Genomic DNA, 72089 nt, shown 5'->3' on the forward strand with positions numbered 1-72089 from the left:
TAAACTGTACTATACACATAAACTATACTCTTTTGCATATATATCATCCAAATAATAAATTTGGGAACAGATAACAACAAAATAAGAACTCAAATTTTTACACAATATAATTAATTTGACATTTTTATTTTATTTAAAATTCTAGCTATGAATATGGCAATATTACATCTTGATAATATTAAAAGAACACCTGAAAATATGAATTTGTTTCTTTGTTGAAAATAAATGCCTGTTAAACCAAATAAAGTTGACTATTTTCTACTATATTGGTATTAAACGCTTTCCTTTCATACCAATATGTAAAGTTGTTCTAAATCTGCTTTCATGAACATGTCATTTGACCCAATTACTTTATAGTAAACGCAGATCTTAAATAATTGCTAAACCTTGGGAAATGTTTTCAATAATTGACTTGGTTTTCATAAGCCAAACTTGTATTATTAAATCTAAATTAAATGCACATTTGAGACACAACTTAAGAGTGTTAACAGCATTTTAATAGTGTAATAAAGTAATTTGTAGAATTAATACAAAAAATTCAAACATTGCATTTATAATTTTTAAATATTTTTCTTTTATTTGAAAATGTGAATAAACTTCCATGTGTATTATAGCACTTGTTATGAATGTGCTCCCCTACTTTACATAACCTAGTTAAAATATTACATTTCTTAAGGTACAAATTTCCAATTTTTATAACCTGTTGAAAAGAAGATACAAGGGTGTATTTTATAATAAGTACAAATTAACAGAGAAATAGCAGATATATTGATATATCTAAATGTTAAAATAGTCATAGTTAGAATTTATTGGTAACTTTTCAGTTTTTATTTAGATTTTTATAAATTTTATCCAATTGGGAGAAAGAATTCACCGTTTTAGTCTCATTTCAAAAATTTTCTACTGTTTTAACTCTTATTATATGTGATCTTTAAGCATTTATTTGTCTTTTATCTGCTTCCTAAAAAAATATAAAATTAGATGGATGCATACATAGATAGGTGTTTCATAAGCATGATATTTACCTCTTGATACATCTTTTCATCTTTGTTAATGCTAAAGATGAAAAACTTTGCACTGTCTCATACTCAAATTAGATTGAACATGTGTAATGTATTATATCAAGAAAAAGTGTATTTGTTAAAAAAAAGACTAAAGAGAGGTTACATCGCTTGTCACACATCTAAGTTCATAAGCATTTGTTTTAAATGTTACTTTTTTCCCACTGAAATCCTTTTTCTCTGCCCAACTACCTGACTTGTCTTCTTTATCTCAAATAGACTTCCAAGAAACCCTTTGAACTTTTCCTAAAAATTAACCTAAAAGTTACAATTAAATAGTTACATGAAGAGAAATACTACTCTCAAAACAGTTCCTTAGAGTACTCAGCCAGCACAAGTGTCTATGGAAGATATTTTAGGGCTTGAAAAATATGATTTTTTTCCTAAATGATGAGATTTATCAGTGTGTGTTTATACACACATATGTAGTTATGTGCACATGTAAATGTAAATATACTACATAGAATAATAGAGAATTCCTAAGGGTTACTTAGGAGATAATAAGATTTTGGTATCATTTAAGGACCTGGAGTTATGAACTCAAGATAGCCAAATTCATATCACATCTTGACCACTAGTTTATTTTTATCTATAATTTGTATAATTTTCTTACACATGGGAAATAGCAACCTCAAAACTATGTTAAGTCCATTCCAATAAATCAAGCTTGGCAATATATGAATGTGTGGAATAAATATGAAAAAGACAAAAATGAATCTCCACGTGTGATTCCTTTTCAATAGTCAGTTTGACGAAAAGAAATGTGAATGATATTTGACCTGCGTATATTGTTACAAATACTTGAAAAGAATCCAGTCATTTCCTGGTTTAGAACAGAGACATTTAAAGAGGATGTTTCTTATTTTAACGTTACCATTCGATGACAATTTTTTACCCCCCCATAATCATTTTTCCTTTCTCCCTATACTGTGCCACAATCACATCGTTTCTCCCCCCATGAGCCACAATTCATCTCTAGTCTATCATCAAAATAACCCTCTTCTGTCTCTGTAGCTTTGACTTTTTAAAACTTGAAAGAGAAACCTCAGTTCAGAAGTGCACAATAGATGAGTTTCATACTTCCTTTAATGAAGATATAAAAATTCTTCCTACACGGTTACATTCCATGGTGATGTAAATATAATCCAAATACACTGAAGTGGCATATATGTTAATGTGCTGTATTACAATGTGGCAGTCACATATTAATCTACAGAATTATCTCTACACAATCAAATATAATTTTAAATCTACTTTGGAATCTTTCAACAATTTTTCTCTCATATCTGATGTCCATGCATTCATTTCAAATTAAAATAGTGTCACAGATCCTCTGTTCTAGAAAAAGCAGCTATTTTATGAAAATTTGTACTTATTTTTGAAAATATTTTATAAGCATGTATTCACCATTCTTTTTAGTGGAAAATATAAGCTGTAAAAACACTTGATAAGTAAAAATAACCCAAAGGAAAAAAAAAGAGGTTTTTGCACAGATTCCAAATTATGTTTTGCAACAAACCGCGTCCTCAGGACTCTCAGGGTCCCCATGGGGGCGGGGAGTGGAAAGTAAAGTGAACAAACAAGGTTTCCTCTTCTGTAATACTTCTTTTTTACCCAGAAACATATCTAGCTAAATCAAATTAAATGTAATTTGAGGGAAACTTTCCAGGACTTTATAAGTTTCAGGGTAAACACAGCCTTGGCTTCATTTAAGGCCCCAGCCCCATTAGCGCGACTGAGACCGCATGCAGTGCACATTCGCGGACTGCAAGCCCCGCCTGGCCTCTGCTCCCAGTCGCTTAACCAGGTACAAACTTTGGTCACAAAATCCTGTTTTTGTTTTTCATTTTTTTCTTTTGCTTTATTCACCATTTACACTTCAGGCAGGGTCGGGTCCTTACAATTATTGTATATTCTTACCAAGTGACTGTCGTTTGGACATCCATAAATGAGTGCACCATGTGTAAATATCTAACTAAACATGGTCAACAACAAACTCTTTCTTGGATTAAATTAAATATTTAAGTGGGATTACATGGACCTGGTTGTAGAAAATATAAAAATACACGTACTAGGAAACAGTGCCTTACTTATACGTGAATCTCTCTCAGGTCTGAAGGTTAAGGTTGTGTGAGTTTGTCTTGAAACAGCTTCAGAATACAACATTCACATTCAGTTTAGATTTCTAGAGCTATTATGACTTTACTCCAGCAGATGGCGGTAAAATATTTCATTTTATATATAAAGGCACCGTATTCTGATTAGCACAATCTGGAAGGGTAGATTCTTACTGCCAAGTGCAGCACTGAGCAATAAAAAAAAAAAGTTCATTGATACTTGTTCATTAAATGAATGAATGCATTGCTTGTCAATGAAAGATAGCTGGTAAATTGTTACAGATGAGAGAAAGTGAATGATTCTGGGTTTAATATTCAGTTAAAAGTATGGTGGTCTACATTTTTAGAATCCTTGTTTTAGTCCATTTTTCATTGCCTGTGAAAGTCTGAAATCATCCTACATCTATACCTTGGCAAAATATTCCGAGAAGTGAGAAGCTGGCACATGTTGGCATGGATACATAACATCCACATCCTCTCCCTTTGACAAGTTATTAACAGAAATGTTTCGCTGAATCTGATGGGCTTTGCTTTACTGAGGAAGCATTTCCTGCCAAAATATTTCTTTCCTGTAAAGGGGCCAACTGAAATGGTCTATTGGTGCTCTTCCTTCAATCTCTCTTACCTCCTTTATACAATTAGATGGAAATTTCACAAACTGAACATTTAAAAAGTTATTAAACATTTACTAAGTGCTTATTTTGTTCTTTTCTTACTGGTTTCCCCCATCACTATCCTATTTGTGCTCTTTTTGTTTCAACCATTCCTCTCAAAAAGTCTAAACTGAACTTTCTCTCTCTGGCTCTTCTACTTTGCACCTATTTAGTCAACTGAAAATAATTTTTCTGACGTACGATCTTGTGACTGATTTGTACTACCTTTTTATTTGGTGGTGGTAGGGACAGTTCTGGGGAGATCTTGATACCTACTTTGCTGTAAATATCCATGTTTTAGTTTTTCTTTCTATATATTCTTCCCCCCATGTGTGATGTGTCTGTGTGTGTACATGCATGTACATGTATTTGAATTCAGAAAGATTCAAGAATTATCCTCCTACTGCCCTTATATTTGCAGAATTCTCTCAATTATACAATGCTTTTATATCTATTGACATTTTACACCCATCTACTGATACTTATAATATCTATTTTTTCATCATACATAATCAGAATTATGAAATATGTGGGAGGATACCAATATCAAAATAATAATGGTTGGTAATAGTTTATGATAAAAACTATGTAAATGAATTTTTTACCTTTTCACACTATGAACTAAATTTTTGTTAATGATTAGACAGATATAGATACTGATGTATATTTTAAAAATTCTTACTAATTAAAATAAAAAATAGATACATTCAGAAGAAATTTGGAGAACTGGTTGCTGTTTCTATGGTTAAGATAATAAGACTTTTCTATGTCAACTCAGTTGCACACCAAATTTTTAAAAAAATGGGGGATAAGAAATTCAAGATAAAATGAATAGCTTGACAATAAAAGCATGATGCTACTACAAAGCAAGAAAAACAATGTACTTTTATTTAATTATTAGTGCTTAAGAATTAATTTGAATATGATACTTAATACTTTCCTCTTAAATGGCATACATTTAATGACAAGATTATGTTTCAGTTTTTTTACAAGTAAAACAGTGTTTGGTATTTTTGTAAGTAAGGGTCAAATGATCTTTATATTGTATGTGCCTTATTTATTTTTAATTAGTATAATCAACCTGTAACCACAGATTATTGAAAGTTTGCCTATATTTTTAGGCAAATAATAAATAACATAACTTTGAACCCTAAAGTAATTACATATCTGAAAATAGTCAAGAGGTGAGAGTTGAACAGATATAAAGTGTAGATGGATCCGTTCCTTGACTAACATAGTGGGAGTTACAGGGACTAAAGCTGCTAGTTCAGAAAAGCATGTTTAAGTTTCGTAATCAAAGGGAAAAACTAATAAGTGCAGAATCTAAATGTCTGTGTGAGCAAAAGGGAGGAGATAGTATGAACATACCTAATTCCTTAATCTTCATAATATAAAGCAGATCTGAATAATATAAATTCTGTCTACCCTAGATGTAGCCAGAAGTAGGATAAACAAAGTTTTTAGAATTTGATGAAAATCTACAGAAGTACTAAAAACAGAAATAATATATGTCAACCTTAGGTAAAGGGACTAATAATGGACTACTTTTTATTTTATTATTTTATTGAATTGTTTGTTATGAGTTTTTACATATGAATATCATTTTTGTAGCAACAAAATAAATGTTTATTGATGATTATCAGTTCTGAGTTCCAAAATGTTGCATCGGGATGCTTCATTATGAAATGTTTCATTTACAACAGCCTTCCTTTTCCATTCTGACATAGTTTGAAGATATTTGTTACTTAGGTTTTATCAACTATTTAAGCAGTCTACTATAATTTAAACAACCTTTATACTTTTGTGTTATCTTGCCAAAATAAATTACTACATCAATTACATCTTGTAAAAAAATGGGTGGTAAAAACCTAAAGAAAGTGAAAGCTGGATAAATACAAAGATACTATTGGCGAAGGGCGAAAGAACACGTTTTAATAAAATGTAGTTTGATGCATCAATGAAATTTTAATAAATAATGGAAAACCAGAGAAAATTTTATGAATTGGTGTAATATTTTGTAAAATCTACTTATTATTCAGAAAAATATTCAAAATTATAAAAATCTTATGTATTTTTACATTGCTCCAACACTTCATGCTGTGTTTACCATGTTCACAATTTTAACACCAATTAGTGTTTATTCCTCACAGTTACATAACTTAAAGTTCAAGTTGAATAAAATATTTATCCATGGGCTCATACTGATACAAATGTTTTAAAAATAAGTTAATGGGGAAAAAAGGGAAAATATGCCATACAAAAGAATTTAAAATAATTTGTATAATAATACTCTAGCCCTAAGGAGGTAGCACTTACCTTCCTACTCATTAAGTGTGAGCTGTGCATAGAGACCCCAAAGAGTACAGTATGGAAAGGGGTGGAACTTTAGTGTTAAAAAAGTTCACAAACATTTCATTAGCAAGGTGATAATGTCAACATCAATAGTGATAAGTCATTTTGATAGTGTGTATTCTTGATATGATGTGATGAAAATAGCACTTTACTATTTTGATGTTACTCACAAGAATACATAACCCCAGTTCAATCGTAAGAAAAACATGAGGCAAATCCCAATTAAGAGACATTCTACAAAATATCTCACCAGTACCCCTGAAAATTGTCAAGGTCATAAAAACAAAACAAATCAAGGGAAATGTGTGAAATGGGCATAGCCAAGAACAGAAAAAGGATGGTAAATAAAAATCTTTAAGAAGTATTAAGAAAATCTTTAAAAAGTATGGACTTTAGTTAATAAGAATGTGTCAGTATTGGCTTATTAATTGTGACAAGAATACCATATCAATATAACAGGAGAAATTAAGCATAGAATATGTGTGGACTTTACTTTCTTCACGATTTTTAATGTAAATATAAAACTGATCAAAAAGAAGTTTGTTGTTTAAAAAGCATTAAAAAAATCATATGGAAAGTAGCATCACTCTATGTAGCCATTATATTTTTCAGAAAGTTTTCCTTTTAAAAAACATGACCTTCTCTCTATTCAGGACACTGCATTGCAATTTTCAATAGTTACACCGGTTCACTAATCACATCTCTGAAACTCAGTCAGCTTCCAGCCAGTAAGCAAAGTATGTCCGTTTGTATAGATACTAACCAGTTGAACCATTTTATGGTGATCCAATCTGTTTAGCCACCTTGAAATCAACAGCTATTTATGACACAACTGATTGAGCGGCAGTGATCAGTGTTAATACTGAAAGTGTCAGCGATGATTGAACTGGCTGTGTTGCAGGTTAGTTTAGCTGCCCATGTGGAAAGTTTATTTCATGTAGTAAATCTACAGAGGTGTTCTTTTAGGCAATTAGATTTGAAGCAGTACAAGTAACATTGTCATCCCTATTAGCTACTTTAAATTATCCATTCCTTTACAACCTTAAGGGTGCTGTTTGCTAAATGGTTACCTGTTCTCCTGGGGGAAAAAAAAAGTTTTCTTTTGAGATTGAATGGTCATTTTGATTAGAGCATTGGTGTTTACTTGTTTAAAGCAATTATAGAAAACATACATTCTGTTGCAGATATTGTAGTCTTACCAGTAAAGGAACTAGTGTGACCTTCAAGAAAGAAAAATATAAAATAAGATAGAAAAAAAATAAATTTTATATGAGAATTCAAGTATTTTAAAAGGATGTCAGTTTTTAAATACTGTAATGTCAAAAAATCTGTCATTTTCCTATGCTTACCCATCATAAAATTTAGCTGATACTTGCTCTTCACCCAAAAGAACTTTTTACAAGTTTTCATGCCTCATGTCTGTACATTTCAGCTAGTTCTTATGTAACTTAGAGATGTAGTAAAAGTATTTTCCCCCTTTGTATTGAGTCATATTGATTCCATCCTGTTTTAAAACCAGAATGAGGGAAGAAGGAGTAATGGAAAAGGAATTAAAAACATCCTATAGCTCTGAAATTTAAGATGCCAAAACCCTAAATTGCACAAAAGTGGTAAACAACAGACTAACCCTAGGGAAAGGACATATACAAAATAGCATAGCAGTACATATTATGCAATAATGGACCCCTGTAAAATATTAAATAGATTTTATTTGCCATCCTTTTTTAAAACTTGTCATTATTATGAAATGCACCTCTAGCCTGTGATAATGAAAATCACAACTTCAAGTAATTTCTTCAAGCTCTACTAGATGGAGCCAAAGTATAAAAAATATGTCCATGTTAGGCTACACATTCTAAGGCTTCTTAAGCTAAAGGAGTTTTATTAACATAATAAAGCAATAGAAAATTAGAAGAAACTTTGTTTTTAAAACTACTCACCAAGATAATTTGGATTTTAATCATGGTCTGTTCACATATTCTTTGAAAAAATCTGTACTTAAAAACCTTATATATTTTTCTACAATCTTTCATTGGTTAGAGTATTGATATTTTCAACCTATAATGTTTTAAAATTATCAGTACTATATAATCATAGTTTAAAAACTATACAAAAATCCAGTTTGCTCAAATTTTAAAATGTATTTTTATTTTTTATAAAAAAAGAAAAGAGGCATTAGAAAATGTTCAGTGGAAAAAAAAACTATGATGTGCTATAAAAACAGAATAGTTTATAATATATAAATAGTTAAGGAAGAAATATTAACATAATTAGTTTTAACTATCCTTTACATATTTTTAAAAAAATCTGTTTCTTATGTCATATCATTGAATTGTCCATGTCATGATTGGCTAATGATGTAGTCTCCTTTTGCAGTTCAGACAACTGTTGTTTTGGCTATCTGAATAGTCAAGTAAAAGAATCCAAAAAACCCCACAAAAATACTGAAAAACGATTTTCTGTTGTAATTTTGATATAGTAGATATCATCTTATTTAAACATTGTAGAAATTCTGGAGAATTAAAAAAAAAACTTTTTCTCAAAGCTACAAACCTAAAAGGTAAACACACACACAAAAATGAATGCATTGACAAGCTATTTAAGTAACAGAGTTTACGATTCTAGGAATTATAGGTTGTTGGTATGGAAGTCATTTGCAATTATGCTCTTAATTTATTTCACATAAATGAAGGAAATGGTCTTGAGCTATTTGGAAGATGAATAAATCTCAGGATGATGATGGCAAAGTACTTGTTTGACTAAGTTGTAAACATTTATAAAAAGTATATTATCAATTATTTCAGCAAATCCTAATAATTTTACCCAGTAAACACATTTCTTTGCTATCCATAACACCAAATATATTAGTTGCATAATTTGTTTCTCTGCTGATTCTACTGAATCAGTTGAGTTCTGTAGTTCAGTAATGTATAAGCACAGCATTTACAGATAAGCGAGGCCTATCACTTTGGTCACATAATGAGGGCTCTGTAACATACAGGCTGCCTGCCTCACAAAAACGCAGCTAATCAATATTATCAGTTCAGTCAACAGTTGAAGTCAGGTTTAAAAAAAGAAAAAAAAAACATGTTTTGAGACAGTGTGTTAAAAAAATGTAGATGTTTCATTTATTTTTCTGCTTGTTAATTTTTTGAAACAAAGTTATCTTGTTATAACTATAGAGAAGTTTAGATGAAAATATAGATGGAATAGTGATCAGGTACCACTTTATAAACAGACAAAAGAGAGGTGGTGATTTTTCAGGATATCTCAATATGTATTATAATTTATGTTGAGGTTTTAGAAAATAAATTTGATTGTAGTGAATATTTATAAACTATGTTAATGAACTAATTACCAGCCAGTTTTTCATTTTTGTGAACCATTTGTGGACATAAATTAACATATATCAAAGCAAGAACACACTCTGATGAAGTCCAAAAATAATTAAGATTTATAAGAGTTGGCAGGTCTATCAGAATGAAAATATTTAATGATACATGATACCTTGATGAATAACTTTTTCCAAGGATATTAAAATTTTCCACATATTTTATTATGTAAAAGTTGTATGGATTTAAAGCTATTATTGTGGCTTAGGACAAAAAATAATAACAAAGTCAGTAAATTCAGAATATCAGATTATTTACTAGTTAAATTATACAAGGTAGGCAAAAGTAAGTTTACAGTTGTTCATATGGAAAATAATACAATAATAAATAATAATAGAAGAATAAACTTTTATATACTCATAACTGTAAACCTACTTTGCCCACCCTTGTATATATTTTTCTAGAATTATTCAAGGATAATCAGTATAGGAAAAAAAAGAGGAGGGAGTAGAGGGAGAGAAAGCAAAAGGAAGGAAAAGAGAGATAAATGGAGAAAGTTTGGGCAGTGTTTAAAATATCAAAGGAATCTTATTTTAGCAAATGATTTTAAAGTAGGTCTTAAACAACACACAATTCAGTTTATGAAAGTTTTTAAAGACAATATTTGCTATGAAATATAACAAGTATGCCATAGTGCTGATTTTGTACCACATTGCATATGTCCTTTTATAATAATTGGTCTTTAAGATTGAGAACAGTAATTTCCCAAATTCTATGCTCACTAGTATTGTTAGGCAGAGATTATGTGTATTTTGTTTATTTTATTGAGTTCTTTTGTTGTTTCTAAAGTTTTCATATAACCTATTACTGACTTGTATATATAATAAACACTTTTGACTTGTTGTCACCTCTTCTTTAATATTTTAAATTACAACATACTAGCAATTATTTTCTTTTGTAATAAATAGAAGAAAATTTACCATTTACTTTTAATAGAGTTATTTTGATAAGGAAGATCATGATATGTAGTAAAATACCCAGAAAAATTATATATGTATGTATATATACAGAGCCCTTTGAATTTTTAAAGAAAATATAATTTGGCTTCTCAATTTATTAGAAAAAAAGATAGTATCAGTTTAACTATTGTTATAGAATTATGAATATCTTAATTTTTCTACATAAATCTAAAAATATATGTGGGTTTCCATGGCAGCTAGCAGCACCTTTTTTCTTCTAAAAATCTCATGTATTTTAGACAGCTGAAAAAATTTTGGAATATCATCTGAAAAATAAGATTTTGAATGTAAGATTCTTTTCCTCTGTGAAAGGGATAAAAAAGAGTAAAATATCATCAGTAACTATTGAATGGAGAGAAGGTGAGGCATGTCACATTTTTATACCATAACTTTCTGCCATTTTTCTCATATGTCTACATAAATGCTTTAGAATATAGTTGAGATAAAAACGTATATGACACAATATTTTGAATGTTATGTGTTTTTATTTTGCCTTGGGATATTTAAATAATTTCCTTTTCTCTACTCCCTGACTATATAAGATATGTTAAATATATTCTGGATAATCTATCAAAAATGCATTTTGTTAACAAGCAAATGAAAAGTTCAGCCATTGAGTGCACCCATAAAGTCCAGTCAGTGGAGCAAGTTCACCTCTTCTTTTCTGTCTACCCTTTTAACAATTTTTATTTTTCAGCTTGTAGTTAAAAAAGGCATTAAAGATGATTTTTTCCAATGCACACTTTTTCCCAGGTGAAACTGAAGTCCAAGACATTTTCTCTTAAATTCAAGCCTGTACTGTTAGCTAGTAGCAAAGATAAGCCTAGAATTCATTCCTACTGATTTCAGTCCTGTTCTCAAACCTTTTTCCTTCAATTTCAGACAATTACCATTGAAATACGCATCACTGTAAATTGATATTTCTTCCAATAAAGGTATAAGATGGTTTCCCGTTTCTGCAGGACTGCATAGTAAGTGATAATTTCTGTAGGCCAATATGAATTATGATCTTGAAAAACTCAGACCTCCATTCTTCCGAGGCTCTGGCTTTCTGTTGTAGCAAAAAGCTGGGAAGACCTAAAGAGAAAAGTATGCCATGAGAGTTTGGCTAGTCAGGGTTTTATGAAGACAATTTTTGAAAAGCAAAAACTAAATAAAAGTTATGTTTTCATTAGAAATGATTGTAAAGATCTATTGAATGAGCAAATATCAGAGATTCTATAAACTCAGGCCACAGGCTGATGGAGGCACAGGATCTTTTACTATTGAACATGAACTTCCCACATTAAAAGAAAGCTGTATAAAAAAGGTAAGAAAAAGGGCATTTTGTTCTCTATGTTACCTTGTATGGATAATTTATCTAACACTAAAAAGATATTGGGAGGGTTTTATTATTTCATAGAATATTAAGTTAAAGTGCTACGTAATAGCCATTTATACCTTCTAACCTTACCCAGGATTAACATTGGGAAGATCAGTTTAGAATCTCATCACTAGATGGCATTGTTACACTTGAATACAGTTTAAATAATAGTGACCAAATGAGCTAGTTAAATTAGTAGACAATTATCCCTGTTCTCTCCTCCTTTCATGTGATGAAACTGGTTACTTATAGCTGCAGGATAAGTTCTATAGGATGTCCCACTCAGTCACGGCTGTTTTTTCACAAGCTCTCTTTTCCCAGCTTTCACCTCAATCTGTCATACAGATTTGACACTGCATCGTTCCAACAGTACTCAGAAATGACATGTATATAATGTGGAATATTGTGCACATTTACAGCCAGAGTTCTTTCTCTTAAACATTGGTTGCTATATCTTAGCATCTCTCTTCTGTCTAACTGGGTGTTCTTCATTTTCTATGTATAAATGAGTGCCTATACCAAAACTTTAATTACCATCATCATTACCACCACCACCACTATCATCATCATCATCATCATCATCATCATCATTATCATCATCATCATCATCATCATCATTTTAAAGCAAAACCAAGGGACAGCATAACTGATTTCTGTTATTTTCTGTAAGCAATTTCAAGGTTCCACCGAGCATCCTGGAAGCTAATGAAGGCCAGGAGACATGCAGGGCAATGCTAACACATGATATTTTTATGATTCAGTTCCATTAATGCTGCACATTATAAATCAAGTTAAGTGGCATTTCTATTGAAAGAGGTTCTTCTTTACTTATTTATTTATTTTCTTAAGATCAACAAGACCAGTTCAATAAGCCTAGCAACCCATTTTCTTCCCTGGAATAGACCTTAGCTTTGTTTTCTTATGTTATCATAATTTAGCACTTTTCCTGTTCTAAATGAAAACCCACTGGGGAAGCTAAATCATTCCATTATGAGTGTTATCAAAAAGCAATACCATACTATTTTTAAATGAATACAAATTCAAAGTGCATTGTAAATTGTACCCAGCCCACACTTAGGTGATACCGCCCAAACATTCTCTGCGTGATTACAGTACATCGCATTTACATATTTCAAAAGTAAGTACAATGCATTGTGGGCGGTGGTTTCTATTTACAAGAAGGGATGCTGGAAACACCTACCCACATCACAGAATGATATTTTTGTTTTCTGAAGGTAATAGGGCATGGTTGTTTTGGCAGATTGCAATACAGCTGTAGTACACATCTTCAGACTAGGATTGCTACTTTGGTCTTTTTCAAATGTCCCCTCCCCTCAACCCAGGACTTTCCTATGAATCTGGAATATTAACCCTTTACACCCACCCAACAAAAACTTTCTGAAAAAATACTTTCAATTTTTATTAAGAGAACATAAAAACCACAGAACTGAGGGTGCAATTATATATTAATTATTGATTATAAGCTGTTAATTAATGATGTATTTGTATACACTAAAGCCATTTTAAAATATAAACAAACTAGGACTTGATTTGGCTATGACTATGTACTGAGTGTAATAGTTTTGCAGGAATTTATAATATAATGCCAACTTCTGTCAGACTGCTGTCATAACAAGCAAGAGAGAAGAGGAGAGGGGGGAAAAAGGTTGGGTGATCTAGGTCAGTAGTCTGAAAGAAAAAGTAAATTCTACGACCATAATTCTCAACAATTATAGTAATATGTTATGTAATTTTACAAGATTTTAGATAATCATCTTGACAGAGTACCTAGAATCAAGATGTTTAAGCTCAAATTTGAATATGTTTTTGGACCTTATAAAATAAATTGTTATTAATTTATTCAGAATCTGTTCATATGGAATGCAGGCTTATTAAGATGTTAAAAGCAGAACATTTTATGCAGGCAGATGTTTTCAAAAAATTCCTTTAAGTTTTCATTCACCTTAACTTCTTTTTAATGAATCTGAAACTCATAAAGTAAAATGTTCTGATTCAGAATTTGTATTCAAGTTAATATGTCTTGAGATCATATATTTAACTACCAAAACTATGAATGAAAGAGAAAACATTTTTAATATAATTTATTTGTATAGTTTCTTTAGTGCTGCCTAATAAATTTTGATATTGAGAATGAAACCTAGTTGTTTTTCTACCAGTGTTCTGATGAACAACTTCATTTACATTGTACATGAACCAAATTAAAGTTTTTTAGTACACTAGATCACAGTCAAAATGTCATTTCTTAATATAATTTATAACTATACATTTGTTTATAGAAAACAAAGAAGTTTATTCTTTGTAGGAAAAAAATGACTTGGCCTATGTTAAAACACCAGTCTGTGGAAGGGTATTTTGCTTGTTCTGCCCTGAATATCTGATTCAGATGCCCTAAAGAACTGATGAGCATGATTTAAGCTCTTATAATGTATATACTCTACAATGTATTTCTCACATGAGTATCTGCTGGCCTCACTCATCATTGAGCGCGCTCTCTCTCTTTCATGGGCTGGCATTAGCTTTTTATTTCTTGAACATCAACTTTAAATATATCTCTGAAGCTTAAAAGAGATATATATTGCATCAAAACCTGTGAATAAAGCTGTTTATATCAGCACCCTCTGGGACATTAAAGTGCCTTCATATGGCATAGAACTTCATCTGAAAAAGTTTACATGTAATATAATTTTCAGTATTTATGTCAATCAATCTTGGCTAAACTAATTTTGTTCATCACACTGACATGTTTTTAATCTTTAAAAGATGCTGTTAAATGAGAAGCCAGAATAAACTAACCAGCACTTCAATTGTCTGATTATTAACTCCGTACTAACTTCTCATGGAGCTTTACAAATAATTTCTTCACTATAAACAATTGTATTAGAATCACAATAATAAATAATGGTATTTTATTTGTAGTCTGCACGTTTACAACTCTCTTTTAAGATTGCCTTGAAGTAAAATGGTGTATTTAAAAACAAATTTAGAGGAAAGTAGATGGTTTAAGAAATTTAATTTTATACGAATAATTGTAAATTTTTAAAAAAGTATTGTCTTATAGGATTCATGTATAAGCACTATTCAATTTTGTTTATATAAATTGCCTTGATTTTTTTTCCATCAAAAAATAATTGGATTAAGGTGAAAATAGTCTTTAATTATTAGGCTTATAAATGCATTTCACTAAAAACCCTGCAATGCATTAAGTGTTATTGATTTTTAAAAATGAGTTCATTTTGGGTTAACACAAGGCCCTCTCAAGAGGGAGATGATAAGTAAGGGGTTCCTTCATAGGCATAAATGTCAGAGGGCAGGATGGTATAGTGAAAGGATACTGAAGCTGAAGTTTGGTAACCTAGCTCTTACCTCTGCCACTTTTAATAGCTATTTCACCTTTGTCAAAATTTTTAAATCATGATCATCATTTTCCTCATCTGTAAAATGATACTGCTAAAACTTGCCTAACCTTTCCTATTGGGTAGGGGAATAATGAGAGTATTTTGACATTTGCAATTTATATACATTTAAGTTTTTATTATTATATGCATCTTTCTATGGGATAAATACTTCTCATTAAAATAAGAAGTTAAGTTTTGTCTGAATTTAAAATTTGGCAGCATGTCATAGTCAGGTATACAATCTGGCAGGTCACAAGGAATGCCTTCTCTTTGACACTAAATATAATTTAACATTTTGGTAAAAATGGAAAGCATTTAAAATCTGAAGCTCAAGATAACAGTGATTAGAGAAATTTTACTCTCAAGGTACCTGCCAGAGTATTTACACAAATATTTGCTAATATCATCATATTTCTACATAAAATTATATATATACCTTTATAAAGAAACATATATTAACATGCAATATATAATCTGTCCAGAAAAAGTCCAGTCATTTTTAATATAACAAGAGCAGTTTTCATGACCTCCATGTAACCTGGCAGCCAAGAACAGTGAACTGGAATGTGCATGTGTGAACAATGATGACTTCACTGTACTAGGTAGTGGAGGCCATAGGTGGCACTGTGTGATCATATGTACTGTGTGACCATCACATGTAAAATGAATCAGTAGAGCAACAAATCTGCATCAAATTTTGCATTAAGCTTGAACATTCCTTCGCGGAAATTATTCAGACAATTCAGAAGGCTTTCAGGGACTATGCAATGAGTGCAGCACAAAAGAAGTCTGGAACAAATGCTTGAAAGATGGTTGAGAATCTGTTGAAAGTGATCTGCATCCTGGAAGGCCTGCAACAAGCTGAACACCTGGGAATGTTGAACGTGTACAGGCTGCAATCACCAAAGACTGGTGACTGACAGTGCAAGAACTAGAAGCTGATCTGACGATTCCAAAAACTCCTGTGCCTGAGATTTTGATCCAGGATCTTGCATGAAAGGTGTCATGGCAAAATTCATCCTGTTGCTTCTGCTACCAGAGCAGAGGGAACATTGTGCTGTAGTTGCGAATGACTTGATTCAAACCGTTACCAATGAACCAGATTTCCTCAAATAGGGCATACCTTTGAAAGGGACTGAGGCATCATTGTCCTGTGCACAATGTTTCTTGTATCTTGTATCTTCTTTAATAAATGTCTCTATTTTTCATATTACATAGCGGGAACTGTTTGATTCTATTTCACTGAGATGGAGAAAACTAAAAGTATCTGCTCTGAGACGAGATACTTGTCTTTATTTCATTTTAAATATCAGATTTAAAATTAATCCAAGGACCACAATAAAACAGAAAAATGTGTGTGTCAACATCATCTTTGGAAACTAAACTTTGCCAGGCACAAGCCCTATTTTAGTCCTCAACTCAATTTGATGCAGATAATGAGATTAATTCACAGGCTTCATTTTAATATTGTCTTTATTTTTAAAAAGCCCAGTGATGGTGTCAAAGATTTTGATTAGATAATTTGATAACATTTCTCAAGCCAGATACAAATTAAAGTTGGAGCTAAAACAGAAAATCTTACTGTTTACTATTCAGAACAATCTTCCTATGGCAGAGCTCCAAAAGCCACATGTGTACAAATGAAAATTCATAACATGTTATTCAAATTCTTGTTGTATTTGTGCAATTTACTAATTAGATATGGTAAGTATCATCACTGAAATACATAGTAATAGCTTTAAAAAGGCAAAAAAAATCTACTTTTTTTCAGTTCACTTCTTTTTATGAGTAATATCAAAGCCTGTTTTCTAACTGCTCTGCACATCAAGTATAAAATAAAACCTTAAGAGTACATGCATGTTTTAATAGCAGACTCATTTTCTGTATGAGAAATATACAGACTATGATGAAAGAATACTTTAATAAAGACTGGTGATATCTGGAATATATCAAGGTAACAGCCATGCTTACAAACTGATTTCTTATTTAAATCATGTAAATTATATTACAAAAATGCCAAGTCATTTGTTCTCATTGGATGCCAACATGTAACCTTAAAAAGGAATTTTTTCTTCTTGGAGTTATCTTCTCACTTTTTAAAAGTGTCTTTCTTACCTCACAGAATTCTTTGGAAATTGACTCATCGTATAAATGTGTTAGCTATATAAAGTTGTATACTGATAAGACATGAAATTGCAGTTTCATTGTTTTAAAAATGAGAGACGGTGTATTTGTAATTTTTAACAAGCACAAAAGCACTGACTCCTTAATTATCACAATTCCTTTTTCAGGTGCAATCCCCATTAAACCTCCGTTGGGCAGATCATTTTGTTCATAAAAATAATATCTAACATTATTAAATATTTACTGTTCCAGACATTGTAATAAGTATTGTACATAAACTTTATCACTTAACCTCTTCCTTTTTTCCAATGAGGCCATGCTTATTCTGACAATCCATTTTACAGACTTAGGAGACCAATGATTAGAGAAGTAAAATAACTTGTTCATATTGCATATTACTGGGATGCTGAAATTTGAACCTGCCTGTCTGATTTTAGAGCTTACTTTCTCTTCACCATGATACATATACTGCCTCCACATCTTAATCTCAGCTATTTCTCATTAAGACAAGAAATTGACTACTGATAGTAACCACACTTGTATAAATATTTGTTAATGGCCAAGATTAACCAGTCTGGTTTTCAAGGTTGACACATATTTCTTATTTCCAATGCTAAATTATTTTGAATGTATAAATTTTTGGACTCTCGAGTCAGGACACATTTTTCAAGACAAACATTTAATTCACTTTCAAAAAGGGATGAAAGAGAATAAATCTAATGGGCGCCTACTGTCTCCGGCAGGTTCCCATGGCAGCATAGCAGGCTCAAGAGCCATCCGACAGTGAGAAAAAAGAGACACAGAATGGGAGGTGCTGGATCTCTCACATGAATCACAGCGGAGAGGAAGCAGGAGCTGAGGCAGTGTGATGTCTGGGAAGTGAAGCAGAGGGACAGATCAGAGGAGAGCTGGGCCTGCTTCAGTAGCATGTTGCAGCCTCCTCGTTTCTCATATCCTTCAGTCTACTTTGATGATCTGGGGACACACCTGCCCTCTGTCCTGCAGCCTACCCTTCTTCCTCAATATTTCATTATCATTTGCCTACTTACTTCATTTATATGGAGACACTCTTGAAAGTGCCTAAATACACAAGTGCACATGTTTTTCTTTTTAATCTCACAAAAACTGAGAAAATCCTTTCCACAGTGTTCACATGTCATTATTTACAAAAGAAAAAGAACTTTCTAATCAGATGTCTTACCGAGTATAAGTTTATAGTTAGTATATATAGGCAAAGCTAAAGAAAAGGAAACTCATATCATTTTTTGTATTGATAAACAAGAAATGCTTTCTTTGAATAAATGAAACACACACACGCATACACTGTTCTAAACAGCCCTGTAAATAATAAACTGATTTTTTCAAAGCTGATCAAAATACTATAATATAATAGTTTTCTGCTTCACTTAGTTTTTTTCTGACTACTGCTCAAAACACCTCACTATGCAAAAGTCAAAGCTACTTAGTGGCAGGAGATTCTGCAACTCTCAGTTCCTAGATCAGCTCAAGAGCTCACTGCCAGCAAATCCCTTCTTAGATATACTTGAACCTACCTTGCTTTGCATTTTTTTCCTTGATATGGTAAACATAGCTCAGGAAATCAAAGACTAAATAAACCACCTAAATTAATGAACATGTATTTATTGAATACTTATGGAATTGTGTGCTTATCATTCATTCCTTCTTTTATTCATCTACTCTTTCACACATTCTGATTCTTACATATTTTTCAATTAAGTTAATGGTACCACAGTGTTAGAATGCTGGTTCTTCCCGCTCTTGTAGAAATTGTGTTCTTGTTTATTTCTTTGAGTTGCCTGGCTATAAATAAAGGGTACTAGCTAAAAATAAAGATTTTTCTGACCTCTCCTCCAGAGAATCTGATATAATAAGACTGAGATGGGGCCAGATAATCTTCATGCTAAGGTTTATTTGTGACACAATAATGTGATGGTAATAACGACTATTTGCCCAAATTAATGCAGGTTTTGTTGTTTTTAACATAGGTTTGTGAAAGAAATCTGCATCAAAAGAGTTTCATTTACCATTTTTTCTATTTCAAATAGAATCAACCTAAAAGAAACACCATAATGCAGATTTGGATACTACATGGAAAATCATGATGCCTGGCTTCTGGTACCTACACAGAGACCTTGGGAGAATACAAAGTTCTGTGGAGGAATGATCACTTAGTGATTAACCGCTTAACTCACTGAACCGAGTATTTGAAGTGACATCTTGATTGCCAGGAGAAAAGGATAACAGGCAAATATCCAATATATGTTTAATCATTGAATAACATGTGTTATCATTATTGTTTCTAGAATTCTCTAATACTTAAAAATTTTTCTTCAATGATTCATAATTGTGGAATTGTATAAAAATTATCTTTTGTTAAAAATACACAATTCAAGACCCCTTCTTAGGCTGACCAAATAACATTCTCTAGGCAGAGAGAACAAAGACATATTTTAAACAGTTATTTTTGATACCTTCACCATTCTTCAACCACTTGACTCCCAGTTTAAAAAAGTGTTCGTGGGCGGTATTCATAGCTCTTCAGGGTAGAGTAGTTAAGTCCTGACTGACTGAACAAGACAATGTTGAGTGATGAGAAATTGCAAATAGCCATCACTTTTCATACCCATCATAATTCATACTCATTTTCATAATATTGATGGAAAGAGAACACCGATAGCCTCATCAGCATGAGTAAACGTATGATCCACCCTCTGAGAGAAGAGCTCTGGTCATGCAAAACAATGACTAATTAAAATATTTTATAGTGCATTTTAAAATATATTAAGATGCTTATTTTTTAAATAGATGTTTTTTCTTAGCCAAGTCATACACTAATAATAGATATGTGTAATATTATAGTTAGTTTGTCTTCCCCTACCTTCAGCATTTACCATCTGAAAACAAAAGAGGCAATTTTGGAGATGGTCAAATAAAACTTTTTTAAAATGCTATAAACATATCACAAATTTTAGAAGGTGAAACTTTCAACTTTTAAAAAATCTTTGCTAGAATAGTTTATTTTCATGATCCTCAAAAAACTAAAGTTCAGACTTATAATCTGAGATATTTTTCTTTAATTGAATGCACAAATAAAGCTATACTGTATTTCTATAGATTAACTTGTAAAGACTTGTTTTTCCACACATTTTATTACCTGGATAATTTAGGGTATATACAATGGTTTTAATCTCAGTGTTGCTATGACAATGAAATGCAGTATTCTATATACAGAGTGGGGCAAAAGTAGTTTACAATTGTGAGTACACCAAGCCATTTATTCTTATATTATTATTTATTATTATATTATTTCTTATATGAACAACTCTAAACCTATGTTTGTCTCACCCTGTATTGTCCCAGTGTGAGATATAGAGTCTCTTTGTGTGTTCATATCCACCCAAAAGAAGACAATTGGACACATGATAACAATGTCTCTTCTGCTTTGGGTAAAGAAGCTATATTATGGGAGGTAGAGAAATGATAAATAGAAAGAGGGCACCTTCAATCAGGTAGCTGACTGTGGCCAAAGTAGCTTGGCCCAGCACCGTTAGACAGAGCTGTTAAACAAATGAAATTTACTTTCCACATTCTTCTTCAGTGCCAGTCAGTTGGGTGTTTTTAATCATCTGTGAATTTTCAGAGTCCTTCTAAAACCATTATGAAGATGTGAGAGGTTAATCCCACCTCCTGACCTCATAGAACTGTGGGCCAGACCTTTGGAATTCTAAAAGGCAGTGAGGTCTCCTTCCTTTTGATTTAGTTTAGCACGCACCAGGGGCATCAATTTTTAAAGGCCCAGTCAACAGATTACAGGAATCATTCAAGTTAAATTTTTATTAGAAAAAAATTACTTCACAAATACCCTTTCCTGTGAAAATACAAACTTAAATATCTTTACCTCAGGAGGAATAGCAGAGCGGGTGAAACTGAACACTTGAAAGATTTTTATAACATGCATATGAGGCTCTATGATTAAATAGTTTTTCTAGAGGTTCTGTTGAATAATTAGTATAAATTACTATTTCCAAAGGCATCAAAGTTTATTAAAAATAATTCACTTGGGCTCTTGTAGAAAGAACATCTGGCAGACAATTATTGACAACAGACCCAGGCACACTGAACATTCAGAAAATCTTTTCTTAGCTCCAGTTTTTTGAGAATGAGTTGCAACGTGCAGTGAGGCTCCAGACTACCTCTAGGAAGGTTACTAACCTTTCTGTCTAGTGTTTTTAGACTCTTTATCTTGAAAGTTCAATATATAGGACTAATTTGGGGCTTCAAACTACATTGTGGAAGATATACCATTGTAGTAGGGGACAAGGATTCTAGTTGTATTGGATTTCTTTTCATTTACACATAAATAATTTTCAATACAGTGATTTGGGTGGCATTGCTTCATTTCCCATCCATTCCTATAATCTTTGGTCTTGCAAATCGTGTCTAAACAAATAAATGTAGTGGATGGTGCCATTGCAATCTTTCCAGGATAAGTTTCATGGTGGAGAAACAATATTTGCAGATACTATTCTTGGTAAGTAAAGATGTGTTTTTAGTGAAAATTTTGTATTTTTTTTTTGTTTTTTCTTAGTTGTAGTGAAATATTTGCAGTACTTTTGGCATTTCTAGGACATATAATTATGTTAGGGTTTTGGTCCATGCTCTCGGTTATTGTAAAGCAAAATAACTTCCATAGCAATCAAACCCTTAACCATGGTATCAGCATCATCAGACCTTGAAACCAATTAAGCCGACCCAACTTTAGACCAAACCAGAAGCCAACTAAACCTAAAATTCCTGAGAGTTCAGCGATTAATCTAATCCATGCTTACACATCACATTGATTTGGGAATCTTCTAAAATTTGTAACTTTATACTTCTCTCCCTAAAATGGAAGCTGGGGGAGAAAACTGGTCTTTATAAAATTGTACACAATTTCAAATTTACCTCACATAAAACAATCACAGTACTAGAGACCCTCAAGGGGATCTCACTAGCCACTTCATAAAGGTTTGGTGAATTGATTGACAGTGAATAGTTGTTAAACCACTGAGGTAGGTTGATCAATCTACCAGAATAATTGCAGATGAGGCACACAAAGCCCAGGCATGGCATGAAACAACAGACCGTAATGACTAAGTAGAATTTAAATAATAACTATGGTCTCCGGGAGCGATCAGTAAATTTAATTCCCCAGTCATGCCCTCCTGCTATGCGCTGTAAGATCGCCACCAAGTTTAATGGCAGTGACGTTCTACCATTGCACAGGCAAAATAAATGGAGTCAATCTTGACTCATCTCTTTGTCTTTCACACTAGCAAATCCATTAGCAAATTCTTTCAGCTATATCTTCAAAATATATTTAAAATTCAACCACTTCTAACCTTCTATCTACTATTGATCATCTCCCTCCTAGAATCCACCATTAACATCCTATAGTCTATACTTAACACAGCAATCAGAGTAACAATACTAATACTTGTGCAAGGTAAAGCCATACATTTATACAAAATTCTCCAAAAGTTTCTCATTTATTAAAGAAATATCTTTCATGACCCAAAAGGACCTTCCTATATGTATGATCTTTTTTCCCATAGTCTACCATTGGTCTCCAATCTTATCGTAAGCCACTCCTTCCATCTATAACGCTTCTCTTCCTCCTCCTCACTGGCTTTCTTACTGTTCCTTGCCCTAGTCAAGCATACTCTTGCCTAAGGGCATTGCACTTGCTGTTCCTCTGCTCAGAAATTCTCCCTGATATTCTGTACTATTTCCTTTAGTCTATGATTCAATGTTATCTTTCTGAGAATCTTTAGCTGACTTGACTATTTAAATTAGCAATCATCACTACTCCCTATCCTATTAACCTACTTTATTTGACTTCACAATGTTTAGCAGTATCTGATATACTATATATTTTTGTTAATTTGCTTAGTATCTGTCTATCATCAATAGAATTGAAATTCTATGGACCTAGAAATTTTATCTGGTTTACTGCTGTACTTCCAATGCCTGAAAAGTGCAAGTATCATAGAAGGAAATCAAAGGATTTGTTGAATAAATGATCAAGTGAATGGTAAAGAAACACATGAGGAAATAAAAAGATGAATTAATGAATTTTAACTCTTTTTAGTAACATAGAATTTTCCATATTATGCCATTTAAATCTCATAAAAACTTATTAAAGAATATTTTTAAACACACTTTATAAGCAAAAAAACAAAGAACAAACAAAAAAATCTGGCTCAAAAAGATTAAATGATATTTCCAATGCTAATTCATTAGTATTTGTGCATTCAATTTTATATGCAAAAATATATTGATCACCTACTATCTGCCAATCTCTGAGCTAAGTCTTAGTTATACAGATACCATCTTTGCTCTTGTGGAGCTTAAAATGTAGTGTGCTAGACAAGTAATTAATTAAGTAAACAACCATGTGCTTATATAATTGCATGTAGTGTTATTATAAAAGAAGTTGGATGCTGAGATGATCATTATTTATGATAACTGCTTATTTTACTTTTTAACCCACAGACATAAAACATTGGAAATATACTATTGGTAGAATTAGTAAAGAATATTTCTCCTCTGTACACCCAAAGATTTTAATATGAAAAACCCAGAGTCATAGACAAGAAACAAAATTTTTGGTAAATGAGTAACTAGGTATAATAGAGGGAGATGTTTTCCCTACTTTTATTCTTGTTTCCTTGAGTCATGAATTTTACAATGTAAAAATTACCACAATATATGGGTCACTGGTTCATGGCATATATATATTATATTTGAGGACTTTCCACATTGCTGAAATTAGATCTTTTATAGGTTGTTCCATGATTCCTGATTGCCATCTACTTCTGAATTTTAAGTTCAGGTGGTTGAGCTCATGGAAAAATACTCATCATCCTACCACCATCTTTACATTATCAACCACATTGTTTGTGAGCTCTTGAGAAAATTTAAATATATTTGCAGAAGAATGTTTATTGACCTAAATAGATTTGAACAACTTGATCTATTGATTATTAAAAGTTTCCTCTGTAGTTGGGCATCTTTGATGACTTTCCGCAATTCCCTGGCCCCAATCTCAGGGATTCATTACTTTTTCTTCTTTTGCCATCACTAATTATTATCTCTTCTTATCAAATGTTGATTCTCTAATCAAATCTTTAGTTAGTGTTCATAAAAAGTTTTCCTATCTCTCTAGGAATGGTATTTAATTAACTGTTCATCATGCTATTTCTATTTTAAATGGTGCCAGCCTTCTCTGTTTCAGGCTCATTGTTTTCCATACTAAATTTCTAGTTATAGGATTTCATCTAAGGCCATGAGTATATGATGAGAAAAGCATATATTGTAAGCATATGCTTACTTAATTCATAAATTCACTTATATTTCAGAACTTCTTTAGGCCAGGTGCCATAATCAAAACTTTTATTTTATTATGGAGTGTTCCTAAGAACATTAAACTTGTGGTTAAGTGGATTAGGTAATACTGCATCTATCTAGTCATATGGTTTGCTGTTATTTTATGATTAAATATCTGGGTTTTTTTTCTGTAGCCTAGTATCAAATCAAGAGCTGGTTTTGAAAGGAGATTATATATTTAATAGTGAGGATATAGTTTTAATCCAGTTCCTGAAGACTTCTGTTTAAGAACCTTTATCCAGATTCCATATAGCACCAATAGTTGATATGGACAAAGGGCAGAATGACAGAGCTGCTTGTACCTCAGCTTCCAGTAGCAGGAGAAATTTTGGCCTCACTAAAAGCTGTAAGGTTTCCAGTTTACCTGATAATTGTTAGGACACCACATCTACATATATAGAGAGAATCGAAAAGGAAGTATATTGTCTGTTTCTTAAATAGGCACTCTGCCATCTACTGTTGGTCAAAAAAGGTCACAGGGCCAATCAAGTTTTAAGGGAAAGGGAAATAGATTACAATACTCAATGGGAAGACTAAGTTTGTTTAAAAGTATGTGTACTCCAATTCTGTGACTTTCTTAGGATACAATATTATTATTGATCGTGATTTCGTTTTTTAAAAATTTACTGTATTTGTAGAGAAGCAAATGTCTAGGAACTTCAATTTGTTACTTCTAATTGTATGAACCCTAACATCATGGGTTTGGGAACCAATGTAGGGATTTTGTTACTTGCTAAAAGGCTATTTATTCCAATTATACACAAATAGTTTAAAAATTAACATGAATTTGTTTGTGGACCCAACCAGCTCACTATAAACAAGTCTAGGGTGAAACGCCACTGTCACCTTACCACTAAAAACTTAACATACCATAGTTAACATTTGGCTCCCCAGAAATTAGAGGGTGTTCAACCACAAAAGTCTATTTTTCATGTTCACATGCAAGTCCTAAGCAACAGATAAGTTTATTTATTTATTTTTCAAGGAAGACTAGGGAAAAATTTGTAGAACATAGATTTTTATTTCAGGACCCCTCCCCTTTTTTAAGAATACTGCTATTTGATTGGATTCATGTCTTGGAATTGGTAACTCTCTACTGGGTATACTCATGTCCCTACTGAAGACAAGAAGGCCTTTATTAGCATACAGAGAGAATTCTATAGTGCTTTTGTTTTCACAACTCATGTTATTTCATCCAGCATCTTTTTTGTTTGCTTGTTCATTTTGTTTTAGTGAATCCCTGGTTTTCATATGTTCCTTAATCTGAAAATTTAGATATTTGGGCATGCCTTTAATTTCTTTAAGCTATACAGTGATGTACAGACCTTGATATTTAGAAGTCTTTCCTGTGGTTCTTAGGCAATGGAAATTTAAATCAGTCTTAGTGCAGTAAGAACTTTTTGTCTCACATATATCTCCGTCTTTCCAACCTGGTAAGGTTCATAAAACACATTAGCCATCTGGAGAAGGAAGGGGAGACTGTTCTTTCACTGGAATTTTTTTTAATGCTTAGCTCCCTTAGTGCAGATAACACATTCTGCTTTTACCCCTTCCACATCCTTGAGAAATTTGTTGATACTGCAAGGTTTTCCCTACTACAGATTGTTTATCTCTCCAGGTGAACAAGACCCAAGATATCTCTGTGCCGACTTTCTTTTTCATGTGGCCAACATTTGTCCTTACAGAACACATATAACTTTTTTCTCCAAAAAGCCCTAGGAAGGCAAGCCACTCAAATACAACTATTTTTCTTCGGCTTGTCAATCAGAGTTAGGTAGCCCATTTTTTGTCTCTGACTTTTATCAAGAAAATTAATATACCAGTCTGTAACTTTCAATATCATAAGATATTCATATTAGGTTATCTGAATAGTCTCATTGAATTATCTCTCATTAAATTTGGGGGAATAACTTGCACATTTATCTTCTCCCTTTTGAGAAAGGGGAACTTAAAGATCACAAATTTCTTTTTAAATCTTCATCATATATCCTTCTTTAATATCCTCAGTGAAATTGCAAAGCTTAAGAACTTCTAACCAATTTTCATGTGTGTTCTTTGAAACTCTCCCTTTTTTAGTCTAGTACCTCTCTGTGACGTCTTCTCATTTATGCCAAAATTTCCACTTTAACATCTAGTTACACTGTGCAGATAATTCAACTGCTGGGCAGCTAGCAATGATGAATTTCTATCATAGTAACTTTCCATCACATATGCTCAGTTGGCCATTTTCTGTTTAAAGAGTGGTACAGTATGTGTATTGAGTTTTGAACATATCAAATTAAAAGAAGGCAAATGGAATTTACTGGGAATGTGCCATATAAAATGTACTTGTTAGGTCCTTCACATAAGAGAGGTGACTGATTTAGAAAAAAAAATCTGTGGGTAGAGATAATGCACTAGTATTAGACACATTTAAAAATATCCTTAATTTCATGAGAGAAATTATTAAGCAGAGTGAAGACATCTCCCATCACTAAAAAAATTATGTTTTGTCCCTATTTTGTCTTCTCTTTAATCACTTTTGTGTCCTTCTCTCAGTTGAATTAAACATACTGTTCAATCATCTGGGCAGTCTGTAACATAGCTTTTGAAGATTCAACTTCATGTTTTTCCTTAACTTGTCCTCCGTGTACTTCAAATCTTTAATCACGACATTAATTTGAGGAAATTCCATGAAAGTAAATACAGAATCATTAGAATAATTCTACGTAAATGGACTCTTCCCAACTGTAAATGTCCACTACTTTTCATGTGTAAAATAAATACCCAGACATGTGGTAAATTTAATTCCTATTGGTAGAAGAAAGAAGTTATGATTAATCTACTCTATTTTATTTTATTTTATTTTTTTATTTTTAAATTTTATTTCTCCTGTTGAGCAAATGAATCTTTCATTTTATATACAAAATGTTGTTTCCCATAAATATATGTCAGATAATATCTTTTTTGAACATGAGAACTGACTATTTTTAAGGCACTGTAATTTTCACATATTTTTATTATGGATAAATTTTACTCAATAATTTAAGTACTTTTATTTATGCATCACTGCCTTTGATTAACTCTAATCTTAAAGGATAAGGTCATTATATGTCTTTTTCTTGGCCATGATTTTCAATCAGGAAATGAGTTACAGTTGGATTCCAAAAAAGGTGTCCTGTATTCTACTAATTTTAGAAAGTACACAAGACTAGTCTCAGAGTGGAGTATGTGTAAACACCATATTATTTACAGCAAACAAAGTATAATGCCTTGATTTGATGCTGCCTGCTTGATGTTTCTCTTGAAAACTTTTATATATGTTTATTTTGAGTTTCTCCAAAAAATAGCAAGATTGTTAAATATCTTTCATGTACTTCATGTTAAATCTGAAGAAAGGATTAAAGATTACTTTAGCTTAATTTTTATAGTGAGTCCAATGAACACTAAATATTTTGGAAGAAGACAATTAGTAATATTCCAATTATATGGACAAAAGTACTCGTGTGAACACAAATGTATTGCCATTGTAACATGTCAATATACATTTTTATACCTAAACCAACTTTATCAATAATAATGTGCCTCATTTATACATTACATGTGAAATACAGTGAGATTTAATTATGTGAGAGCTGATTATCCAGGTTGTCAATTAGTCAAGGTTTTTGCTTCCTGTTCTTCTTCCTGCTGTCCACCTTTCAGACAGTTATCACCTTGTTAGTATTTCTACTCTCTGCTTGTTAGTGAGATTGTCAAGGAAAGGGAAAAGGTGTGAAAACCTGAATCAGTTGATATTACTACTTGCAAGACTTTCCTGTAAAAATCAGTAGTGGAAGAATTTGAAGCTAATTTCTAAAATTATGTTGGAGATATGTGTATTCCACTTATACTTGCTTATCTATCTTCCATATATGAGAGAGTTAAAAGAAAAATGTTAATTCTTATAAGGCATAGAAAATTATTTTAAATAGAGACTTTTAAAAAAAGGCCTTATATAAAATAAACAATATAACATTTCAAATTTTTACACTTCATACAATTATATTAGAAAACATTATAATGTGCTCTCCAACAAAACACTCAAAAACATAATTAAACATTCACAAAGTATGCCTGAAGAATTTTTTAATTGGGAAAAAATGAATCTGAAAGTCAGTATTTCATATATTTATATTATGCAGGCATCACAATATATAACTTAGAAGTTTACATTTACATGTTGTAATTTTTTAAAAGTTTTGTATTTCTTCTTTCAGTAAATCTACAAAGCACTTTTCTGAGTCTAGTTTAAAAAAGTATGAGATTCACCTAATTTGAAGCACATTCCATTTGTTCATTCTTTTGAATTTTAAAACTTCATGCAAACTTATTTAATTTTTAATATATATTTGTTCATTTGTTTGTTTTAGAGAGAGGGGAAGGGAGAGAGAGAAACGTCAATGTGTAGTTGTCTCTCTCGTGGCCACTACTGGGGACCTGGCCCACAACCCACGCATGTGCCCTGACTGGGAATCTAACCAGTGACCCTTTGGTTCACAGGCTGGCACTCAATCCACTGAGTTACACCAGCCAGGGCAGCCAGGAAGTGTTTTTTTCAACTATTTTTTCAAAAGCTACAGTATCATAGCTTTTGAGGAAGACACAAAGCATGCTTTAAAGAATTTACTTCTAGATCTGATTCCCCCTGGGAACCACCAGATCCAGTTTAGGACTGTTTCCAGGGTTGTTTCAAGGTGGTGGTGGGGGGGAAGGGCAAGGCAACCAGGAAATAGGAGATTTCTTTGAGATAGGATGAGGACCCTGGCCCTATCCAAGCCAAGCCAAGGGGTGTGGGTCATTTTTGCCCTTTCTCTGTGTCCCCTAAGTTTTTGTCCCTGATGCCTATTTGCAGCTGTGCCTGGCTTAGGTTGTTCCTTCCATTGAGGGATCTTACCCATTATTGACTACCAGCCATCTCCCAGGGTCAAGCAGGGTGATGCGAGGGGCTTTGTCACCTCAGTGGCCTGTTTTCCCAAGGCCTCCTTGATTATTTCCAGCCTTGGGGCCCTCTCGCCTACTGGTGGGGCTACAGTTCCTGAAACCAGACAGGGCGTTTCCCAACAAACATGTAGCCTGAATTAGAAGTAACATTGCATGTATTAAGCCATTGAGAATCTGCCCTAAACTTTATTAATGCAACATAATCTAGCATATTCAACTATTACATTTTTTTAAATGCCAGCTTTTCCTGACATGTTGACTTACTTGTAAAATAGAGTTTTAAAAAGCATAAGATAACATGACAAGAAGAATATCCTGCTATTAGTCAAAAGAAGACCTACTCCATGCTCCTAGGATGTGGATCTTGAGTCAAGTTTATTACACTTATTTTTACTGTAGGACATATCCACTTCTTTCTAATGGATAATAGTGTAATAAACTTTTTTAGTATGGCAACTAATAGGGAGCAGTGTCTACACAAGGCTGCACACTCTCCCTTCTGACTGTGAGATTTTGAGGCACTCAAATATTAGAGGAAACCACAGGAGATCACTTTTCTTATACAAACTGAAAATTTGAGCAGTTCCTAAAATCACCCTCAGTTTTTATAATTTGTTGGAAGAACTCTTAGAACTCATTGAAAGCTATTACACTCAGAGGTTTATTACAGAGAAAGGAGACAGATTAAAATCAGCCAAAGGAAGAGGTCCATAGAGTCAGATATGAGAAATGCTAGTGTGGAGCTTTCATTTCTTTTCTCCATGGAGTCAGAAGACATTGTTTTACCAGCATCAGTATTTGACAGTTCATATAGAGTATTATCAAACATGGAAGCTCACCCAAGCTCTGGTGTATAGAGTTTTTTACTGGGGCTCTATTGCACAGGCATGATTGGTTGATTGCTCACACAGTTGATCCTACTCCATATTTCAGCTGTTACCATGTGGTCCATATCCTGCACCATAAATCATATCATTGCTATTTGGCTAGCCCAAGACACTAAGGCAAACAAAGATTACCAACCAGGATCTGAGCACAAAGGCCAGACCTCATTCTGGGCAAAGGTAACTTCTTTATTACACATATACACAGTTTATTATTCTGAAATGTCACAAGATAGTGATAAATTTTTGAAGGAAAGATTTTTAGCTGTTTGTTTTTATCTTGTATTTATAGCTTTTTCATCTTAGAGAGTTGTTTCTCTCCAAGGTATTTCTAAGAATCCTCAATCCATTCTTAAGTTTTCTATCATGTTAAATATACATATTTTTCCTATATAATTTTTATCATAGCTCTCTTTCTAAAACTAAAGAATGAGTGACCCACTGTAGACATTAGCAGTAATTCTGAAATAAACTGCTCGTGCCTGTGTATGTGTTTGCTTAGTTAATATGAAATACTTGCTAGTAACTATAAGATTATGAAAGCCATTTCAGGTCAAATAAGAACTCTAAACAAGTCATTGGGTCAAGCCACATAAATTCAATGGTAAAAAGAACTTTTATTTTTATTTTCTTTAAACAGAGTAAAATTTATGCACATTTATATAATCAAATAATTATATAGAGAAATATAGACTACCTATTTAGCATGAAAGTTTGTTCATTGAGAATATGCACCTTTTAATCAATAAATTTTTAAAACTAAATTTCTTATGTGATCTACTAGCAGGCACTTGATAAATAAATTTAACTTGAACTTATATTTAAAAACAATAGAACTATGCTGTTAAAAATATTGGCTATAGTTCACATTTTTAAACATTTATGTGTGCATTTTTTTGAATTAGTCCAATATCATGATGCAGAAGAAATAAAAAGGAGAAGGTTTGCAAAATGGCTCTGTGCTCATACAGTTAAGATTTAGAATACAGAGCTAAGTAAGGAAACACTATTTACATACCCCCAAAACTTTGAGCTTCTTAATCTCAGCTAAAGAAGTGGACATATAAGTAAGAAAAATCAATAGAATCATTCTATCTATCTTAATTAAATTTTTTTTCCTGAAAACTGCTAAGGCTATTTCAAAGATCCATTTCCCCAGTGCTTGAGCATAATTCAAAGAAATAGGTGGGTAAATTATATTAGTCTTACCACACAGGTAACAAGTAACCTTTAAATGTCTAATTGAATTTTAAGAAAATAAATGATTTTTAGGCTTTTTTGTTATTAAGCAGGATAAACACAGAGAACTTTTTGCAGTGCTAAACAGTTGACAGAAACAGACAATAGAACAAAACAAATAAAATTCCTTGCTTTTTAAAGAAGTGTGGAATAGTGGAGTCAGTGTCTCTATCTCTTCTTTATCTCTTTGTCTCTCTCTGCCTCTGTCTCTCTCTCTCTCTCTTTCTTTTTTTAATATAAAAATGTGTTACATATATCATGAAGTTGTTCAATGCTCAGAGGCATGGGCCTTAATATTGTTAGTAACCATTAACCCCATTTTATTTATTTTTATTTCTCTTAACTTCTCTATTTCTTTTCAAATATTGTAGGTTGTTACACACTTTTTTTGTTTTCATTTTGTGACTCTAAAACTTATCTCTAAAGTTTTCTCAGTTATCTTTTGTTGTTGAAAGCAGGGGTGGGATGTAAAGAATTATGTGTGTTAATAGCCTGGGATAAACGAATACATGTAAAGTTAGAAAGATGCCATCAGCAAAGATATGAAATTGGGTTTAATTATAATTTAAAATTGCATTACTTAATGAAATTTTTATACTCTATTGTCACAGGGATCAGGCACCAATTTATTAGTTATTAGTTAAACAAACAGCATTAAAAACTGTTATATAGTATTAAATTGTATCAGGCCTTTATAAAACATCAGAAATGTTCTTGAATAGCTGTACTATATTTTTACATGCTATACCTTCCCAATATGGGGGTTATAGAGATACTTTAAAAGATGTAAGAAAAAGATTTTAAAAACACTGCCATATTTTTCAGAGTTTTAAAATTATGCTAATTTACTTTGTGAAAAATGGAGAGATGATTCTGAGATTTAGAACACAGAGTTTTCCTCAGCTTATTTGCCTATGAAACCTATGTCCCCAGGGCACTTAAAATATTTTTGTGGACCTACCAAGTATTTTATTATTGATCTGCTAAGTCATTTACCCTTTTATTTTTAAATTCTAATGACCTAAAAAGTATTTATCATTCCATCAGACATGTAAAAATATCTTAGTGCATGCCTTTTGGACCATAAATGCCTTAGCACATACAAGAACAATTTTATAGCAGTGAAGAAAGTGTAAATATTACAGGAGATCAATATCAGTGTCCTTATGTGTCAATGGCAGGACCAGTGGTTATTTCATTTATGTTTTGTGAGCACCGTCCATTAAAGATGTGGTTATCATTTGTTAAGCTCACAAGAGGGGTAATGTCTTCTCTATAGAAGACAGTAGAATAAACAAAATATGAACATTAACATCTATGCAATTGTTAAAATGAAACTAGCAGTGAGCAAAAAGGAACTGCAACATGGAGAGACTAGGACCACTTTTCAGAAGAGTAACAATTAAATTTATATCACCTTCTATTCTACTATAAGTACAAGACAATCTCCAGCAACCAAATTTTCTCAAGTCAATATTATGATTATAAGGCAGGAATTACAAAGAACATAATAAGTTTGAACAATAAACTATGATTTCATGATATTAAAAGCAAATGGATAACATTACACTTTATAGTGAGAAAGTTGGATCTTGATCCCTAAGATCAATAATATGGCAAGAACATACCCTCTCACAACTCATTTCAACATTACACTGGAAATACAAGTTAATATAATATGGTAAGAAAAATAAATAAAAGATATACACATTGAGAAGAAATAAAACTGTCTCTGTTCACAGATGGCATAATGTCTCCTTATTATTTTAAGATTTTATTTATTTATCTTTAAAGTGAGGGTGAGACAGAAAGAAAAGGACAGAAATATTGATGTGAGAGAGAAATACTAATCAGTTGCCTCTCCTATATGCCCTTTCGGGGGACTGAACCTGCAACCCAGGCATGTGCCTTGACTAGGAATCTAACCAGAAACCTTTAGCTTTGTGGGATGATGCCCTACCAACTGAGACTTACTGATTAGGGCATGATTGTCTCTTTAAAAAATATGGAAAGAAATCAACAACAAAAAACCCTCTGGAGCAATGCAAGATTATAACAATGTTGAAGGACATAGGTTGACATACAAAAGGTACTCTCTGTATTATCTAACCAAATTTGTACAAGATCTATATGAGAAAAACTGTAAAAGTCTAATGAAAGAAATCAAAGAAATAGGTTGAGATTAGTCCATGCTCATGAATAGAAAGATATAATATGCAAGATATCAATTCTTCCCACCTTGATCTACAGGTACAATGAAACCTGAATCAAAATCCTAGCAATTTATTGTATGGATATTGACAAAGTGATTCTAAAGTTTATATGGAGATGCAAAAGATCCAGAATAGGCAACACAATATTGAGAGAAGAATAAAGTTGGAAAAAAGATATTACCTGGCATAAATAATAATTATTATTTCTATTATTTTTAATAATAGATATTTACAGTATTCAACACAGTGTGATACGTCAAAATAATAGACAAGTAGGTCAAAGGAATAGTATAGAGAGCCCAGAAATAGGCCCACATAAATATAGTCAACTGGTCTTTGAAAAAAGAAGAAAGACAACCATTTTAAAAATAGTACTGGAATGACTGGGCATTCACATGTCAAAAAATGAATGTAGATGCAGACTTTACATCTTTTTGAAAAGTTAACTAAAAATGTATTATAGACCTAATGTAAAAATACAAAACTATAAAACTCTGTAAGATAATATAGAAGAAAATCTAGGTGATTCTGGGCATGACAATGACTTTTTAGATAATAACACCAAAGATGTGATTTATAAATGAATTAACTGATAACTTGGGCTTCATTAAAATTAAAACCTGTGCTGTGAAAGACAAAGCCAAGGTAATGAGAAGACAAGCCACACACACACTAGAATAAAATATTTGCAAAGTCACATTTGACAAAAGACTGTCACTGTAATTATAAGAACCTTTGAAACTCAACAATAAGAAAACATGCAACCCAATTAAAGAATGGGCCAAAGACTTCATCTGACACCTCACCAGAGATTTATAGATGGTAAATAAGCATATGAAAGATATTTCACATTATGTGTCACCAAGGAAATAAAAATTAATAAACAAATACCACTGCACTATTATTAGAATTACCAAAATGCAGAATACTGACACCACATGCTGGTCAGGATGTGGAAAAACACAAACTTTCACTCATTGCTGGTTGGAATGAAGAATGGAACAACCACTTTGGAAGAAAGTTGGCAGTTTCTTAAAAAACTAAACATAATTTTATTCAATGATCCAGCCATCATACTCTTTGGTATTTACCCAGTTGTTGATAGCATATGTCAATACAAAAACCTGAACATGGATGTTCATAGCAGTTTTATTCACAACTGCCAAAACTTGGAAGCAACCAAGATGTCCTTCATAGGTGAATGAACCAATAAACTGTAGTACATCCAGACATGGAATATTATTCAGTGCAAAAGAAAAAAAGAGCTATCAATCTATGAAAAGGCTCAGAGGAACCAAAAAACCTTGGAGGAACATTTTACAATTGGCATATTACCAATAGAAAAAGGCAAAGTTTGCCAAGGCTACATACTGTAGGAGCAACTACATAACGTTTTGGAAAAGGCAAACCTGTGGGGTCAGTAAAAAAGATCAGTGGTTTCCACGGTACTGTTAAGGGCAGGGGAGAAATAATGACTAAGAGAAGCACAGAATATTTTTAGGGCAGTGAAAACACTCTGCATGATACTCTAAGGATGGATACATGCCACTATACACTTGTTCAAATCCATAGAATGCATAGTACCATAATAAAAACTAAAGGCCTTAGGTGATTTTGATGTTCAATGCAAGTTTATCAATTGTGAGGAATCACAACTCTCCTGGAGAATGTTTATAATGAGGAGGCTATACATATGGGGGCAGGGGATATATGAGAAATTTGTTAAATTAAAAAAGTAAAAGAAGTAAATGTATATAGCATTTTATTTATTATCTTATTTAAGTTTTAAACACATTTACACATTAAAATAAATTTAGAAAGCTTTTTTATGTTAAATTGACATGAAATTTATAGCAGATGATGAAGTTTTGATGTCTTAAAAGTTGAACCTTAGCTCCTGATGTTATTTATTTGAAACATAATTAACTTAATTTCTGTTGCCTTGGCTTATATTATTTTTAGCATCATAATTCACCATTAACATAAGAACTATAGGCACTCTATGAAAAGTAAACAATGATGGAATGAAAAGAAAAAATAAATAGGTAAACAATTCTTTTCAATTTGGGCAGAGTCTTTATATTATCCAGTGTATTATTATTATGTTATTCTTAATGTTTATCCAGTAAAGCATGAGAAAAATAAATAGAGTTCTAAATGTCTTAAATTCTGGATTAATTTTTGGTGGAAATATTTATCTTTATGTGAACTTCAAAAATCAGGCTTTGATTTTTGTTTATTTTATTCTGAAGTTGCATTGCAGCTATTTCTTTCTCTTTTTTTATTTCAAAAGGCACGTTAACGTAGCTTGAAAGAACTCACCCTGTCTCCAATTACTATATACCACCTTTGTCACTAAGCATTTCTGAGTGATCATGAATAATTTTAAGTTACATTTCAGTGTATTGAAGCTCTGGGACTCAAATGTCAAATTAGAAAGAAAAATGTGGGCCAAGCATCTTCCCTTGTGTCTTCAATAACATATCTTAAAATTGAGAATTCTGAAATATTTAAGTCAGGATCATAAAAGCTTGAGGAAAAGCAGTGAGATTTTATCAACGCGGATTTACTTTTTTTTACATATTTAAGGCAATTTCAAAATTACCCATGAAAAATAAGTATATAATTTTGTACACCCAAAATATTATCATAAATATTCAACTTACTTTATAACCTCAATAGACAGTTTGTATCAGTTAGCATAAATAGCTGGTGAGAATTTAGGTGAAGGAGGAAGCTGCTTTGATTGACAATTTCCAGATTTGAGGCATTTTTACTATTATGTATATGATGTTCTAATACCTTTTTGAAAGAAAGGAACACACAAAAAATTACTTATCTTGAGTTTGTAATCTTAACATTAGAGATTTACTAGAAGTTTTGAAAATAAAAATTTTAAAAACACTTAAATATTCCCTCCCAGTACCTCTAATGAATAGAAGTTTGACTACTGAGGTTTATACATATTAAACATGTAAACATTACATATATGAATATTATAGACATATATCTATCTCACCATCTTCTGTCTTTTATCACATATATAATGCCCAGTTTCTCTCGCACTTATTCATGGCCAATTTGTAATGGTTAGACAGTGAAATATAAGAGAAACAGTTTTGTATTTCCTTAAAAGGGTAATGTTAGACTCTTCCTCATTATTCGCTCACCCTTTTGGAACACAGCATGAATTTAAGACTTGCACCAGTAATTCTGGAACATGGGCATAAGTCACATGCCTTAGAGAAAACTCCCTGAGAATGCACAAGATGCAGGAAGCAGCCTGCTTTTACATAAATTGAAACTCCAGGCTTAGCTAAAGGGACAGAGCAAGACGCTAAGTTCTGGGTCTCTGATAATTTGTGAAGGAGACAAATATAATTTGGATATCTCCCTTCAGATTTATTTAAGGGGATTAACTGAGGTTTAAATTTTAAATTATTTAGTCCAGGCTTCTTATTCTATCTTCTTTCTACAAAAATAAAAAAAGAAGAAAGAGTTTTTGCACTTTAGAGATACACAATAATGAATAAAATAATATAAAGACAAAAATCTGCTCAAAAATAAATCAGCATTGATAGTAGCTATACAGCAATGAGGAAAGTATGGATGATGAAGTAAAACTGGACTTGTATTGATAATTTTTGAAACTGGGAGATGGGTATGTAAAGAATGTAAAGATTCATTATGTTATTCCTTTATTGTATGTGTTTGGAAGTTTTAGTAATAAAAATAAGAGCCTATACTTAAAATGGCTAGAGGTGAGGGATGTAGAGGAGAAAAGAAAGAGTGATAAAAAGAAAGGCATGTTGAGAGGGACAGGGAGAGAGAGAGAGGAAGAGAGAAAGAGAGAGAGAACCAGAGATTATATGCATAAAAATGGAATAAAAATGACATCAAACATCAAACTTCTTAAAAATAACCCTATTGCTAGCTTACTGTAAAGAAATACCTTAAAATTATAAAAAAAATATTTTAACTCAGAATTTTAGATATAGTTAAATTATCAAAGCTTATGGGTAGAATTAAGCCATTTTTAATAATGCAAGTGCTGGGGAAACTGCTTTAAGAAAATGAGAGTAAACGGAAAGAAAAACACCAAATTCAAGAAACAGAAAAGCCAACACAGAGCAAATAAAAAGTGTCAAGATGACAACTATGGCCTGGATTTGGAAATTAACCAGGTCAGATTAGATGAGGCAGTAGCTATGAAATTGTTAAAAGGAAAAAATATAATTGATGGATTAACTAACAAAAAAGTAGTGCTTGTCATTTGAAATATCTGGTTCGACAATTTTTAAAAAGTTAATTACCTAGAAAACTAAGTAAAAAATTTTTCAAAATGTCATTATTAATCCAATAAAAATAAGGAGTCATTCTGAAAAAAATATATAATTCTTCATTTAGGAATATATGACATACACATTGCATAAACATGTAAATATTCACGTCATTGAATCTCAAGCTGTAGTAATGTCTTGGAAGGATAATGAAAAGAAATAGAATAAAATGGTGGCTTGCCAAAAGGTGAAGTTAGTAGATTATTTTTAAAATTGATAAGTCAAGAACTAAATTCTAAGTTTATTATTTAATAGTATAAAAGTAAAGGTTAGAATTAAAAGCAAAAAAGCAAAACTGAGAATTAGAAAAATGTAAGTCAAATTACTGCCTTTTCAATGTAAACATTTAAGTACTATTTGGGTTACTTGATAAAAATTTTAAAGTATATATATTTTATTGTTATTAATCAATATATCTATATCTAATATATTTATATGTATTCATGTATGTATTAATATATATGCACATGTAACATATAGATATGCATACACATACACATAACATATGCACATACATATATGAAAGTCGAAAAGTAGATTTTTCACCACTGTACTTATTATGGTGGTTTTGTTTCTATATTATTCAAAGAAGCTGCCAGCTGCTCTTTGAATCTGCAGAAATGGAAGGTCATCTTGTGCAGATCTTCTTTGTCCTGCCCTGGGTCATTTGTGTGACCCTTTCAGTTATGCAAATATGGTGCAAGTAGAAACTCATAGTTCTGGGATTAGGGTGTAACAAGATTTTTTTTTCCCATATGATTTAGCAAAATCCACCTCTATGCAGAGCTCAGGGTTAGAGAATGAGCCTATTTGCATAATGACCCTGGGGACATTCTGGCCAAGGTAGTGAGCATGAAATTGCAATGAGCCTCTAAAAAAAAAATCGTTGTTGAGCAGAAGAATCTATAGGTGATTTACCCTCAATACAAAAAAGCAACCTGAGATTGTTGGTTGCAACTGATTTTAGCCTACTTTATACTACATATCTGATGCTAGAAGTTCCCTAGACCACTTGTCCAAGAGGAGCATGACTGGATTTAAGATGAACTCACATGTGTATTAAAACAGATTACCACCATGGTGTTTAGCTTGGAGTCACAATTTGGGAGTGCAAGAACATATTATGACCACAGTGTTATCAGATGTCACCACTGATCTGTACAGGATGAGTCTCCAAAAGCTCCCTTCTATGGATGCAAGAAATAACAACAGTGGTAAACCAATTAAGATCTGACTTCTCTCTCAGTTTGGCAAAGAACTGCTGGACTAACAATGAATAAACTTACAGGATCATTGCCAGTTTGAGGTGATGAAGAGGCCTTGAGAAAGAGATCATGAACTTACTGCTAATTGGGCATTGCAGGCTGTAGAAATTAACTGAAAATAAAATTAAAAAGATGTGACTGCATACCTACCTTAGATTAGTAAGATAGGTCTTACTAGTTACACATATCAAGACATGTAATCAGCCCTGGCTAGTGTGGCTCAGTGGATTGAGTGCTGGCCTGTGAACCAAAGGGTCACCGTTTCAATTCCAGTCTGGGCACGTGCTTAGGTTGGGGGCCTGGTCCCCAGGAGGGGGCGTGCAAGAGGCAAACACACACTGATGTTTTTCTCTGTCCATTCCCCTCTCTAAAAATAAATAAATAAAAGCTTTAAAAAAAGGTCACATAATCATACCTTCCAATGTCCTTAAGTCAATTTATTCTATACCACTGCAACTTAGATGTATAGCTATACCCTATATATAATTCCTATTCAAACCATACATTTCTGAAACTTCCCTCATGATATCACTAACTCCTCTTTCTTCTAATCACAGATGGCAATCTTTGAGCCTCTTTGTAAACTTTAAGTCAGCAAATTTATGGAAAGAGATAGTAAATATTGTATGCTTTCCTAATACATAGTATCTGTGGCAATAGTTAGCCTGCCTTTGTTTTATAAGAGGTATTTTCAAACAATTTGGCACAACTGCGTTCTAAAAAAACTTCAATTACAAAACAGGTGTCCAGTCAAGTCAGACTTGGTTGTGGGACTTAGACCACTGCAAGGGAATTTTTCTTCTAAGACTGAAAGAAGTACACTTGCACTGATTATCCACTGGCCAGAAATCACTCACATAACCCTAATTTGATCGCAGAAGAGTTTGAGAAATTTACTCCTCCTATGTGCCCACAAGTAGGAAACAGGATTAGAGAGTTGTTAGATGAACAAAAATACTGACAAAAATATACAAAGCTGAAACTTTATCTCTATTACCATGTCATTATTTTTAAAGATAATTTGGGGTGTTAGCATTTATTTGAAAGTTTTAATATTCTCTGGTGTTTTTGTACTTTGCTTATTAACTTAAGAGGTTAAAACTAATTTCTTCTTAAGTTACAAGTATAAATTTAAAGCAAGACTGATTTGAATCTAGATAACATAATTTGAATTAATGGATGCATACATGTAACAAAAACAAAACATAAGGATGAAAAATCTGGAGATCTACGATTAGATTCACAAAAATATTAAACTATTTTTGATGACTAAGTTCTCTTAGGTGAAGATAGGAAGTGAGGGTGCTAATACTTTCATTAATAAGACCAAAGTTTCTAAGGTCTTAAAAAATCTAAAAGAAAAATAATTGTAAGTTAAATATCGCTTTCTTTGTGACCATTATTTTACCATTTAAGAGTATTAATTAACCCATTTCACTTGGGACTACATTACATGAATTGATAGGAAAGTTTATATACCATATAGGAAAAGTCCTAATCCTTCGGCCACCTCTAACTTTCCTACACACATCTGGATCCTGTGTATGCTCATTTGGATCAAAAGATGTTGCTGCTTTTAAGAATGTGTGTTACCTCCTGAATAGCAGCCCTAGACATCTGAGATCTATTCTACTTAGGCAGCTTCCCTCAAAAATAAAACAGTGGATGAGAGCTTCTCACCAAGCACTAAAAGGTAAACTTTCCTGGGCTGGGAGTCACATCAATCATATTTTTCTTGCAAACCCAAAGCTGCCTTTTTTCTTTGTTAGAAGTTGTTATCATTTTCAAAGCAATATCAAAACAGTGTTTGTTCTGTGCTTTGATTTCACCCACATTGTATATTCAAAGACAGGTCTACTTGAGAGTAGAGGGAGACTATTTCAGATGTTGTTTTGTTAGCAGTGGTGTTAGACCTCGGTTCTTGAGTTTAGCAAAGAAAGAATTCAGTGCCAAGAACTCTAGCGCAAGAAGTTTATTCAGAAAGTCACAGAGATAAAAGAAGTGAGGCAGCTGGGCTGCCTGGACTCAGGAAACAAGTTCGAGTTTTAAAAGGCTGTTGGTGCTTAGGAGAAAGAAAGCAAACATACATATCCAAAAGAAGGGCAGGAGGGAGGTGTGAGCATGCCATGGGTTCTTTGTCTTAAGAGTTTTTATCTCTTTTCTAAAGGTGGAAAAATTTAGGGGAAGTATCAGGGGAGGATTTCAATAGAATATTTATCAGTTTTCCAGGTTTTTCTTGTGAGGGTCATGGTCTATAATGATTGGTTGGCACTAGGGGTCATTTGTCATTGCATCTTGTCACGGTGTCACTTCCTCTGGTTTTGCTGCTTTTCTGAGCCTGGAGCTGAAACATAACTGAAGCCTAGATGTTATCACTCGTATGACCAAAACTCTGTCTCTGTGGTCTACAAACCCAAGGCTTTGTTCCTAAGATTTTTTGATGCTGATCAGAACCTTGTTTTTCTGAAAGCTTAATACTTAAGGGAATAGTTGTGCAAGAGAGAAGGAGGCAGATTAGTCAAGGTCCTGGAAGTGGTCAATGTAAATCAGCTATTGTTTCAGTTTTCCCATTCCACTTGCTAAGCAATATTCCTAACTTTTTACTATCCTGCTTCAGTTTGAGCATTTGTCTTTCTATGTTTGTAAACACAATTTAAATGCCTGATGTCTAATAAAAATCTTTTACATATAATGGATTTTTAAAAGTTGAACCATTCCACCTTCTGTGTTTCAATAGTGTTTATGGATTAAATCTCAAAATCTTAAATATAAAACTCCAAAACATTTGCATAAGGGTAATATAATGATAATTCACCACAAAAAGTTCATTTTCCTTTTTATACCAATGCAGTCTAGTAAAACAAACAAACAAACAAAAAACTCAGTTTGAATGACAATTTCTAAATACCTGGCACAAATAACAATTTTTTCTTTGAGAAAAGAAAAGTCATTAGGAAGATAATGTTATGTTAAGGTTCATTTTGCATTGAGAATATTTGACACTATTCACCGGAGATAAACAGATGCATGTGATTTACATATGAAAACCTATCAGATAATGCAAAAATTTGTATGTGAAATGCTTCATTCACTGAATTAGCCTACTTGGTAATCTCTCATTATATAAAAAAGAAATGATTACTAAAAATGTCTAAATAAATATTAATGTGGTTATATCATTTTCAAAAAATAAAATATTTAGAAACAACAATGGGCAGAGAATCACCTAAAGGTACATTTCCTATTTTAGTTTTTTTTTATCTCTAGAGCCCATAAAAGAGACATAAAAATAAATTTTGATAAGCTAAAAATATGATTTTATAGTTCATCTCTTGTTGATTCATTTTAAATGATGGAAAAGAAGATAAAATTATTTAAAAATGAATATTATAAACCTTTTATAGCTTCACTGAGTTACAGGAATTGTGAACATGGCAGAATATTAATTATGCTTCCTCTCCTCTAAAGAATGATACTGTTTGTGGTAAGCCATTGTCCTTTCCTTTAAATACATTTTCCTTTTTACAAACCCCTTTTTCTAGCAGCTAGTGATTATTAAGCATGTTTTAAAAATCAGATAGCATGAAACTGAAATACTTTTGAACACAATATTTAGTTCACAACTCATTTCTCCAAAAGAAAAGTAAATTCTGCCAATGTCTTATTATTGGCCATGTTATAAATGAAAAAAAGTCATTGTCCTGGAGTGATCTACAGTCCACATGGATGACAGACTGAAGACACATGGGGAACAAATTAGAACAGTAAATGGAAAAACTTACACTATCATTTGTGATACATTGTTTATATCTCTTTTAAAGATTCATACCAAAAGATATCAGGATGAAAGATAGTCTCTTGGATTTGCTTTATGTAACAAGAAAAAGAAAAGCAAAAGTGAGAAGACCAAAGCTGGAAAAAGGGTTAAACCATGTTAGTAAAATCTCAATACAAGTTGAATCTATTGATGGGTAAAACTGTATTCATTTATTCTTCTGTCTACTTTTGTGCTGTTTGAAACTTTCATATATATACGCATATACATATATATTTAAATGTATTGGGGTGACATGGGTTAAGATTATATAGATTTCAAGTGTACGTTTCTGTGATACACGACCTGTATATTGAACTGTGTGCCCACACACAAAGTCAAATCATCTTCTGTCACCAAATTAACCAAAATATATTTTTAAAGATTATATTCAATCATCTGCCAAGTGGTTTATATTCCTCATATTATTTTAAAGGGAAATATTTTTAATTCTTCTTCCATAAAGATGACTCTTATAGGGGAACTCAAGTTAAAAATTTTAGCTGTAGTTGTACTTGATAAGCTTAAGTGATTAATGTATATGAAAAGCCGTTATTCCAAGAGATTCCAGGAGGTCCAAAAGCAATTCAACCTTTGTGCCTTGTCTGAAAGCATTTAGATGGTATCTGAACCATTGTGTTCCAGGGAGGGAATATTCGAGATGCAGATAAAGAATTGTTGATCAGATGAAGAAATAATAGAAAAATCACTACAGGACTGCAACTCTAACCTGATTAAGGGTTTTTGTTTTTGTTTTTCCAAAACCCCTTCCCTAGCCTTTTCTTCTCCTTATAAAAAGGTCAGCTTGAGATGAGATGTTAAGATAACTTTTAGGGTACACAACCAGCTGTCTTCTCAGATCACCAGCATCTGAATAAAGCGCCCATAACGATTCAATCCTTGTCTCTACTTATTGGTTCTTGTAGTGACAGGCAGCATGAAAGCTGACTTTTCTGCTTTTATCTCTAGGTGTAAAGTTCATTACCTTTAGTATGCCACACATTTTTATGATGGCCGGTAAACTAGTAATGCTGATGAAAAGCACTATTGAGTTTTGCAAATCAACACTCCTGTCCCTCCGGTCTCCACCACCCATCCCTATAAAAATAGGCTCCAGGGATGTGCCAGCTAGGTTTCTTACCTTGTTTTATTTTAATGCTACTTTACCAATGTTCATGAGTAAGAGAGAAGGAAGGAGTTTTCAAATATATGAGACTCACTTTTCTTTAGACAATCTCTTTATATTGTATATTAAAAGTTGGCTGGCAAAATGTTCTTTCCATATATTTATTTAATGATTTTGATTTTGATCGTAACCAAATTTATCATATTTGTTATTTTGTTGTATGTGGAAATACTATTATTAATTTGTAAAATAGTATTAAGTATCAACTCTAGGATTACTCTTCCCAGTCTAATCCTCTTCGGTGACCAAAACTAGGTTATAGAAGGGTTAGCAATGCCTCGTCGTTCCTAAATATTGACTCCCGTAAAATGTCATTAATCTGCACTAATTGGAGAAAGCTTAGTCTCAATTAAAGGATAAAAAGCCTGAAAATATATTATTTCAGAATGGAATAGAGTTCTATTATTTCAAGTACCTACATTAACACACATTGAACTAACAAAGTGTTATCCAATACACACTCTTGACTTGATTTAATGGTTTGTAATTAGCATAGCAATTGTGTGAAAATGGATCCTTCTAAAGTGCTTGAGGATGCTTAGAAAGTTTGTTCTACTAAGTATTTTCAAGGATCCTCTTGCAATCTTATTTCCATTATTAATTTACTCTTTATAAAAAGAAATAAATTAATCAAGACAAAATAACTTTTCTATCAACCTCTGGTCAAATAATGATTTTGAAATAGTGAAACACAATTTTTAAAGTTTTTTCTACTATTTATGTTCTAATTATAATCTCAGAGTTTTGCTAAAGTTTGATGTATTTTTCCTTGTCTGTAAAAATGATTCTACTGAGTGGGAGAAAGATATCTCTTGATTTTATGCTCTTTCCAACTAGATAGAGAGAATGGCTTTATGTGATTTTCTTGCAACAAATTACACATTATTTGAGAAATGGTTAGTAGTTATATGACATATATCTATCTCTATCTCTATCTTTATTTATAACTATATCTACATATAGACATACATATATGGTTTCCCCATGATCTTGAAGAAAAAAACATTTAGGTTCTGCTCCTGTGCCAAGTTCAGAGCCTAGACTATGAAACCAATTATGTATATAATGACTAAATATTTCATTTTTAGCTTCTGGTCCAGTAAGAAACACAATTTATTTTTCATCATGTTTGTAAAAAGGAATACTGTTCTTTATTTTCTTCACTTTCTTTTGTACTTCATTCTATTTTAAAGTGATAAATTTAAATATTTTTCAAATGTGAATTAAGGCAAAAAGCAGGCAAAACTCAACAACAGAAAGAGGAAGTAAAATTAGATTTTAATTTTAATTTTGGAAATAAAATCTTTGTTTATATTTGTTCTTTGTAGTAAGCAGAGTTAATGACTGATAAGCCTTTCTTAATAACCATTTAACTTCAATTTTGGTTTTTTGAAAATAACAGATATTATTGCAGTAACAGTTGCACATTCTTTTCTTTTATTTTTTTTTAAAGATTTTATTTATTTTTAAAGGGGGAGGGAAAGAGAAAAAGAGGGAGAGAAACATCAATGTGTGGTTGTCTCTTGCATGCTGGGGACCTACTGGGGACCTGGCCGGCAACCCCAGCTTGTGTTCTGAGTACGAATTGAACAAATGACCCTTTGCTTCTCAGGTCAGCACTCAATCCACTGAGCCACACCAGTCAGAGCTGCACATTTTTTTCATTTATATCTTTTATTTAATAGAGGTTTTACAAATTTGTCATGTCTTTCCTATTTTATATTTTCTTTCTGTTCCTATCTTCTGCCATTTATTTATGTAGTTATAGATAAATATTATATTTCTCTTTAATATGTTTATTTGGCTAAACACATCTTATTATTAACATTTCCTCATTTTCCAAATCTTTCCTTGAATCTTTCTTAGGGACTCTTAAGTTTGTTTATGTTCTTTCCCAAATGGGTCACTACTATATGTATTTACATGCATGTGCACAATAATAAAAGATGCCCTAAGCTGTGTACTCTTTTGTCTGAACTTTCATTCTAGTGAGTATGATTTTGTGTAATCACATATTTGTTATTTATTTAAATTTCCTGCATTTCCCTTGATTTACTCTATTGTTTCCTGTTTGAAACATGTATACTTAGGTTAATAAATTTACTTATGAAAATATTGATGAATAAATAAATGTGTGAAGTGAAATAGATTCAAAATGTATATCATTTTTGCTATTAAGACCTCCTTAAAAGTAGGAAACATTAATTTAGACAAATATATTTATTTGGACTTTTTCCCTTTCCTTTGAATTTATATGTTAATAACTGGTAGACTTCAATGATCCTTACTTAGCTCTTTACACCCATAAAGCAATTCTCAGCACTTTTTAATAATTAATTGAATGTTTTGCTGCAGGGCTACTGTGTTCTGAAAATTACATAAATCATATAATTGAGAGGAGAGATACAAGAATTTACAGTTTTTTTCTAAAATAATTTTATATACATATTGTGTAATACAAAGATGCCATGGAAATATGATGAGATCAACATTTTCATTTAGTATATAATTAAATCAAATAAAGATTAAAAAACTTAAATGTCTACTTATTTTTCACTTTGCATTTATTCTGATTGCACAATCTAAGAATAAAGTTTGAGACCAGGAATGTACTTTCACCAAAACAAAATGTTCTGATTAAAGTCAATAGGACAAAATGGAGTTATGATTGACACCTGGTTTAACACCTTCTGTGCAAAAAAAAAAAGAAAGAAAAAAAGAAAGAAAGAAGAAAGCATTATTTGTTAGGGTTTCTTCTCTTTTAAGATATATTCACCAAATATACCTTTCTTAAATGTTGACTTTCTGAAAACTAGGAAAATATATAATAATCTTTTCGAGTGATTTATCAGACAGCATCCTAGAATTGCTACCATAACAAATAAGGCATCTTGTAAAATCAGTTTATATTTTGGGATATCTACACCTTCAGTGGTTGAAAAAACAGAGCATTCTTCAAAAATTCCAGCTCTTTTTTTATCCTTAAGTATTTGCATAAATTCAGATTTTTAAAAACTGAATTCCCTAAAATGATCTTTCATATGTATATTGCAATAATTTTTATAGATCTAACATCAGAATATTTTATTAAGCAAGACCTATGTTAAACTATAAGTGCTCAAAAAGTATGACTCTCATACAAATATAAAGTTAACACAAGTAAATTGAGAAGTGAAGTCAACTTTCATTAATGAAAACTGCTAAGCTGTGAAAAGCAATTAAAACATTTAAAAAGATTTTATATATTACATATAATTAGAAATGCTTAAGTTAATTTGTAAATATGTAAAAGTGATTACTATCTTAAGGTTCTATTGAATTCAATATTTTGGATGATGATTTCTACAAGGTAAAAATCAATTGTATCTCTATTGAATAAAATTCCTTTGTATTTCTATGGGTTAAAATCACCTGCATTACTATCAGTTTTTTACAAATTAATTTGTAAAGATGGCCCCACAGAGTTAAGAACCCACCGACTCAATAGAAAGATGAACAAATGTGTACACCTCTATATGCTAAGGGCTCCACTGAAAGAACACTCATACTTTTTTTTTGTTATGTCTATTTTCCTGAGTGTGATATACATAATCAAATTTGCAAAAGAATCCAGTATTTAATGATCTCTCCCCACCTCATCCTCCATACAACACTTCTCCATCTGAAGTGTAAGTAGTTTAGCATAAATCTCTGGGACAGAAATATGTCATAATATTCTATCTCATCACTTTTGTAAATTTCTCTCTTGTTTTCTTTGCTATTCTCACAATATAACCAAGTTGATCAAACTATACTTTACTAATTTCTATTTAGTTTCATCCTATGTGTTTTTGTTTACCCACTTCTCTGTCTAATGTATATTTTTGAATTATGTTTTGCTTCTTTCCTGAACCAGTTAGTAACTTCAGATTCGAAATCCTAGCAAATTGAAATACCAAACCCTAAATCCCTCATTGAGGCTATCAGTGAAGCAGTCTCTGGGATCAGATATTCTACCAGTGTCCAAAAATGTGTCTTACATATTTATATATCATTAGTCCTTGTTTTCTTTTCATTTTTTGACCATGTTTCCCTTCTCAGCCTCCTTGCTTCATTTAATTTTCACACTGTTCATATGTCTCTACAATTAAGGGATTAATTCAAAGTAATACCTTGCATATGGTTAAATCCAACCTACAGCTCCTCTGGCTTATGCTCCCGACCCATTTCTTTACTTCCTGTACATCAAAACCAGTCTCTTAAAACCTTAGAATCTTAGAGCTAAAACTAGAAGAAAATTAGCTAAAGCTCTTAACAAATGAAAATTTCTAAGAGTGGTTGTCTTAGATTAATAAGACCCCCCCCCCCAAACGGGCCCTTATTCTCTTAAATTCCCATGCCCTAGTTCTCAGAACATGTGAATATGTTACCTTATGCAACAAAAGAGACCTTACAGGTGTGATTAAGGATCTTGAGATGGGCGGATTATTCTGGGTTACCCAAGTAGTCCCAATGTAATCTCAAAAATCCTAGTCGGGGAGAGGTATAAAATTGGAGAGGAGATCTAAGTGGAAAGATGTGTGGGTACACACATACGAGGTAGAGACACAGAAAGAGAGAGAGAGAAAAGAGAGAGAGATTTGAAGATGGTACTCTACTGTGCTGATCATACGGAAGAAGGCCATAAATCTGGGAATGCAGATAGTCTCTAGAGGTTGGAAATGGCAAGAAAATTAGTTCTTCCCCTAGAGTGTCCAGAAAGAATGAAGTCCTGCCAAAAGTGGCTGTTTTTGTGCCCTGGCCTGTGTGGCTCCTTTGGTTGGAGTGTTGATTGGTAACAAAGAAGTTGTGGGTTTGATTTTGGTCAGGGCACATACCTAGGTTGTTGGTTCCATGCCCAGACCAGGTATGTATGGGAGACAACCAAGTGACACTTTTCTCTTGAATCGATGCTTCCCTCTCTTCCTTCCCCTCTCTCTAAAAGCTATGAAAAATGTACTCAGGTGAAGATAAAAAAATAAATAAAAATAAAGAATGGCTCTTTTAAGCCACTAAGTTTGTGGTAATTTTTTAGAGCACCCGTAGGAAACTAATACAGTGTTCAAAAATTAGAACACTTAGAGAAACAGGTAGATTATACTCTTCTAAAGTAGCCTGTTCCAGCATTGAAAGTCTAAATGTTAGGAAATTCTTTAAACTGAGCTGAATTCTGATATTTAAGTTAACTCAGATGGCAGCTCCCTGCTTGATTTCATTACCTTCACAAGCAAGGCTTGCACCATTTCACAGTCCTACCATTTTACATGTGTTCTCAGTCTTCCAATTAAAACAAAAATGAAAGAAAAACATATTGTTTTGTTTGTTACATTTTCCTTGCAAAAATCTGCCATCATGTTATAGATGTCATTGTTTCCCCTCTTCAGGTCCACCACCACCATGAAGGTACAAATCTCTCCCTCAGGCTACAATTACTGCAAGTCCCTGAATTCTAAACTGAACTCTAGTTCGTGGTCTTCTCAAATCAGCCTCTACTCTGCAGCAAGTACAATCCTAAATAACTAGTTTCAAATTGCTCTTGATTCAAAGACTCTTTTCACCAATCATTTATCAGATAGAATATAAATTTTTTGTACCTTAATCTTGGACTCCTTTCCTAATGTCTCCCAGTAGGGCTGTCTTCATAGACATGTGGGACTTAGAAAGGTTCTATGCTGGTTTAATGCTCTGCTGTCACTGTCTAGAAATTCTTAATAATTTTTTCTTGAAACCCCAGCATTTTCATTTTGTATGAGATTCTGGAAATTAGGTGGTGTCTTCTGTCCTCCACTTTATCTACATTTTATTTTTAATCTCATTCTTTCTCATGATAGCTTTGTTTCTGGAAGACAAGTATTATTCTTGCCCCTTGAATTTATACCTTTTAGGCCAGCTCTTGTATTTTAACTGTTGGTATTAATTTTTTTCCTAGAATGCTCTTTCTTAATTTCATGCTTCTCAGCCAAGCTCAGCCATGTAATTATGAGAATAGTTTACTGGACATAACATGTACTTATTAAGTGTCGCTTTTTCTTTCCTGATCCATACCTTCCCCCTTTTCTTCCAATGAAACTTGTCAACAAAATGTTATTTACTTCTTCAGTTATCACCAATTTGTCCTCTCTGAATTTAATTTGTACTCAACTCTTTTGTAATTACTTCATGAAATTTAGCATTTGTTCCTTATCTATATCATAATTGTGTAAGGACAATAAACTTGTCTTGCCTTATTATGTATCCATCCAGAAAAAGGGTAGCACTAGCTGTATATAAGTAATGTTTGTTTGCTAATGCATTAATCATACCAACACATTTTTCCTATCACTAATTACCCTAAGTATATAGGAAGCCACTTTAAAAGCCTTCTGCTTATATTAAAGGCAAGTCAGTCAGTTCCAGAAAGGTTGCCTGCATGGTAACTCCCAGGAAGTTAATATTATTTTCTAATTTTCTCCTGCATTAAAAAGGGTAAATAGAGATGCAAGATTTTTTTGAACAAATGTCTTTGAAATACTTCTATTTAAAGGAATAATACTTCAAAATTCTGTAAGTAAATTCACCTATAATGATTATAGAAACTGCATTTATTTGATCCCTAGAATAACAGTGAATTATAATTTTATATAAAAGTTTAAAATTTATATTTTAAATGTTTACTGCACATCTGTGGTTATGGCAACAGACTATAGCTTTGGATATTTTTTCCCGTGCATTTCCCATAAATTCAAATAATACTTCCCCTCATGGAGAACACAGTACTTGTGAAATGGAGGATATTTATGTGTAATTTGACCTCTATTATAGTTCATAATGGTGAAGGATCATTGGCTAAAGAGAAAATCAAATTTGAGAAGTTCTGCTTTAGACAGAGCTTACTTTCCAAAATAATGATATAAAGAGGAAAAGCTGAAGGGTAGCAAGGTGGAGAACCACTGAGGGCTTTTCAATTACTTTGGTGAATAGGCTTTTCTTCTGATGCTAACCATTTCTATTGTAAAAGTCCTGATCATGTAAGTGAGACTGAATAAAAAGCCAGGCTAGGCCATTTGGAAGGTAGCAAAATGAATATAAAGGGTCACAAAAGCTTGGGATAGGAAAACTATATAAAGGAGGTAAAAATCAAAAAGTTGGTCTAGATCAAAAGACATAAAGCACCTCTATGTCTTAAAAAACTTTCTAACGCTATTTGAAAGACAATGTCATTAGCTTATACAAATGTATTCTCTTATGGGTTCAGTTTTTCTTATTTTGAAAACATATAGTTAAAATGGAGTTAGACTCAACTTGGTTAACTTACTCGTGGTGAGTATTTGCATTTTTCTGTCTGATCATCCTTTAATTTTTAATCCAACCACTTAAAATGGCCTTCTATTTATTATTAATTTATACATTAATCAACTATTAAAAGACTTCTTAGAGACATTTTTATATCATGAAAAATCCAAACATCTATAAAACTTATAAATATCAGTGTCAAAATAAAAAATGAGGAATAAAGATTGGTAGATAAATATAGCTCAAACATTGACTACAAACCCTAATATCCATTATGAACAAGAATAAACATATACATATAAGACTTTTTAGTCAATAATATTTGTTGATTATTTTCTTTTCTTTATTTAATGAAATAAATCAATGTAGTTGGAATCAAAGGATCTAAATTTATTTCTCATATCTAATATTTAAATTGATGACCTTGAAAAGTATTTTTCTGTCACCAATGTAACCACCTCAAGACCTTTCTTTTGAAGATTAAGTAAGTGATATCTTGCGAAAGCTTATTGTTAAGTTATGTGTGTTATAGTGCAGATAGTGGAAGGGAGTATACATGGGGAATTCTAGTTGATATGGTAGAAAAATTCAAATAGTAAAACTGATAAAATGGATTTTTGATCCCTTTGATACAAACATACTGTGTTCATATATGTGGTCAGTTACTTATTTAGGACTTTGAAAAATTCATAACTTTCCTAAGCTTTGGTCTCCAATTGGAAAGTAACTGATAATATAACTCTTAGAAAGGTTATATTAAGTATTAAATGATTTAAGTCATGTAAATCATTACACAGTTCTTCTTCATATATGAACAAAACCTATCAAAATTTCTCCTTTCTTGTTTTTTTTAATATAGGAATTTTACCTAATAAAAATATTTTTCCAATTGTCAATTGTAATCCTTCAGTTGTAATGAACAAAGAGGCATTTTGGCAAGCAAGAGTCACTTACGACCAGTTTCTTACTGGATTTCAATTTTTTTTTACAGGAATTGAAATTTTATAATAATTGAAATTACATCTATTTTGAAATTGGTAGAGATATGAAAGCTTTGAACAGTGAGGGAAATTAATAGTTATAAAGATTATTGGATGTAAATGATCAAGGATCTTTTCAGGTTTAATGATTTTTCCCACTTTTCCGAGTTTGGGAAAAGGCAAGTGTACGTATCCTATTTTCTTTTATTCAAGCCACAGTATAAAAATGTTAAATGAGCTAGGAGGCCTCAAAACTTGGGAGCTTGGATATTTACTTCTGGAAGCATTAGTCAGTAACAGGAGCTTTGCCAAATATACAGGCAGAGGCATCATTTAAAGAAACAAGAATCAGGAACTGCACAATCAGGCATTTCTTTAGGAGCCTGTACAAGCATTGTTGCCTGTGATCCAGTGACTGTTTCCCCAAATAGGATGTAAATTACTTAGGAAAGTTTTATAAAGTCCCAAATGTGTGACTAACCTTATACTTGAACTAGATGTTGGTATTCAAAGATCAATGTTTTCTTTCCTTCTGTTTCTTGAATAATTTTTATCTCCTACTTTGAAGAAAATCAAATGTAGCACCATTACACTCAAGCCTTAATTACAAATACTGTGTCATAAGAAGGTGCTGAAGGAAAGATCTGCTGGTGGGAAAAAAAATGGGATTTTTATAAAGCTTTAGAAAGAGAGGTTCACCAAAGTTCAGCTAGTTTCAGAAACAGTTGGTTTTAAAAAAATCTTTGCAAGAGGAAATATTTTCTTCACACTAGCATCTATTGCCTGGGCAATTTTATTTTATCAAGAAAAGTTGGAGAGAATGAGGTCATGTTCAAGACAGGGTGGGGAGAAACAATGATGAGTGTAAGAACACAAATAGGCCAAAGACATACGGGAACAAACACAGAACATTTCAGTTCCTGTGGATTTCTTACACTAGAGAATCAGATATTTTACTTTTTACTGCTTTTTAAAAATTGATCTTTTTTCTAGTTATAGGTTTCCCTAATGTTTATAAACTTGAATCTAGAAAATGCAGAGTTAAAAATGAGAAAAAAAGAAAAACTTTAAATAAGTATTTATAATTGAAGATGGAATGTTCACCCGCCATTCTTGCTTCAGTGCCGTGAGAAACTCAGGAAATCTTGGGTCAAAGGGCTTTATTCTACTGAAAGCATAGTCACCCAGTGACCCAATATACCTGGGCATTCAAAAGTTAATTTTCGCTAGAGAAAAGTTCCCGCAGATGTACTCTCTCTCTCTCCTTAATGCTTGGTTGTTGGGTGTCCTGCATTCAGGCACAAGGCTGGCCAACAAAAAGTGCAGAGGTAAAACGGTGAAGAGAGGAGCTGCTGTATGTAGTCTTGCCCTACTCCTTACTCTCATCCTTCCAACTATATAGCACTTTCCATCTTTTTCCTCATAATTTATCTTATTTTTATGCAGTTTATTTTTCTTTTGTTATTGAAGATAATTCTTTTAATAATTTACTAAATTTTTAAAAGAAGAGAACTATGGAATTTGTGTGTGAATTTTATATTCAGCCATCTTGGGGAATTTTCTTATTACGTATACATTGAAAGCAATTTCTGATTTTGATTTGCAGCTATAACCCTAAAACTCTGTTCAAAGATAAATTCTTTCAGCACGGTCATAAAAAGCCTCTACATTTTATTCTGTACTTTGAAATAGGTATCTTTAGATTTGGGCTTATTTTCCCCTCCCTTAGATTTATCCAATATCATCCCAAGAACTCTCTGAAGGCACAATGCCAAAATTCCTTATTTACTTCCAAGTATTTTATGCTAGTAACTCCCTGGCTACCTAAAATTTTATTCCTAGTAGGTACTTGGTTTAAGTACAGAACCATGAATGCCTATTATTATCTCTTTGACACTACATACCAAGGATTTTCAAATTTTCCATATCTCAGTTGTTTTTAGCTATCTTAGCTTTTAAATCAAAATCAAGAACTGCATATTATCCTGCAATTCTATTTCCTCTACCCAACTCCCTCCTACCTCTTTACTAGAACAGGACAATTTGCCAATAAAACAATCAACTTAAGTGATGTTGAAACATAAAGTAGATTTTATTGAAAAGATGTTAGGTATCTCACAGAATCCAAGGGCCACCATACAAATAGTAGAAACAATGGTAGGAAGTAGGGTTTCAGAGAACATTTCTTTTTTCTCCCTTTCTTTCTCTTTTCCTCTGCCTCCCTTCTTTCTTTCTTTTCTTCCATTTTTCTTTATTCTTGCCTCCATTTTGGTGGTTGAATATTTTATATAATTATAAACTCATGTAGCCACTACTATTACAATTAAGATACAGAACACTTCAATCATTTAAAAAACTTTCCTCTTGCACCATTGCACCTATTAACATCCTACTACTCCTAGCTCATGGCAAATGCTGATCTGCTTACTATCATTGCAGCTTTGTGCTTTCTAGTCATTGAGAAACTTGGAATCTTAGCTGAGACACTTGAAATTTAAAAAAAAACACACATTAACAGGAGAAAAATAAACAGAAGTTTACTAGTATATATACATGGGAGATACCAAGAGAAAAATTGTTAATTCAAAGAGGCAGTTTCAGAATTTAGGCTTACATACCATTTTAATAGGGAAAGTAGAAAGTAGGCCTCTTAGGGAGGGTAAATAATTTTTAGGATAGATTAATGTCCCTTACAAGAATAGACAGGAAATATGATAGTTTATGACAAACTTTGTTTGAGTGTATTGTCAACTTCTACTTTCCTCTACTGTGATAATAGTCAATCATCTGTGATTTAATGAAATTCCTGGGGAAGAGGATTTATCACCGTTAAGTTCCTTTTGGAGGATCAGTCTTTAGGTAGATAAGGGGAGTTCAGAGAGAGCCTCTCCTTGCATTTGTCGCTCAAGTGTTTCCAGTTCACACTGTGATAAATGTAATAAAATTATTTTATTACATAAAATAAAATGTTTCCAGTTCTCAATGTAATAAAACAGAGTATTTGGGAGTGGCATGCCCTGAATTCTTACAGTCATATTTTGGCATGGCATATCTTGTAACCCTTCAAAGTTCTCACAGTTTGTATTCATTTGTATCTAGATTCTTTCATTTAACATAATTCTTTTAAGACCTATTCATGTTTAGTAGTTCATTCATTTTAAATTGTTGAATAGTAATTTATTATATGGATGTAATACAATTTGTTTATATAAGTAATTCAGAATTGAAATATTTTCAGGGTTTTTTTTAGTTATTATGAATAAAGCTCTGAAGAATATCTGAGTAATAATATTTTTGTAAATACTGTATTGTACATTTACTATATTTTTACATATATAAGGGATGACCCCCAAAGCCCAAAATTTATTTATAAAAAATTGTGTATTTATTCTTATATGTTTAAACTTCAGTCACCTTCAAAGTACTCTCCATTTGACGCAATACACCTATCAAGACTTTTTTCCACCGCTCAAAACAATTTTTGAACTTGATGATTTTGATGACTTTTAGTGCTTTCCGTTTTTTGTTTCACCTCTTACACATTGACAAAACAGTTCCCTTTGAGGACTCTTGATTTGGGACAACCAAAAAAGTTGCTTGGAGTACTATCAGGTAAATGAGGAGGGTGGGGCATGAGGGCCCTGCTGATTTGGGTCAAAAACTGTTCAACACTCAGGATAGTATGGGGAGGTGTGCTCATAAATCACCCATCATAAATGGGCAAATGCATTCAAGGAGTCTTCAAAAAAATTTACTGAAGTTGAACACAACTTCTCATAACAAGGCCAACAGATGCACTGATACAGGTGGGTCCCTAAAACACTCACCTAGCAGGGGAAGCCTGTACTATAAGAGGCCTGCCCTCAGAAGAGAATTCTGGTTTTTTGGGGGTCCCACTCATACTAAGTGCCAAGAAGTCTATATTATTTTTCAGTTTCATCCGCAATATATCTGAGTTCCATTTGTTTGACATCTTTACACACTTGGTATTGTTGGTCTTCTTTAATTTTAGCCATTCTAGTAAATACTAAAGGTATCCTCTTATAGTTTTAGTTTATATTTATTTATGATGAATGATATTGAACATTAGCCACGTGCTTATTAGTCATCTTTATGTCTCTTTTGGTGGTGTATAAGTTCAATTTCTTGGTCCATTTTTAAAAAGTGGTTTGTTTGTCTAAATGTTTACTGGTAAGCATCATTACTTATTTTTCTTATCTTAATTCATTAGCAGGGACTTGTAGAGCACAATGAACAGAAATGAGAGCAGAAACCTGTACCTTGTTTCTGGTATTAGAGGGAAAACTATTTGATATTTTACCACTCATTTTGACGTTAGGTTTATGCTTTACATAGATATACAAGGTCTATTGAGAAGGCATCCAGCCATGTAATATGAAAAATAGAGACATTTATTGAAGAAGATACAAGATACAGGAAACATTGTACTAGGACAATGACACCTCAGTCTCCTTCAAAGTAGGCACATTGGGACCTCACTCAGTTCTCCCAATCACCATCAGCTGCCCTGTTGTATTTTCCTGAATCTCATCAGTGGTCTAAAATGTCTTCCCTTTCAAAGGTGATTTTACTTTTGGGAAAAGTCAGAAGCCATGGGCTCCAACTCTGGGCTTAGGAGAGCTGAATCACCAGGCTGACTTGATGTTTTGTCAAAAAACCCCCCACAAAAACAAAAAAACAACTACATGAGACATGGTGCATGAGCAGCTGTATTGTCATGATGAAGCTGCCATTCACCAGTTGCCCATAGCTGCAACTTTCTGAATCATCTCAACAGTTTCCATGGAGGAATGTTCAAGCTTAGTGTAAAATTTGATGCAGATTCTTTGCTCTACCCACTCAGTCATTTGGAATGCAATGGCCACACAGTACTCATGCTCACTCAATGGTGTCTATTGCCTCCACTGACTAGTGGAGTTCCCAAATTTATTTTTCTTGCCTAGATCTTACCTTTGAACCTTAAAGTTACCAATTCAACAACCTATTTGACTTCTGCATGTGGAAATTCAGAGTATGTAAACTTAATATGTCTAAAGTGAACTTGAATTCTTCATCTACCAAATCTGTTAAAACAATCTTCTCAACCTAATTTAATGTGCCTCTTTCTATCCAGTGTTCCAGTCAAATGCCTCCATTCATTTTTAACAACCTATATTAACCTCAGCTAGAAGTCCTATAGCTTCTTCTTCAAGCTACATTCTTGGGTCAGTCCCTTCTTATTCCATCCATTTCTACCACTTGGGTCTAAGCCCCCAACAATTTTTTTTTTTTTGGATTGTTCCAGTAGTCCTCTTAATAGCAAGTCATGCTCTTTCCTTATCTCCCTAGAGTAGAGAATCTCTTATCCACAAAGCAGCTACCATGATTCTCATTTATTTAGAATAAAATTGTTAATCATTTTAAAGACTTGCAGACTCTACATTATATGATTTCTTAATAGCCTTTGACTTCATCTATACTCCCCCCGTCCCCCCACTTTACACTCACTGCCTTTGGTGCTTTGCCAGCTAATGCAGTCCCCTTTAAGGCCCTTTGCATTAATTTTTTTTCTTTCTAAATTGCTCTTCTAGATATCTACATGGCTCTATCCCTAGCTTCCCTTAAAACTTTACTCTTCTCAGTGAGGACCTCACTGACCATCTTATTTAAACCACAAAACCTACATCCTTGACACTTCATATTTTTCTTATTTTGCATAATTTTTATAGCAATTATCCCATCTAACATTTTATATAATTCATTTCTTTATTAAGTTTATTGTTTGTCTGATGACAGAAATTAACTATTTTGTTCACAGTACATAGAAAACACAATAAATATTTGTCAAGTGGATGAATGGATTGACTTACGATGATGGCATATCAACTCTGAGTATTTTGAAGAGGTTTTATTTATTTTTGTCTACAAATTGATATAATATCTATGTTAAGAATAATTCTTATAGGAAGTCTCTGCTGGATGATGACATATAGTACCTCCTTTCTCAAAGTAATAGTTTTCTGGTAGCCTAGATGTGCTTATGTATTTCTCATAAACTGAAAGCATTAGATAGATTTACTGAGTACCCAACTGTGTAAAGCACTCTATTTCCTCCTAATAAAATTTTGTAACATAAAAATTTGTGCTCCAATTAATTTTATTGGAATGTACTTTGAATCCAACCAGATTTTTTCCTTTTTGAGTTTAACTCAATGTGAGACAGCTTTATTTATCAAAGATATTTTTATAGTAGACCAATTAAACCTGAGAACTTATTCACAATGGTTTCTTATGAGATACCAGCTCAGATATATACATTAAGAAGACATTATAATACAGAGTAGAGTAACAAGAACAATTTAATTTTGGAATGTTTTTTGCTTATGTATTTTTCCCTTTTCATTATTTGATTTTATATCGACAAATCTTAAAGTAGAAGAAGATGAAAAATGTAGCTTTGTTTAAATTCTGGAAAAATTTTAATAGCCTGCTACCATTATAGCTTACAAGTTCATGGTTGGGCTTACCCTTAGTCTTTGAAAAGTCTTGGTTAAGAAAAAAAAAGGGGACGTATTTCCCATATATTATTAACAAGTGTTTAGAGAATACTTATTTATTCCAGTCATTTTTCCAATAATTTTACACATAACAACCCATTTAATATTTTAATAATGTATTTTATTGTATTTTGTCAATTACCATTTTTCCCCCTTATATCCTCTTCCACCTCCACCCATCCCCTCCTCCCACCGTCCTGCAATCAGCACACAGTTGCCTGTTTCTCTTTTTTACTCAGTACCTCTACTTCTACCTCCCCCTGCCCAGAACTGTCCCCTTGCTCTCTATCTATGATTCTGTCTCTCTTTTGCTTGTTAGTTCAGTTTGTTGATATGAAGTTGGTACCATTATTATCCTTATTTTACATATGAGGAATATGAGGCACAGAGAGGGTGAGTAACTTACCCAAGGATGCAAAGAATGTAGGTGGTGGAAAAGCTTGGAAGTGAGGCAATCTGGTTCCCAAGTGTATGTTCTTAATAACATTGTATGATTTTGTCCTCATTTCAGCTATGTTGTTTAGCCTTGTCTAACACTATCTCCTCATTTACTCATTTACTCCTTTATATAAGTACTCACAGTTCTTTTCATAGAGCTTTAAATATTGATACATTTGCTAAGCTGGTATTTTGCAGCAGACTGGGAGCGCATTATTATCTTATGAGATTGTCTCTGGACTGCACACTCCTAGAAGGGAGGAACTTTTAGTTATTATCATTATATCCACTGTATTTATTATAGGTACCTGATATATTTGAAGAAGCTTAATAAACACATTCTTGGTATAATAAATGACATTTAACAAGGTCTTATTCTATTTAAATAATTCTTGTAGTAGGTTAGACTATGCTATGGTAGCAAATATATTTTGAACTCTGAACTATGACAATGAAGGCATATATCCCACTTATGTAAAATCCATTGTGGATCAGGTAACCATCTAAACTTGAGGCTAGGAAATCTGGAAAAATAGCCTCCAAAATGCTATATCAGGAGTATAGAGAGCTAGAGAATTGTGCGATATAGTTTTCAAGTACAGTCTTGAATTTCCTTCACCACTTTTATCCATATCCCATTGGCCAGTCCTGAATCATATATACACAATCGAACTTAAAAAAGGACTGGAAAATGTCATCCTGTGTGCCCAGAGACACAAAACTATTTGATCAATATATAATATCATCTCTGTAAAAATTCAAAAATTTTTAGGTGAGAAAATGTGGAAAGCCGGCCATGCCTGGCTAATGTCCAAATGTATGACTAAATTGACTCACTGATAGTTGAACAATAAATTTGGCAAAGATTTATAGCTTCTTCCAATATTAATTCATATCTTCTTAATAGTAATAGAAACTCAAGATTTTAGAAGGTATACGGCTATCCTGAATAAAAACTCCATTGTTAGCTTTTTTTTTCCCACTTGAGGTGCTCCTGTGACTAAGTTCTGCACAATAGGCTATAAAGGAGCATTCTGTGTATATCAATTGAGAGGTATTTAATGGAAAGTCATATGTTTTTATCCCTGTTTTCTACTTACATTTGGCCATATTGTAGGGGGAAAAAAGGTCCCTAGAACTACAGTGGACCATTAGATGAGATTGCAAATGGAAGCCAAACATGGCAGAAGAATAATATATAAGATGTCTGGTTCTTTGACAGAGTGCAGCTTAATTCCAATGCTAGCTTTTTTCTCCCTTGACTTTCTAAATATGGAAAAAAATTAACTTCTCGTTTATTAACCCAATATTACATTTCTTTTTATCTTCAGATACTTTGAGGCAAACTTAATCATGATTGATACATCAAATAAGCAATTAACTTAAAAATTCAAGTATACTTTACATATAGACATCTATGTTAGAACTTACGATTTTGAGGCCTTATAATCATTAGCATGCATTGTCATTAAATTTTGCATCAATATGATTTCTGAAGTCATATTGTCTGAGTTAGATGCTGCATCTACTACTGGATAAATTAATGACAATGGGCAAGTTTTATAGTGATTTTAAATTTCTTACATTTTTAAAAATAATATTTCAATACACTTAATAGGCTTTTATAAAGATTAAATAACTTGATATTTTTAAAGTGCTAGCCAGACTTATTAACAAAGAGAAAGTGGTCCTAAAATGTTAACAGTTTTCACAAAAAATTGAGCAGCAGTACTGACTGTTAAGACTCCTTCACAGATTTAAACAAAGGTGCTATTCAAATAATAATATTAAGTGGGGGAAATTAACAGAGATTTTTTTGCATGAATAAACTTACTAATTTTACATGGTCATCTGTAGTATTTACACAGTAGCATTTTCTTTAGGAGCTGGAGTAATAAATGGTTCATTCTATAAAACCTCAAGATAAGAAAAGTATGTACAACATTAAAGATATCAAGTCATAAACAATCAAGTTTAAAATTAGATTCTTTTTAGAGAAATCTGAGTCCGGAAAGCAGCTGTCCTGCTATGTGTGCATGTGTGCATGTATGTGTGTGTGATGTCATATAAATCGGTGCTTCTAGAACTGTGGTTCATACAACAACAGCATTAACATCATCTGGGAACTTACTAGAAATGCAAATTCTCTGGCACAACTCCAGACTTAAGGAAAGAGCAATCTGTGTTTTAAGAAGCCAAGAGATTCAAGTGCCAGCTAAAGTTTGAGAACCACTGTTGAGAATATCTTCTACTAAAAATTAGGTTAAAAAAGTTCTTTAGTGTGTATGAAATCACCAGATGAGTTGGTCACCTTGATGAGAAATCAGTTTTGCTTCCAACAAGACTCGCTTTCGTGCATGAATTTAACCTAACAAAATAATTTTCATTTCACTTACTTCTTTTTTATTATGCTCTACTTCATTATTCCTAACTTCATTCAAAATGTTACATAATAAATTCTTCTGACCAAGGTGCTTTGCTTTTCCACTAGTGTAAGACATGCCCTGTATGTAACAATTGGTAAAGAGCATCCAAGAAAAACTTCTTCATGGCTTGATAAAAGTTAGAAAGAAAATAAATAATGGAATAGAATAATAAAATAGTGCACAGAAATGCAACATTTAAAACGATTGTTGCAAATATTTAGATATTCTAGAATTTAAGTCTTAGGAATCTCTCTAGTTATTAGTTGCCAACTGGATGAAGTTCATACAAGTTTTGTTTTAATATACTTTCTTAAGTATATGGTAGGCATTTATCTTATTATTTCAGAATATAAAATTGACTTCCTACTTAGATTAGTTATAGAAAATACTTTCTTCATGGCTTTTCCCATTATTTTTTAAGAGCTCCATATATCTCTTAGAGATTTATTTTAAAGTGAAAATTTAATGAAAATATCTAAAACTAACAAAATTAAATGGGGCAAGTAATGGTATGTGATAAAATGTCACCAATGTTTATCTAGTTTATATAAAGTCTCCAAGCATTACATGCTTTGATATTCCCTGAAAAGTTTTATTAAAGCCCAATAGCAAAATTATTTTCTCTTTCACTCCCATAGTTAACCTGTAATTCCTTGAATACTTTCCTTTGTGATTACCAAGGACTTGAAGAGTGACAAATGATAGAAATAAATTATACTTATCAACCACTCCATGGCTGGCACTTTGCTCCATCCTTTATCCCCAAGGCACTGCTTACTTAATGTAATTCAAGCAAACTCATCCCATACTTTCCAAGGCAAACAATTTTACATCAGTTTTTAAATTCACTCTAAATAATGATAATAAACATTTAGTACAATTTTTAGGGCAAGACAAGTATTTCAGTATTTTTTAAACCATACGTGCATAGGTACCTAATACAACAAATAGAATATGCATTTATTAAACTACAGTAATATCAATTTTTAAAAGGTATTTATATCTCCATGTATACACGAGTATGCATTCTAACTTTAAATTTTTAAAGGTTTTATTTATTTACTCTTTTAGAGAGAGGCAAAGGGAGGTAGAAAGAGAAGGACAGAAACATCAAGTTGTGAGAGCTACATCGATCAGTTGTCTCTTGCACGCCACCAACTGGGGACCTGGCCCACAGCCCAGGCATATGCCCTGACTGGGAATTGAACCGAAGACCTTTTGGTTCGCAGGCCAGTGCTCAGGCCACTGAGCTATACCAGCCAAGGCTTTAATCTAATTTTTAATATGGTTAAGGGTGTTCAAACATTTCATAGAAATAGTTGATTTCATTTAGTATTTCAATAAGTATATAATATAAATATTTCATAAGGATGTTTTTGTATAGACCTTCTATACCATAGAGCAATATCCTCTGTATTGTTGACAGTCTTTTAGCTCCTTAAATTATTGATTTTTTTGACATCATTGTACATCATTGAGGAGAAATGGAAACATGCTAAATAAATTTGTAAAGAAGAAACCTTCAGAATACTCCTATTTATCACTATGTGATAGAAAAATTACAGTTACTAATATTTTATACTGCAGTATCAATATAACATGAGGTGAAGCCAGGTTATAGAATACCACATTACTTTTCTTTTTGTATATGAAAAAAAAAATTTGAATTATATGAAGTCCAGTAGTGCTTTCCATTTCTTGAAATTGAGGATATTATGGTGAACAACTTAAATAAATTCTTTGCTTAGATAAATTCTTAGTTACATTCTCATGTCAGGTGGGGTAAAGTGGGTGGTTATTAAATATATAAACAACTGATTATATAAATAAAATAATTTAAATACTGACAAAGTGCTATGAATAATATAAAAAGATAATAAAGAGAATCAATAGTTGGTGATGAGAATATCAAAATACTTTAAATGTTGTGGTCATGGGAGGCTTTTCTGAGGACACGAAATGAATAAAGAGAAGTTGGTCATGTCAATATTTTGTGGTAGAGTGTTATAGACAGAAGAACAACAGATAAAAAAAATCCCTGTAACAGTAACAAAGTGTGAATAGAAAGAATAGTAACTTGACTGGAAAAGAATTATTAAGAGAAAGAGTGTAAAGACAAAGGAGGACCTCATATCAGTACTGGGCCCAACAGAAATTGAACTTCTGGTGCAGACGGATGTTAAATTAAAATAAACTCACTTGTAAACCCATTCTAGACCTTAACAATTATTAGGACAATGGTGGCTTGAAGGGAAAACCAAGTCCCCTGCCCAAGATAAAGCTAGGTAGAATGTTTTAAGAATGCTTTTACAGTTGTAGTAACTACAATCATGTAACAAAAACATCAGGATAAAAAACCAAAAAAGCAAAACTAAATCTAAAGAAGTCCTACAGCAGGAAAAAATACATTAATAAATATACAAATTAAAGAATAAAATTATGAAACAAAAATTTAGAAGTTTCATGTTTGGGTTATTATGAAATTGCACATAAAAACAAATAAGTGAATAGTGAGATGTAAAGAAGAGAGAAACCATTCCTCAGAATCTGGAAATTAATACCAAAGTTGACTATGAGTAACACTAGCACCCGAGATTTCATAGAAATGTCAGGGAACCGGTGGAACATTCCAGAAAATGTGAAGTGAAGATTTAAGATTATTTACTGTAAAGGGGGAGGCAATTTCTATTGCTTTTATGTCACAATAAGAGAGCAATTACTACAATTCATAATGAAATAGAAATGGTATTATCAACTCAGTAGTAGATAAAAAACACTGCAAACTTTAACATTCATTCCCCAAAACATTTTAAGATAGAATGTTACTAATTCAATATGACTAAACATATTTATCTCAGACTAATGGCGAATTTCATGTTTGACAGTGAACCACCTCATAGACTGTCATTGTCAGAAAAAGTCAAGGTGGCTTCTTTATGGCACCGTATTTTAACTTCATTGAAAACTAATGTCAGCCCCATTTTCAATAAAAATAACCAACAAAGAGATTAAACAGAAAAAAGAAATTATGTTTTTTATAGCTAATAAAACGATATTCCTAGAAAGCCAAAGAAAATAATAAAGAGAATCAATTGTTGGTAATGAGAATATCAAAATAAAACCAGGGTTAGTCATAGTAGTCAGTTTATAAATGATATATGAACTCAGTAACTTTGTTATGTACAAACAGTTAAGTATATATAAAAATTGATATTCTTAACACCAACACAAAAGCACCTATCAATAAAATTTCCCATAATTTCACAGAATTCCTATGAGAACAATAAAATTACAAAAGTCTACAAAGAAATTATGGTAAAAGGAAGACTGTACGAAATGTCACATCTATTCTACAATGAGAACACTAACTCTTAGAAAGATACAGTTTTACCTACGTTAGCCAATGAATATATTAACAAGAGCAAATATTAAACATGTATTTTTAAAATTTTGGCAAATTGATTCTAAAATGTATTCATTTGTGAATGCAACCAGGATATTTTTGAAGAGAATATAGACCAGTAATTAGAGGTGAGAACGTTTTGCAAGAGGATTATCCTGCCAGAGAGAAACATGAACTATAATGATATAATAAGCACAACAGAGTCACTTTAGCAGCTCTAAGTGCTAAACAAGGTAATGAATTAGAAAATACTGAAGCATATTCAACTATTTATAATAATTTATGATATTGATAAAAGAAATTCAAAACAGGCCACAAATATTGATATTTGATATAAATAGATACAGTGGATATTTGGTAAATTTAGTCAAATCATAAATTACACCGTACTAATTATAATCATGGCAGGATAAAAAGCAATAATATATGTTTTGTCATAAAAATCATATGTGAAAACATAAAATATAAAATTTGGTAGGTTTGAAGAAAAATAGTTTCTATTTTAATTTAATTTTCTTTGGCCTTTTTATTGTAGTTTTTGGCAGTATTTTTCTACGGTACAACCATAAACCAAAGAAATGTAATTATCTGTATTATCGGTCATTTATACCCATGATTATCACTTACTGGTCTCCCTATGTTATTCATTTCATATATTGTTACTATGTAAAAATTATGTAAGCTATTTTAAAATGAATTTATCTTTAAAACTTTAAATTCTTTTTACTCTGACTGCTAGTGGTTGTCTACTTCAAGTACAAAAAAATTGAAGTTCATAATTCTAACTTCCTGGCAACTTTCTTATATCTGGGAAATGTATACATCATGGCTATGATTAATCCTTTGTGCCATCAATCTTGTCTTTCACTAGTAATCACTTTTTTAAAGGAAATGTAATTGTACATTTTCCTTCCATATTGATCTCCATCAACAATCTGTTAGATGGTAAATGAAATAACTTAAAATATTTTACAAATTATTAAATGGGTTATATACATACAACCTAAACTTAACTATGTAAAAAGAAGCATGCCCATTCATTTTCATTTTAAAGAAAGTTAAATTTAACTTACTGATTAAATAAAACAAAAAAAATAAATGTGTTTATATCCATATATGAATGTGTTCTAAATGTATGTAGAAATAATATGAAATAATATGTAAGATTATGTAAAAAATAATAAATTATTGAATCAAATGAAATCTTCTGAATGTTGAGTAAAACATGTATACAAACATTTACAGAGAATAAAACTCCTTTTTCTGGAAAATACTGAGGTTATAATGGTACAATATCAGATTCATATTTTTAATTTAGTTTACATAAATATGAACAGTTTTAATTTAGATTTTTTAAAAGATAAAGTTCAAATGATAAACTTTTGAAGGTCTGACTTTATTAAACAATCCATGATGGAGCAGCTTTTCATGCAAGAAGCAGACACTTACTCCGAGGAGTTATACAAAATGAAAGGTTTTTATGGAAAATAGTGTGTTGCTGACCCCTGAATAAGATGCCAGCATAAATAAATGAGGTCCTTGTCTCCTCTCACAACCACATCAAAATTACAACTAAACTACAGAACAAGTATCATTCAGAACCACCAGAAACTTAGCAGAATGGAAGTCCTACAACTAGGGATTTAAAGAAGAAGCCACATCTAGATTGATGGGAGGCGGGTGGAGATGTGGAACAAACTGGTCCCACACTTATGTGTGGCAGATAAAATTCATGAGGGATATCTCAAGCTTCAGAGATCCCCCATGTGGAGTGAGGGGTCCCAGTTCCACACCATGTCGCCCAAGCTGAGGGTACCAGTGCCAGGAAGAGAAGACCCCATCACTTCTGGCTATAAAAATATAGTGAAGATTTAGGCAGAGAGAGACAGAGGGCTTCAGGAGTCCCAGGGAGTTTTTATTGAAGGGCCTACGCATAGACTTACTCAACTCACTCTCTCTGAGCTCCAACACTGGAACAGCAGATTGAAAAGCACCAGAGACATATGAGGAGGAACTGAATTGTTCTGCATCAGAGCAGAAGCTGGAGGGGCAGTTTTCTCTCAAACAGAAATGCTGGCAGAGACCCTGGTCTCTTTCCTGAGTCCTTCCCCAACAAAATTGGCAGGCAGATACCATATCTGAGTCTTCATCAACCTGGCTTTCACTATTCACCCTGCTTTGGTGATTCACTTAGACCCCATCCCACCCAACATGAGGAGAGCCCACCAAAACTGTTTCCAGTAGCTTATACATATGAATGCTTCTTTGGTTCATACTTTAGACTTTCCTAAAATCTCTCAAACAAGCAGCACCTGGCCTCAGTGTGCTTTGTATCTTTTGCTAGGTGACTCCAGGAACAGTACTGTCAACAACTGGCCTTGGTTCACAGCTTAGCCTTGACTGGGCACCTCCAAGCTCAGCACAACTAGTAGCCATCTGCAGATTGCTCTGTTGCTCATGTGCAGTGGCCCCAGAAAGAACACAAGTGGTGGCTAACTTTAACCTTCCCCTTCCAGGAAGCCCCAGAAGAAGGACACCTAGTGGATCCCTTCAGACCATGTCCAAGCACCAGCCACCTCCACAAGAGGCACACTAAAGGGTCAGACTCAGCAGGCACCAGAGCCCTGAGGAAGTAGGTCCTGCTCTGTAAGGCAGGTCTCTGTGCAGCTGAGCCTCCACAGTGGTTGGTGATTGCAGCCAGTCCTTGAAACTGATTTGTCTGGGAGTAAAGTCTTCCCATTGACATGCCAAAAACAATCAAGACTCAACAACATAAGAGAGTGTGCACCACCCATACAAGGGAGTGCACCTGGGGTATCCTGCTTGGGTAATTGTGGAGTATGTGACACAGAGCAGAGCCCTACAGAGCACCTACTACTTAAGACTACTCTACCAAGCCCAGGAGACACAGTAGCTCTACCTAACTCATAGAAGCAAACACAGGGAGGCAACCAAAATGAGGAGTCAAAGAGAACAAAAACCCAGAAAAAGAACCAAAAAAAAAAAAAAATGGAGACAAGAAATCTACTAGATTCAGAGTTCAAAACTCTGTTACCTTTAGTTAAGGATGCTAACTAAACTCAGTGAGAAATTCAACAGCATAAGAAAAGGACATAAAAACCATGAAAAACAGCCAGAAATGAAGGATACACTAAAGGAAATGAAGAGTAATTTACAGGGAATTTAGAGTAGATAAAGACAACAATCAAATCAACAATTTAGAATATAAGAAAACATGAACACTCAATCATAAAAGCAAAAAAAAAAAAAAAAATCCAAAAAGGAAGATAGTATAAGTAGCCTCTGGAAGAATTTCAATTATGCCAATATTTGCATCATGGCAGGGGGGTGGGGGAGTTGATACAATGAGGAGAGAGTGCAAGATATTGAAAATATATTTGAAAAAGTAATAACAGAAAATATCCCTAACATGTTGAAGGAAATAGACATACAGGTTCAGGAATTGTAGAGTCCCAAACAAGATGAATTCGGTGAGGCCCACTCCAAACCATTTAATAGTTAAAATGCAAAAGCTTAAAGACAAAGAGAAAATCTTAAAAGCAGAGAGGGAAAAGCAGTTAGTTACCTACAGGGGAGCTCTCATAAGACTGTCAGCTGATTTCTCAACAGAAACTTTGCAGGCCAGACCTACTGCAAAAATATTCAAAGTGAGGTAAAACAAGAACCTACAACCAAAATTACTCTACTGAGCAAAACTGTCATTTAGAATTGAAGGATATTAAAGGAATCCCCAGTCAAGAAAAATCTAAAGAAGTTTATCACTGCCAAACAAGTACTACATGAAATGTTGAAGGGTCTTTTTAAGAAGAAGGGAAAAATATCAAAAGTATGAAAAATATAATGGCAATAAATATGTATCTATCAAAGACTGAAACTAAAAAACAAAATAAGTGAACATGGAGAACAGATAAAGAGAATATTTTGATGGTTGCCAGATGGATGGGGAGTTGGGTGGATGGGTGAAAAAGGTGAAGGGATCAAGAAATACAAATTGGTTGTTACAGAATAGTCATGGGGAGGTACAGCATAAGGAATATAGCCAATAACATTCTAATATCGATGTATGATGTCATAAGGATAGGAGATTTTTGGGGATGATCACTTAGCAAGTTATGTAATGTGTAATCACTGGGGTGTACTCCTGAAACCTCTATAGGACTTTTGTATGTCAACTGTAATTGAAAAATATATTGTATCTCAACTGTAATTGTATGTCAACTGTAATTGAAAAATACAAAATGATTTCAATTAAAAATAAATAAAATAAAGACTCAAAAATGTAAAAAATTAAATATTAATGTATCATATGATCCAACAATTCTACTTCTGGGTATATATCCAAAAGAAATGAAAGCAGCGACTCAGTCAGATATTTGTATATCTAAGTTCACCACAGCATTATTTATTTCTAAAAACCAAAAGGTGGAAGCAACTGAAGTGTCCAAAAATAGTTGAATAGATAAACAAAATAGGGTCTATACAGGGTGGGGTGAAAGAAGGTTTACAGTTGTACATGAAACACAATGCTTATTCTTGTATTATTTTTCATACAGCTGTAAACCTAATTTTCCCCACCATATATATACAATGGGATATTTTTCAGTCATAAAATGTTTAAGAAGTATTGATATATGCTACTACATATGTGAACCTTGGAGAAATAATGCTAAGAGAAATAAGCCAGTTACAAAAGGACAAATATCGTATGATTCCTCTGAAATGAGTTTCTATAATAGTGAGATTGATATAGATAGAAATTAGAATGATGGTTGCCAGGGCTGCAGGGAGGAGGGACTGGGAATTAGTGTTTAATGGGTACAGAGTTTTAGTTGGAAAAGATGAAAAATTTCTGCAGATGGATGGTGAGGATGATTTTACAACAGTGCACATGTACCTAATGCCACAGGACTTTACATTTAGAAATGATTAAAATGTCAAATTTTATTTTATGTATAATTTTACCACAACTACACACACACACGTACACCACACAGCACCAAAAAAAAAAAAAAGGATGAAATAAATTTTAAAAGCTATGATGAGAGTGATGATACAGTATGTACTTTGTTTAAAAGTTCTTAGAGCCTTCACTCTTTATTTAGTTGAAGAAAATGAAAATGAAATAAATATTAATTTGAAATGGATTCTGTTATTTTTATCCAAATTCAGAAACCTTTAACACCCCTTATTCCAGAAGATACACACAGAAAGGAGGGGAAGAACTTCCTGGATTGTATATCTTAGGTCTCTTAATACGAAGTTATACTTGATTTTGAGTGAGGGTGTTTTGAGGGAGGTGAGGAGAGAGAATTAAAATTGATAAAGAAGGAAGAGTTAGGATTTATTGTTAAAACTCTTTTAAAGAAGTATTAGTTTAATTGATTAGAAAATCTGAATTAGTATAACAAAAGAAACAAATAGGAATGACTTTTTGAATTAAAATTAATGATCACTCTCTTTAGGATTTTGATTTGCAATTTAAATATAAAAGGTTCATTTTTTTCTGCATCAGGGTGTTTCACCTTTGGCAATATTGACATTTTGGTCTGGGTAATTTTTTGCTGGGGAGCTGTTCTGTGCTGTTGCAGGATGTTTAGTAGTGTCCTTGGTTTCCTCTCACGAGATGCTTGTTTCACTCTCCTTCCACACCCAGTGTAATCACCACGGGGGGATGAAATCACCCCCACGACTCTATAAGTTTAACAGTAACAAAAGTCAAGGAGTGCATTTTAGGTATACCTTATACCCTTCTTTCATTACAACTGTTAGACCTGAATCAAATTTTAGTATACGATCCTTTTAAACAAACCATGAGAAGACATAAAATCATAGATAAGCCCTTTAGCACTACATATTTTTGGGGGAGAGTGACCAACACTAAGCTTCCTGATTTATATTTCATACTCAAATGTTTTAATTATTGCTTTAAAATCACTTTTAAAAAATTATCAAGGACATATATAATTTGAAGAAAATTTGGATAATACAGATAATTATTATTAAGAAAATTTAAATCATCTTTATTCTAAAATTTAAACATAAACAAAAATACATGTATTTGTAAACAAAGTATTAATTAAAAAGCCATGGAGTTTTGGTGAACACTTAGAGACACTCGAATTAAAGTAAAATTCTCCCTTATGCGTTAAAAATGGCAAACATGACTATAAACAATTCTTATTTAA

Source organism: Pteronotus mesoamericanus, unplaced genomic scaffold (assembly GCF_021234165.1).
Source record: "Pteronotus mesoamericanus isolate MK-2021 breed Mesoamerican mustached bat unplaced genomic scaffold, CSHL_Meso_final scaffold_651, whole genome shotgun sequence".
Taxonomy (NCBI): Eukaryota; Metazoa; Chordata; class Mammalia; order Chiroptera; family Mormoopidae; genus Pteronotus; species Pteronotus mesoamericanus.